This window comes from Camellia sinensis, chromosome 7, assembly GCF_055761805.1.
Source record: "Camellia sinensis isolate YWXY chromosome 7, ASM5576180v1, whole genome shotgun sequence".
Classification (NCBI taxonomy): Eukaryota; Viridiplantae; Streptophyta; class Magnoliopsida; order Ericales; family Theaceae; genus Camellia; species Camellia sinensis.
In genome coordinates this window covers 137,242,959-137,315,047 of record NC_138967.1, presented here as the reverse complement: position 1 = coordinate 137,315,047, position 72,089 = coordinate 137,242,959, and the positions used below count along the sequence as shown (strand labels likewise).

At 38.1% G+C, this 72,089-nt stretch overlaps 2 protein-coding genes and 1 long non-coding RNA gene across 8 annotated transcripts; 1 reads left to right on the top strand and 2 right to left on the bottom strand.

The window, feature by feature from the left end:
- Window positions 1–5,623: 5,623 nt before the first annotated feature.
- On the bottom strand, window positions 5,624–12,806 carry LOC114306550 (protein disulfide isomerase-like 2-3). The gene is made up of 9 exons (XM_028251828.2): window positions 12,429–12,806; window positions 10,531–10,689; window positions 9,094–9,207; window positions 8,154–8,311; window positions 7,506–7,605; window positions 6,784–6,960; window positions 6,531–6,676; window positions 6,182–6,328; window positions 5,624–5,935 (listed from the first exon to the last, which is right to left on the bottom strand). The coding sequence occupies exons 1-9, from the start codon at window positions 12,564–12,566 to the stop codon at window positions 5,764–5,766; spliced, it is 1,311 nt and encodes a 436-aa protein (XP_028107629.2). The 5' UTR covers window positions 12,567–12,806; the 3' UTR covers window positions 5,624–5,763.
- A 10,366-nt stretch (window positions 12,807–23,172) lies between these two features.
- Window positions 23,173–24,965, top strand: LOC114306536 (uncharacterized). Its single transcript, XR_003644725.2, has 2 exons — window positions 23,173–23,431; window positions 24,212–24,965. It is a non-coding gene; the product is annotated as an uncharacterized LOC114306536 (long non-coding RNA).
- A 6,962-nt stretch (window positions 24,966–31,927) lies between these two features.
- On the bottom strand, window positions 31,928–39,738 carry LOC114306549 (zinc finger CCCH domain-containing protein 26). 6 transcript variants are annotated; one of them, XM_028251825.2, is made up of 8 exons: window positions 39,542–39,738; window positions 39,202–39,283; window positions 38,633–38,811; window positions 38,470–38,523; window positions 37,091–37,207; window positions 36,413–36,724; window positions 33,607–33,870; window positions 31,928–32,809 (listed from the first exon to the last, which is right to left on the bottom strand). In XM_028251825.2, the coding sequence occupies exons 2-8, from the start codon at window positions 39,275–39,277 to the stop codon at window positions 32,480–32,482; spliced, it is 1,332 nt and encodes a 443-aa protein (XP_028107626.1). In that variant the 5' UTR covers window positions 39,278–39,283; window positions 39,542–39,738; the 3' UTR covers window positions 31,928–32,479. The 6 variants fall into 6 exon arrangements, with proteins under 6 accessions (XP_028107626.1, XP_028107624.1, XP_028107625.1 ...); XM_028251823.2 differs by having other exon boundaries at window positions 39,514–39,731; XM_028251824.2 differs by having other exon boundaries at window positions 39,454–39,710.
- Window positions 39,739–72,089: the final 32,351 nt, after the last annotated feature.

Below are 72,089 nucleotides of genomic sequence, written 5' to 3'. Positions count from 1 at the left end.
GTGCACCTGTGGTTGTTTCTGATGGGTTCAGTCCGTTGTCTCTGCTGAGGGTGAGCTTCCGTGAATCGACTGAGACGACCTTGACGAATCAAGCCTTCGACCTGATCTTTGAGGTTAACACACTCCTCGGTATTATGGCCGTGGTCCTGGTGAAAACGACAATATTTGAACTGGTCTTTCCGATTAGAAGGAGTTTGTGATGGTTGGGGCCATTTTAGGGGGTAGTCACGCTGGATCTGATTGAGGACTTGTTCCATGGGTGAATTGAGGAGTGTGTACCGCTCGAACCGACCGGGCAGTCGGGCTGGTGCCGACTATTCGGCTCGGGGGGGTCGGTCGGTATAATGAGGTGTTTGGTTATTGTACTGGGTGTTTCTGGTTTCTGAATCCTTTCTCTTCTCCCTGGTGGTGGGGTTTTCAATAGTAGGGTCTTGGCGAGCGGCTAGGGAATCTTCTGCGTTCATGTATTTTTGGGCTTTGGAGAGTAGGGTTGCCATAGAGGTCGGGGGATTTTTTGAGAGGGAGAAAAGGAAGTCAGATGACTGTAGACCGGCCATAAAAGCTATAAAGACGACCTTGTCTTCGTTTTCCACTACCTGCAAGGCTTCGGTGTTGAAGCGGGTAACGAAATTGCGCAGCGATTCCCCCTCGGTCTGACGGATGTTGAGGAGTTGGGTCGCCGGACGTCGCTGGCGCTGAGCTCCAATGAAGTGGCTGAGGAAGGAGTCACTGAGGTGCTGGAAAGTGGAGACAGAGTCCGCTGGCAATTGACTAAACCAAAGTCGAGCTGACCCCTTGAGTGTCACTGGGAAAGCCCGACACATGATTTCGTCAGGGAATGCATGGAGGATGATGAGGGTTCTATAGGTCTCCAGGTGGTCGACTGGATCCGTCGTACTGTCAAAAGAGTCGATGGTGGGCATTTTGAACTTGGGGGGTAGAGGCTTGTCCCGGATGGAAGCAACAAATGGTGAGTTAGCTGTGGTGGATGGTTTGTGCTGTATGTTCTGCATGACTCCTTGAAGCTGGAGCTTCATGGCTCGGAGTTCTGCATCCCAGTAAGGGACGTTGTCACCACCAGAAGGGAACGGGGGCTAGATGCTGCTAGCCTCTCCCTTAGGGGTGGGTGCCTAGACCGACTGATATGGGACCCGGAGGGGTAGGTTTATATCTGGGGGAGGTGGTCGCAAACCCTCCAAGTTAGGCGGATGGGGCTGCTGGATAGTGTGGGTCAGGGCTCGTTCCTGGTTTGGCGGAATATCTGAAGGTGGTGGAGGAGGCATAGGAGGGTTTCTTTGGAGTAGGGCATTAATCAAAGCTTGGTTCTGCTCGGCCAAGCGGTTAATGCTGTTGGTGAGCTCGGTAAAGTACTGTGGCGAGTGGTTTGGGTTGGGAGGGTGGGTTTGGTGATCGGGAACATTGGGGTGGAAAGCCATGGATCTAGTTGTGACCATCCGCATTCGCAGGTGGTAAAAAAGGGTTATCGGGAAAGGGCCTCCGGCAACAATGAGCACAATTGGCGCATGGAGTAAGAAATTTCCGACAGACAGCGCCAACTAATGATACAGTTTAACTGATGATATAGTTCGTGATGGTAGAACGGGTCGGACTGATCCATGCTCCTTAAGCCTATGTCCGAATGACCAAGCCCACCTGAAGACCTGCACAAGAGTTCAACGGGGAACGGGGAGTCCCCCAACGAACCCTCTGACGAGCAAGTTAGAGAAAGAGAAGTAGAGTGTAGAGATGGAGTAAAGATAGAAAAGCTTAACCTTCTTCCTGTCTTCGACGTCTGCTTATATCCTCTGGTAATCATTTCGTTGTCCTTTCCGACCTGTCACCTTGACCGAAAGTCTATGCTGTAGCTTACCTTGTTCACCTCCCAACGGAGAGGGGTTATCGCAATAAATGCTGTAAGGGGCCTCATTAATGGCAATGTGCCGTGGCAATAACTTTGCAAATCTTTGTCTGCTAATGTGGCTTGCCCTTCTCTTGCCATGTGTCTTGATGCCATTGGCTCTTATTGTTGTGTGGGACTTCAGCAATGCTGAGCTTTATTAATTGAATTATGTATTGGGTCCTAAGTGGTAGGCTTGGGTTGTTCATAGTGGGCTATAGCATTTGTGCGCCTACCCATGTCAAACCTAATTTTTTGTATCAAAAATTTTCTCAAATAACTCTACAACATAAACAATTTGAATTATCAAAATAAACCTATTGAACCCTAACACCACATCTCCAATATAATCAATTAGAGTTAAACTCAATTCTTTTTTTTTTTTTTCTTTTTTTTGAGGAGGGGGGAGGATTACTTGACAATGGGACACAAAAAAAATTACAAAAACATTAGGGGTGCAAGTGAAAAATTATGGGGTGCAAGTCTCACTCTCCATGTTTGGTATTATTTTTATTTTTATTTTTTATTGGTCTATCCAACTGGTAAATAATTTCCCTTTTTTTTTTCTTAAAAAACCCTCATCTCCGAATCTCGTATGCTTAGACTGTCTTATGTCCTTGCTCTCTCCATGAGATTGTTTAGATTTATAAACTGCTCACTATTGCAGGTAGAAGATTTCATCAAAAACATATGTACAGATTCCTCTTTTGAGTAAAGAATGTATTGAGGAGAATAGAATGTGCCAAGTTTTTAGATGTCATAGAAAACTGATTCATTTTTGGATTTATGAACTAAAAATGTTTTTTAATGACGATATCATCATGCAAAATTATGAGTTTGTAATTCTTTTGATTCAGCTAGATTGCGATACATGATGTTTTCCAAGTGTCGACAACTATCTACTTAGTCCCTAAACTATAAACCATTATTTTGAATATTTTTTTTAGTGAAAAAAATAAATTATTATTTTGAAGATTTTTTTTTTTTTTCATTTTTACCCTACTGTCGTCAAACCACCACTACCAACCGATTGTCGAGAAAGTCAATAGAGGTAGCAGCCATTGACAACTTGTAGCGGTGTTTGTATGAACAGATAGGTAGGTTAAGTAGATAAATAGGTGACAAGTAGACAAATAATAACCTAGATAAATAGACAGATGAGTAAATTAAAAGTAATATGCCCTTTCAAATTTTTTTATCCTTTTATAATCTCAAAAGAATAGAACTTAGAGCATCTGCATTAGACTCTTTAAATTTTTAGTCAAATTAAAGATAAAAAACCTATTTTGCTATTTTAGCTAACCACCCACTGCATCAAACTCTCTATTTTAACTCAATCCTAGTAAATTAATTGTTATTCTTTTTTTTTTATAATTAAATTGATGAGTTATCAATCAAACAATTCTTATGTTTTACAAAAGATAAAACTGAAGGAAATGTAAAAAAATAAAAATAAAAATAAAAATAAATGTCGTTGACCGGTTAACCGGCCGAACATCCGGCGGGACTTCCGGCCAACCGTCCAGTTATACCCAAATCGCGTGTTGTAACGATAAACAGTTGCTCGCTTCATCAGAAGAGTTACTGTAGCAAATTTAACAAAAAGTTAATTTAAAAAAAAATTGTTGAGATTGATGGAGGGAGAATTTGATGATTTATTAGCTATATTTTAACTTTTTGTTATTTTGAAGAAGTTGATGCTGATGCTCTTAAGGCTATTTGTCTAAAAAAATTTAAATTAAAGGGGAAATAATCTAACAGTAATGTCAGGAGAAATTAATTACAAGAAGATGGACAATATTATATATATGAATAATTAAAATTATAATTTTTTTTATTACTATTTTGTAATTAATTTTAACTGACACAGTGTAATTGTCCCTAAATTAAACTTATGACCTTAAATTTGAGCAACACAATAAAATTCTTAATATTTTTTAAAAAAATTATTATTCAGTATAATTTTTTAAAAATAATTACGGATAAATAATAAATTTTATAAATATTATTACCAAAACTATTCATATATGTATAATTATTTTGTGGAACACCCACTGAATTCTAAATTTCCCTTCTTTTTTTTTCACAAATTTTGTGCATATATTTTGATTGGCTTGTTTTGGGATCCACTATATAAGTATATTTTTTATCGTTTTATCTTTTTTATGTCATATTACTTCTCTACTTTTCTCCATATCTTTTCATAAAAAATTAAAAAATATAATTATTTTGTGGAACACCCACTGAATTCTAAATTTCCCTTTTTTATTCTTTTTTATTTTTTTTGCACAAATTTTGTGCATATATTCTAATCGGCTTGGTTTGGAGTACACTATATAAGTGTACTTTTTATCTTTTTATCTTTTTTATGTCACATAACCTCTTTATTTTTTTACATATATTTTCATAAAAAATTTAAAAAAATATACTTATTTAGATTATTCAAAAACAATCCCTAATTCGGTGGTAAAAGAGATTGATGATTCCAATTCGGAATCCGTGTAAACTGGTGCAAGAGGTTGATGTTGATTTGATTACAACAACCAACATTATTTACATTTGTCAAAGGAAAATGTTAAATTGACTTTACCTAAATTCCCTCTTTTTCTCAATTTTTTTGAATTTTTTTTTTTTTTAAATTCTTAAAATATCCCTATCTCGTTGTTGATTTTGAACGGTACTTGTGTTAACGACTACATTGTAAGAAATTGCATACTTTGAAAATTAAAGTAGAACAATTAAAATATAAAAATTAAAGTATAATGGAACGTATTTTTTGAGCAACATTAGTATAATTAACCTAGTTATTTGGTATGACTATCATAATAAATTATCATCACCACAATGAACCCCATAAAAATATGTGGCATGTATTGATACATATATAACAATTTGACAATTATTAATAACCACATATTAGATCATATTTCGCTTACAAAACGGCTAATAAGTATGATTTTGATAATAAACTCTTTATTTTTCAGAATAAATGTGATTCAATCAGATATCAATCTAATTTGTTGTACCAAAGATTTTCTCAAATAACCCTACGATATAAACAATTTGAATTATCAAAATAAACCTATTGAACCCTAACACCGCATCTCCAGTATAATCAATTAGAGTTAAACTCAAACTTTTTTTTTTTTTTTTTTTTGGGGGGGGGGGGGATTACTTAACAATGGGATAGGAAAAAAAAATTACAAAAACATTGGGGGTGCAAGTGAAAAATCATGGGGTGCAAGTTTCACTCTCCATGTTTGGTATTACTTTTATTTTTATTTTATTTTTTTGGTCTATCCAACTGGTAAATAATTTCCCTTTTTTTTCCTTAAAAAACCCTCGTCTCCGAATCTCGTACGCTAAGACTGTCTTATGTCCTTACTCTCTTTCATGAGATTGTTTAGATTTATAAACTGCTCACTATTGCAGGTGGAAGATTTCATCAAAGACATGTACAGATTCCTCTTTTGAGTAAAGAATGTATTGAGGAGAATAGAATGTGCCAAGTTTTTAGATGTCATAGAAAACTGATTCATTTTTGGATTTATGAACTAAAAATGTTTTTTAATGCCGATATCATCATGAAAAATTATGAGTTTGTAATTATTTTGATTCAGCTAGATGGCGATACATGATGTTTTCCAGGTGTCAACAACTTAATAGTGGCGGTTGTACCAATCAGCATTTCAGATTTGAGCCAAACTAAATAGAGAACTGGACAAATTTCTTGTTTGAAAGAAAATGCTTTAAAATTAGAGAAACAAGTCATCTGTAATCACTCGATACTGTGATGTCATGCTTGTAACATCAAAATCATTTCTAACCTAGACTCTCCTCTTTAGCGTTACAATCTTGACCGGTTACTATTCATCCTTGCTCGTAGATTCTTCCCCCATAAGTTCTTCAAGGGAGAACTCGTCTTCTTCAATAATTTGTCCATCTTCACCATCCCATGGCTCAGTCTTCACAATCGAGGGCAAGCTCTCCAGGGGAAGATTACCCTTTCCACCACGTCCAGCTTCTCTCACGAACTCTCTGAGAAACCAAAAGGTGTATTGTTCTCATATTTCATTGATTGATTGTAACATAATTGCATTCAAATGGAAATGAAAATGAAAATGAAATGCATCTAACATACATTATTTGATCAAGCCTATTGTACTACTCATGTTTCCTTCTAACATACATTATTTGATCAAGCCTATTGTACTACTCATGTTTCCTTCTAACATAATTGCATTCAAACGAAAACAAAAACGAAAATGAAAACGAAATACTTACACTATCTGATCACGCTCAAATGCGCTCCGTAGTGGGGCATATGCTCCTTTCTTCACATTGAGGGCTACCAAAGCTGGGTATCCATAACCGCCAACACCCACGTGCTTTTCAAGATCCAGCTGTTTATTAGCAGCAGCCCAAACATAGCTGCAATAATATTAATTCTTAATTTAGTGTCCGTGTGTCTACAAGAACTTTGGAGGTGTATTAAGCATATGATATCTAACAGACACATTTCAGTACTTGAAATCTGAATGAGAATCCTTGAATCCTCATTGCACGAAGGGGATAGAACAAAATTTTTTAAGGTAAGAGAAACTAAGCTAATTGAAGACCCTCGTATTCTTGCCTGTAAGGACTCCTTTTGAACTTCTCTGCTACGGATAACATCATCTCTAGATACTTATTCCTTCCCTCAGCCTTGGAGTCCAAAATGTCAGGGAGGAAAGCAACAAAACAAATGGCAGCCGAACCACACTTCTCTTCCATAATATCCTATATAGAAAGATCAAATCAGGTTCGTAGTTGGCATGTTTCAACAAGTGCGTGCAACCAAAAGAAAAAGAAGAAGAAGAAAGTCTTGGATGGAAAATAAGGCTTACTGGGCCAGTCAACTCAGTCACTTCAGGAGGTGAAACATTTGTTTCGAGCTGCTCTAGAGCAAATGACTCAATTGCTGAGGCAGTTCTAGCACCTTCAAAAGGGAATGGGCTGTCTTTGTCAGCGCCAAACACCAAGATCGTGGGGAATCCTTGCACATTGAACCTGCTCATTAGAGACTGGTAACGCCACCGTATTAGAGCCATGCCATTTGATAAGCACACAAACCAACCCTAATCTTGCTATATTATATTGTCTATCAGATTTTAAATTAGGGGCATTTCAATATCAGTGGAACAGTCTAAAATTTGCACTACACCAAAATCTTTTTGGTGCAAGTCTAAAACACAAGAAAGGACTTGCACCAAACACAAGACAGGCTTGCATCCCATGAAAATCAAAAAAAAGATTCATGCTGTGCTTACTGATTTGGGATTTTCAGTTTAAATTGTGAAGTGCACAAGGGCCAGCTTGTTTTCAAAGCTTACGGGGAAAATTCCATTCCCAACAAAACTGTGCACTGCGCTCTGAAAACCTCGAGCCTTGGCACGAATTATTATAAGGAGTAAGAACAGAAACCGGGACAATTTTGTTGATATTTACAACTCATCTGTATCCATGAAACTAAAGCTATAACAACACCGGCAAAACTTCCAGACAAGTCAGAAATGAAGCAGGATGATAATATATAATATACGAGGTCAAATCAAAATTCAAAACTTACCTTCTCTGCATCACAGTCCACATGACCCAGCTTGACCTTGCCCTTCAAGTTACTTGCAGCCTTCTTCCACTCTGGAGCAAGCTTCTTACAGTGCCCACACCTATAAAAGAACAAATTTAATATATCAATCACAAAAGGAAGGGGCGAAATGCAAGTAAATCAGATTATGTTATGCATATTAAAACACCTACAAATGCAATTGATACCCCGAAAATATAGGGCTTGGCATTCAATTTATCCATGTAACTCCACTCATATTTGCAAGATTATAGTACCAGAGTCTTAAGTTTTGCTTTGACTTGCCAGTGTGTCCTTCCCACCAGCTTGAGCCAAAAACATCATGTGCTCTCCAAACTTTCATTGATTATGGTTTTTCTTCAGATTATAGATGCAATCTCCAAACTTGATTTAGTTGTACAATTCATACTGTTATTCTATATTCAAGGTGATCAATGCTTCCATGCATGACGAAACAAGCAGCATAGGAATCTTTAAAACATAACCCAAAAAAAAAATGTTGAATATTTTTTTAAGCACCACTGTTATGTAGAGATAGTTTAAGAATAACCAATCAACAATTGCTAACTCAAGATCCCCCAAGAGAACAAGATTAGCCAACTGAAGTGACTATTAATGAGCATTACTTACCAAGGTGCAAAGAACTCCACAATCCAAAGTTCTTTACTTTTAAGCACTAATTCATCAAAATTATGTGAATTCAATTCCACTGATGCACTAGGTTCAGATTTCTCACTTGATGCTCCAGTACCTTTTCCATGTAACCGGTCCTTCAGAAGTCCCTTTATCTGCACACAACTGAAATATTTTAGCATGTCACTCCTAATAACACTCAATGGAAGTAGCTAAGGATGATTTCAAAAGAGACTAGTCTGCTTAAACTGTCAACAGTGGGACAAAGAAATATCTATCAAGTTCCCACACTCTCCCTCATGTGGACCCCTCTCATACGCGAGAAGCAGAGATACAGATAGAACAGAGTCTTAATAGACTGACAGCAGGGATTAAAAAATAATGCAATTGAAGTGAACCATGTTAGACAGACATTAGTCCAGAAAGCTTAAGTTGTTAGGGAAGAGCCTTATACGGAACAATATAACCATTAATTGGCTAATCCATATATCCCTCAAATCAAATACTAAGGATTAGAGATGGCAGTATTGCGCAGCCCAATGAAGTACACATGTCCTCAAGCATATTATTATTTGATTTCACTTTGCAACTATGCATAAAGATATCTGGCCCTAATCATACCCCCATTTTACCACAAATGGTTTTTATAAATATTATTCCCAGTTGGTAAGGCTACATACATCTCGTCCTCTCCATACCCCGCTTTAGCAGGAGCCTTGTGCACTGAGTCACCTTTTTTATTCACATAGTTGGTGTATGATACTCAAACAGAACTGTGATATTCAAAAAAAAAAAAATAAGAGAAAAAAAGATTGACCTTTTCTGCCTAAGCTAAATGAAATGACAATAGAACATTTTATGCAACAAAAAGAAAAATACAAAAAGAAAGAAAACAATGCTAAATGGAATTCAAGTACCAACGGGAAATCACAACAACCTGTTGCAGGGCATATTCTGCTATGGGTTTGACATCCCTAGCTCCTTGATAATCTACTGGAGGCTTTCCGGGAACAAACACCTTGATGGTAGGAAAACCCTTAATCCCATATTCCTGCAATAACAAAAGAAAACGCATTAGTACACGTAGATAAATCAGTCATCCAAATATAGATTCCTATAAAACTTCTTTTAAGAAAATGGAAACTTTAGAAAACATAAAAGCTCCAAAAAAGTGAATTTTTCTTTGCATTACTGCCAATCATGGAAGATAAAATGAAATATCATACAAGTTCACACCAGTCCCAAGGACAACTTTTACATCCGACCCATCCTTTCTGACATACATGATAAATGCTTGATTCTTTTAACTACAAGAATTTCTCCCATGGTATATGACACACGATCACATTATTCAGGAATGTATATGACAACTTTGGTAACAGAAAAGGACAACATGGGATGACAAAGCCTACATCTCTCAAATGTCATTACCTTTTCATAAAATCATTACATGATCAAGATGACCACACTACCACCATGAAATTATGGCAAAGCATGCGCAGGACCAAACTCATAGACCCACAGTCAACACTCAACTTGGCACATATATTCAACCAAATTGACAAGTAATATTCTTCAGCTCAACAGGTCATTGGCCAGATTAAAAAGAAGGTATAGAGTCACATTAACTGCCAGTTCACGTCACCTCATAGAGTATCACCTTATTTATGTGGATATAGCTTCTTAATCTTTTTTCTTTTTGTGGAAGCTAATATCCATATTAACTACGCACAAAACAAACCATTGAAAGAATAAGTGATCCACGAAACAATCTATGGAAACAATAAAATCAAATAATGTTTAATTGAAACTCAATTGTAACTTCTTTTTTCTCAACTTTGGAGCAATTTCATACAAAAACAAAAACAAAAACAAAAACAAAAACAAAACAAACAAACTAATACTCAATAATAGAATTTTAAAAAGTAATTTCCCACAGATCATAAACAACACCCTGCGGAAGACAAGCTTTTTAGTTGGAGTGAAAACTACTATTTCACTTGCTCATCAAGAGCTATCATCACCATTACCAAATAAAAACCACTATTACAAAAGCATGCCCATGAGATGGCATCACTTTTAATCAATAGTTTTTATCAGTTTTATCTATAACATTATCAGTTGTAGATTTTCCGCCCAATAATGCCACCAAAATAGCACAACCTTGGCCAATGCTCCACAAATTGAAATATCCACAAATATCATGCAACCACCTTGCCACTTATCCCATCTCCAACGTCTTTACCACCATCATTGTCTCCCCCTTGACCACCACCACAACCATAACAGCGCAAAAAAAAGGGATATAGTTTTATAAATTATAATAAGCATAAAAATTTTAAAAGCAATTGCTATAAGTAGTAATATAGGAAACCTGAGCTAGTGACTGGTGAGCATCAGCATCAAGTGCTGCCACAGTAGCAACACCTTTCAAGGTAGTAGCTGCCTTTTCCCATGTAGGTGTCAGTGCTTGGCAGTGACCACACCAAGGAGCAAAGAACTCAACTAAAACAACCCCATTCGAATTGAGAACCTGCCACCATTCAAGCAAAACACATCATCAGGCCAAAATTGTTAGAAATTTGGACTCCTTTTTATTTTATTTTTAAACATAAGTTAGAAGTACAAGTTAACTGAGGGAACAAAAACAAAAAACTTGGATAAAGCCCAGGCACCTAATTTTTTCTATTTCCTTTTCTGTTGTAGCTGGTGATCAATGTGATACACTAGCAATGGCATGAAATAAAATTAACTTTAAACCCATTAAAATTAACATAAAAAAGGTAAAGAAAAAGGAGAAACAAAGGAAAAGAGATGGAGGCACGGCGATGCACTCTGGCTAGACAAATTTGGCAGGCATTTTGGAGCTTGAATAGGTGCTACAAATCAAATTTTAGATTAAGATACCAACTTAAACACAGAAACCCTTATCTGTAATGGAATTGTTGCCCAAAAAAATAGAGAAATAATAATAACCAAACACCAAGTACTGTTGGAATTGATATTATCATTTCTCTTAATCCGCCAACTAAATTGGTATATAAATTTATTAGAAAAATAAAAGTGCAACTATATATATAAGAGCAATTGTGAATGCTGAGTGGAAAGATTGGCAACTGATTACAAAGGCAAACACACCAAACAATAACATTTGCCTATAGAGTTGCAACAACTACAATATTTTAAGTTCACAGCTTAATCGGGTTAATTTCACTCTTATCCCCTAAACTACAACTTTAATCTATTTAATCCTAAAATTTCTGATTTCAGCTCCTATGATCCAATTAGAGATAATCAGGCCTCGTTTGGGAACAGGCTAATTTAGTAACTTTTTGGCTATTTGGCTAAAATACGAGCTAAAAAAAACTAGTATGTTTGGGATGACTTTTTGGCTTTTTACGAAAAAATGTGCAAAAAGTAGAGAGAAAAGAGAATCTTTCACTTTTTGGTATAGGTTGTTGACTTTTTGGCTAATTTAGTAACTTTTTGACTTTTTGGCTAAAAATGAGGATTCCCAAACGAGGCCAGTCCAAATCAGTAATAGTGGAAACATAATTTGGACAACTTAAATCGAACAAGTAAACACCCATCGTCTTCATCACGCAATATTAGACAACTTGTATCCTACAACCAAACATCCATCTTCTTCTCCATTCTTCATTTCAAAATAATAAATAAAGAAAATGAGTTTTTGGTTGTATGGTTTAAGTAGTTCAAAGTTTGAAATGAGTTTTTTGTCATCAAATTAAACTTTGGATTAATTTCACTTTCTACTCCTGAACTATTGCCAAATTATTACTTAGTTTCTAAACTATTGATTGAGTCTACTAAATCCTAAATTATATAAATTAAAGTTTGCTTAGTCACTCAATTATTTAATTCAAACCTATTTAATCTTAAAAAGATTGGGAAAATAAAATACAAGTACACAAGTATTATAAATTAGTAAAAGATTTACCGAATCAAGATTTTATTTGAGAAAACATTAAATTTCTATTAGCTGAAAACCCCTACTTACTAAAATCTCCAATCGGATCATATTATCTGAAATTGAAAACTTTAATCACTAAATAAATCTAAATCAATAATTTAGAGATGAAAGGGAATAAAAGTGAAATTGACCATAAACAATCAGATCTAAAGTTTCCACGAACAAAGGCAAGAGACACATTGATCAACACTTCGAACATTTTCATAAATTAAGTGGATTTTGGGCCATAGGTATTGAAGTATTGAACTGAGAGAGAGAGAGAGAGAGAATCAGATTTGTACCTTGGACTTGAAGTTAGAGGGGTTTAGCTGAAGCACTGGTGATGATGGTCCGTACAATGCATCTACCCGGGAACTGAGATCGAATATTTGCAAGAAGAACAAAGATAACACGATCAACAATGGTGATGATCGATGCATTCTCTCTCTCTCTCTCCCTCTCCCTCTCTCTAAGAAAATAGTTTTCGTCTCTTCGCGAGTGAATCAAATCGGAGCAGAAACCTCTCGACGCAGACAAGAAAAACCCTTCGCCCAGTTCTCCATTGCTGCAGGACTGAGAGGAGCTACGTGTGTCCACCAATCGGAGCTGTACACGTCATCACCCCATGGAATTTTGGAGAGAGTAGTGATAAGTTTACGGAGAAGAAAAATGAGAGGTCCCAAATTTTCTACAAAATAAATGATTAAATGTCTCACATGCGTGTGGAGTCCACAAAATTGCGGACCCCATATCATGTGAGACATTTAGTCATTTGTTTGGTAGAAAATTTGGTGTCCCTAACATTACCCGACGGAGAATTCTATATTATCGCATCTCCCACGCCACATCTTTTATTCAATTTGAGTAAAAATTTGGGTAAAAATTTTATTTAGGTCGAGTTTGGGATACTTAAAAAAAAAAGTTAAAAAGTAAAAAAATTATTTAGAAAGTTAATTTTATTCATCAAAAGTCAACAATTACGGCTGCATAACTCTCAATCCTAATTTTTCTCTATAAATTAATTTTTACAATTTTTTATTACACATTTTTTCATAAAAAGTCAAAAAGTTAACTCAAACATCCATATTTTTTCCCTCAACTTTTTAGTTCAAAAAGACAAAAAGTGCACTTATTTAAGACACCCCAAACAATCCCTTAGTACTGATTTGGCATGTTTAAAAAAAAGTTGAAAAGTCACTATTCTATTTAAGAGAGTATTTTTTTATTTTTTATAAAACATGGGTTGGATTTGAAGTGATGTGTTAGAGAGGTAATGTGACTTAAATAAGATGATGTAATTTAAATAAAATAGTGACTTTTTTACTTTTTAAAAACGTGTTAAACCAGTCCTAAATCATATCATCTTATTTAAGTCACATCATCTCTCTAATATATCACTTCAAACCTAATTCATATTTTATAAAAAATCAAAAAAATATACTTATTTAGATCATTCCAAACAACCTTTTATATTAAGCATTTCAATTGAAAATTTTTATTATTCATCAAATTATTCATCGATTGGGAGAATGACATGACAAATGACTGGCCAGTCGACCTATTTTTTATAAATTGAATTTAAAGGACAATTTTATAAGGAAGAAGATGTCCAGAAATATAATTGACGGGTCATCTAATGTACTTGTAATACTAAAGGCATCCTTAATTTGATGAAAGATTAAAAGTATTTTCAATTTGATAAAAAATTAAAAATATTTTTAATTTGATATGGATTTAATGTTATGGTTGGAGTAGTAAGTTTGGACTTATTTCATCAAATTAATTTGATGAAAAAAAGACTAAGCCTTGGAGATAGTCTTATACACCTCCATATTATATACATTTTTAATTACGTCATTTTTTTCTTTAATTATGATTAGTTTTTTTTTTAATTATGATATTATTTTAAAATTTTTATTATGATATTTTTGTGTTAAGTTATTTGGTATCGTTTGAGAAGTGGGTTGACTTTTTGGCTTTTTAATTTTTTTAGCTATTTTAACCTGGGCTAAAAAACTTGGTTTGGGAAAGATTTTTTGACTTTTTGACTTTTTTGACTTTTTTTATGAGAGAAGAGTGTAATGATTATGGGTTGGATGTGATATTTTGTTTGTTGTAACTAAAATAACTTATTTTATTTTTTATGACTAAAATAGTCAAAAAAAAAAAAAAAAAAAAAAAAAAAAAACTTCCCACCCACCTTCGCAAACGGTGCCATAGTTTTTTTTAAGTATAGTTAAAAAAATATAAAATTATACTTTTTTTTATTTTTTTATTTGAAGGTGTGTACTATCATCTTTACCGTTTACAAAAGACTCTGGATATTCCAAGCTGTCAAGTTTTGCAACACGTGTATAATAATGTGAGCCTTAGGCTTTAATTCCAGGGTTATTTACATAGATACCCTAAACTATTAAAAAGATTATTTGATTCCTTAAATTATAAAAAGCTATAATTAAATCTCTTAAATTAGGAATGTGTACAGTATAATTCGGACAGTTTAAAATTAAAATTACAAACCGAATAGTAGATTGGCAAAACACAATTTAGGTGGTTTTAGACGGATTAACAGATTGAAAAATATTTTAACCAATTATCAAATATTTATATAATATATAATATTAATTTACATAATATTTTTCATATGTATAACATAAACTAATTTTACATAATATGTTATATATATATATATATATATAACTATTAATTTATATAAATTTTAAAGTTTAATTCACAATTAGCAGATAAAGCGGTGCTAATTGATGCAATTTTAGCAGATTGGACAGTATTTTACACAGTCCTACTCTAAATTATTGAGAAGTATCACTTTGCCCCTTAAACTATAAAAGTATACAAATAGACCCTTTACACTATTGACTTGTTTCACTTTAATCTCTTCTATTAAAAGATATAATTGGTATGGATTTATAATTCACTTTGATCCCTTCTATTAGAAGTTATAATTGGTACATTTTTATAATTTAGGGGGTTTATTTATATACTTTTATAGTTTAAGGAGTAAAGTGATACTTCTCAATAATTTAGAAAATTTATTTATACATTTTATAGTTTAGTGGTAAAAGTAATATTTTTCAATAGTTTAAGAGGTTTTCATGTAAATAATCCTTAATTCTATGGACACAAATTTAATACTTGTTAACATATTAACCCTTACTAATATTTATTGTGAAAAAAAATGCAAAATAATATTAGGATTTTTTTTTTAAAAGATTTTTTTGATGTAACTGTTACTTATAATAAAATAGTAACTAAATGTTTACCAAAAAAAATAGTAATGGGTGTGGGACCCACATGAGACCCACATTGTGTAGATCCCACACCCATGTGAGATATTTGGTAAAATTTTTAATAAAATATTTGGGACCTCTAGTATTACTCTAAAACTAATGTTGTGTTGCCGTATCGTATTCTACAGTCATGAAAAAGTAAATTAAGGTTCTAAAAAATTCTAGATAAATTTAAAAAGAAAAAAATTAAAATATTCTAGAAAAACTCAAATTTTGAGAGAACTATGGACCAAGTCAAGATAAATCCAGAAAGTTCCTGATGCAGGCAAAATGATTTGCATCAGTTCCGAAAAATTTTAGATTATTATACAGTAAAAATGATTTAAATCTCTAAAAATAGACCTTTAATAGAACACTAATTTGTCTTTTTTTTCTTTATTTTTTATCTTTTATTTCACTTTTTTTTTTAATGAGCGGACAGCTCATTAGAGCTGTACTGTAGCAGCTCTAATTAAAGCTCTACAGCATGACTGTATTATGGAGAAATATGAAAAAAATTCATTAAGTACAGAATTTTAATATTACATAAAAGGAGTTTTCTTAAGTGTGCAAGTGCACACCATGTGCCACTTACACAAAAAGTGTAAGTGTAAGGTGTAAGTATAAGTATAAGGTGTAAGTGTAAGGTGCAAGTGTAAGGTATAAGGTATAAGTGGGTTGCACATGGTGTGCAACCTCAAAAAAGGTGTAAGTGTAAGGTTTAATTTTTTACAAAAGGTGTAAGTGTAAGGTGTAAGTGTAAGGTATAAGGTGTAAGGTGTAAGTTGCACACCATAACCAAACCCTACATAAAAAATAAAAATAGAAAGTATGACTTGAAGTCCAATGATGTTTGCTCTTAGTGGTCCCATCAAGACATGAATGGAACTCACCAAACCAAGTAGGGTTTAAAGTGATTATGGTTGTATTAATTTGTCTATTATGTTTATTTTCTATATTTATTTTAAATAGGAAAAATTGAAAATAAATTCAATTTAAGGATAGTACAAGACAAGGCATTAAGTGTACTTTTTATTTTTTTGAACTAAAAAATTCAAGAAAAAAATATAGATGTTTGGGTTAATTTTTTGACTTTTTATAAAAAAAAAATGTATATTAAAAAATTGTATAAATAAGTGTATAGGGGAATAAAGTAATGGTATAGGCCGTACGGTTGGAAGCAGCGCTGCAGGGTGTGTAGGAGATTGATTCTCTACTTTTTAGGCATAAATTGGTCGGTTCTGTTCGGCCCATGGGGGCCACCACATGTCCCGTTTTACTAATCGGAACCGTTCAATGTGTAGAACTTGTCAAGTACTACATATTTGTAAAAAATCACGTTGATTGGATATCGATAACTATCTGATCGTATTGGTTTTTTTTGTTAACTGTTAAGTATAACACCATCCATTTTTATACAAAACTAATTTGATCATATATTTAGTGATATCCGATAGATGTGATTTTTTATAGGCATATAGTAATAGACAAGTTCTACATATTGAACGGTTCAGATTACCAAAACAAGACCGATGGTGAGCCCCCACAGGCCCAGCTCTACCATTCAATTTAATGAATATTTTACTTCCTATTTTTTTTTCCTAGTCACTGACGGGCCCATCACGTCAGTACCTTTTTTATTTGTATTTTTTTTATTTGTATTATTGTGTGGATATTATTTTTTTAATAGTGAATAGTGTTAACTTTTTTACTTTTTGAGTAATTTTTTGGCTTTTTGGCTTTTATAGTGTATGCCAAACCAAGCCTAAATTTAGTAAATATTTTTTTTTGTTAGTAAGTGGTTCACACTTTGTGAAATAATTTGGTGAAAAGTCTTAAAGGACATTTTGTTTTCAATTTTATCCCTTGTGTTTTTTTATCTGTTTGACTTGTCATTGATTATCTGTTCAAATTTATATCTATTTGTTCAAAATTTTTAACTATCTGTTCAAATTTTTCCCATGTTCAATTTTTTTCTTCTAAATTCTATCTATCTGTTCAATTTTTTCCTAAATTCTATCTATTTGTTCAATTTTTCTTATCTGTTAAAACAACAATTTCTTATCTGTTACTCAAATTTGAAAACCCAATTTTCTTATCTGTTTGAAATTCACAAAATAATTTTTCTATCTGTTGGAATTACTGTAAGTGTAGTATTGTTAATTATATTTTTATTTTCTTCATTAAAAAGTTTTATTATGTAATTACGTTCTTTGGAGAAAAAAAATACATTGATTGAGAACACTATTATGTATTTTTTTTTTCTTCATCAAAATGTTTCATTGTGTGTGTTTTTGGGGGAAAAAAAAATCAGTGCTCATAATTTTGTGTGTATGTGTGTGTTTTTGAAAAAAAAAAATCAGTATTTTCTGTATTTTCATTAAATTAATTTTTAGGTTCTTAATTAAACACTTTGACACCTATGTGCAATTTTTTAGAGACTTAAATAGTTTTGGATTTTTTGCTATTTCACTTTTTAAGCTATCGTTTCTTTTTGTGTATAAATTTAGTTTTTTTATAATTTGATTTGTTTGTGTGTTTACTTTTGTGAGAACACTATTATGTATTTTTTTTCCTTCATTAAAAAGTTTCATTGTGTGTGTTTTGAAAAAAAAAATTTTGTGCTTGTTTGACATGCGCTAAAATAGCACATTATCTTATTTATGTTACAATCATCTTATTTGGGTCATGTGGGGACATAAATTTTGAATGACAACACGTGGCCGAGGTGTCACCGAAGTATCAGCCGAGGTGCCACGTGTCCTGGTCATGACGCCGAGATCATCTCCGCTAGGCCGAGATTATCTGCGAAGATACCGGAATCCAGGATAAGCGGATAAGGGACAAGAGTCCTAGAATGAGAGAAGACTTCAGTTTAGGTAAAGATAAGACTCTGAGAGAGTTTATCCTAATCCTACTGGGAGTTCAAGATTAGCAGTAATCCTATGTCCAATAGAGCTAGGTTTCTATTGGGACCAAGATTGTGTTGGTTATAAAAGTGAGGCACCCCCATGGGTCTAAGGTATGTCTTTTATGCTCTGTCTAGTGAGTTAAGCACTATTGGTTATCTTTGAGAGATATTTTACTGACTTGATTGTCGGAGTGCCCCCGGGTGGACGAGCCACCGCCGGAATCTCTTCTTTCTATTGCAGGTCGTTCGGGCTTAATCTATTCTGCCGGTGTTCTCCAGTTGAGTACTAAGTTGGCAGTGTGGTCGGAAATTGACACACACAGGTCATATCACTTCTCTACTACATCACTTCAAATCCAACTCATATTTTACGTTTTTTCGTAAAAAGTCAAAAAGTATACTAATTTAGCACTTCTCAAACAATCCTTAGTGTTCTTAATTTTGTGTGTGTGTGCGTATTTTTGAAAAAAATCAATGTTTTCTATATTTTCATTAAATTAATTTTTAGGTTCTTAATTCATATTTATGCAGGCTTCTTTGAATAATTGGCACCATGTGTGTGTGAAATTTTTTAGATTAGACAGACTTAAACACTCCGAGGTTTTTTTTTCCTGTTTTACTTTTTCAAGCATTTGTTTATTTTTTGTGTATAAATTCAGTTTTTAAAAATTTAATTTGTTTGTTACTTAATTGTGTGTGTGTTTTTAAAAATATTCAATGTTCTTAAAAAAAAATTCAGTGCTCTAAGTGCCTTGGATTTGTATTTTTGTATTTGTATTTGTTTTGTTTTGTTTTTTTTTTTTTTTGTGTGTGTAATACTATTAATTATACTTTCTATACAATGAAATGTTTCATTATGTTATCAAGTTATAAACAATAATAAAAAATATAAAATATAAAAAATTGACTATTATTTTCCTTCTTTTTATCAAAATTTGTGTTGGTGTGTTTATAATTTATGTTTCCAAAAAATTGATTTGTTTATTTCTTTAATTTCGTGTGTGCCTTTTTTTATAAAGATTTGTACATATCTTAATATATATATATTTATTTATTTATCAATTATCAAATATATTAATATCAAATGTTACATTACACATAGTTATACATATATACATTATTTAAAAAAAAAGTTAATTTCATATTATAACTCCAAATGAGTTTGTACACACATTGCGTGTGCCCGACCGTTAGTGTATATATATATATAAGGGCAAATTTCACTTTATCCCCTTGTGGTTTGAGTCATGAGCGGATTACCCCTGACATTCGGATATCACCACATAACCCCCTTGTGATTGGTGGACTAAAACGCACTGTTCACTTTTCCATCCAAGTTAACGAGCTGTGTAGTTCAAACGCCCATACAGAAAGTAAGTCATATTTTATGACCAAAATGCCCCTAGAACATGTTTAGATTTGCAAGGAATGCCATGGGTCTTCTTCCTTCTCTCTTTAAAATTACAACCCAAAACAAAAACCTAAATTAATTTAAACAAATTAATTTCTATCAAAAACATTCTATAGATCTACAGTTTTTTGTTTTTTTTTCTTTTTGGGGATTGGTTTGGGTCAAAATTTGCCCAGTAAAGCACAGATTGAATCCAACTCATTTCCATACCGTCCTGTTTTTGCAAACCCAGTTCAAGAAAGTCTCCATTCATCATTGTCATGAGTTGAATCTGTGGATGCCTATGGTGGTGAATTTTATTTGCATTATATTATCCTACAAGGGTCAGTTGCAATACCATTGGGTTCAACTCCTCTTGATATGTGACACAGTTTAATTCAATCCATTTCATGTCCCAAAGGGTAGACCAGAAAACTAGGTCAACATAAAAGGAATAAACATGATATTATGAACTGGGCATGGTTGCTTCAAATAAAATACTTGAGACAAACAGGGGCTTTGAATTTCTCTGAGTACCTCAGTGATACCTCAGAGATCTATGAATTTATGAAGTAAAATACCTCAGTGATCTATGAATTTCTTCTACTTCAATCTCAAAATTTCCATTCATTCGAACAGGAACTTTGCATTCGAACTGGGTTTGATATGTATATATGTATATATATGTACACAAAATCAAGATAAAGATGAAGATGAGATTGTATATGTATATGTATGTACACATATAAAGTTGAAATGGAGAGAGAGAAGAAGATGAAGATGGAGAGAAATAAAATTGGATTTTCCTGAAATAATATATATATGACGGTATAATTATCAATTTATAACTTCTGTTAATAGAAGTTAGTTTGCGTTTTAGTCCACCAATCACAAGGGGGTTATGGGATGATATCCAAATGTTAGGGGATAATCCGAACATAGCCCAAATAACAAAGGGGTAAAGTGAAGTTTGCCCTATATATAAAAGGAGTATTTTAGTCATCTCACTTAAGTATGTGCTCAAGGACATGATAAATCCTTTGGACCTTAGACAAATAAAATTTAAAATAGGATTTTCCAACCGCTTTTAAGTGTGAGTATTTTGTTAGCAAATATACGACCTCAAGCTCTAAACCTTTAAGGCCATGTTTGTTTGGGCGGACTGGATTAGCATTCCCATGACTAATAGTCCTAAGATTACGAATCTGTTGGATTATGTATCCCATTTTAACTAATAGTCAAGTTTAAAATAATTAATTCGTACTTCAATTGTTTAACTAAACATCGGATTAATAATTTTATTGGACTATTAGTCCAATTCCAAGTTCATGTCTACCCACACAAACATGGCCTAAGTGCAAGCAGGCTCCTAAAGATTATTGTTACTCACAAATTCTAAATTTTTAAAATGACTTCAATTTATGAATACAAGAGTTAAAAAAAAAAAAAAAGAAAAAAAAAAAAAAGAAAAAAAAAAAATGTACAGTTGTGTAAGATACCAAATGTAGAGTTGTGTAAGATACCAAATGTAGAGTTACAGAGTTTTTGAGTTTCAAATGTGCAATGCGTAGCTGAGTTGCTGAGTTTTAAATGTGCGATATGAATCCTTTGTCTAGATATTCCTTCTACGGATCGTTCGCACACAAGCTAAATAAATTTCAATGCACAGATGGCCAACCTGTCTTATTTTATTTTTTTATTTTGATTTTTTTTTCAATTATTAAAATGACGTTAGCATATATGCATGTAAAAATTGAAAATATTTAGGGGCTGTTTGGGGTGTTCTAAATAAGTGTATTTTTTGTCTTTTTGAACTAAAAAATTGAGGAAGAAAATATAGATGTTTGGGTTAACTTTTTGACTTTTTATGGAAAAATGTGTAATAAAAAATTGTAAAAATTGATTTGTAAGAGAAAATTAAAATTGGAAGTTGTGCAGCCGTAATTGTTGACTTTTGGTGAATAGTATTAACTTTTTAACTTTTTGAGTAATTTTTTGACTTTTTGAATTATTCTGAACTTACCAAACTTGACCTTACTATGAATACCCCTCAAAAGTAACCGACAATCAAAAAATTATGATCTTTACTAGTGAAATTTACGAATATTTATTATGTTATAGTACTTTATGATAAAAACTATAAATAAAGAATTTATAATGTACACATTAAAATGAAAGTTACAAATATAAATGTTGTGATTAAATTGTACAAATTATTTGTAGTGAGAAAAAATTACATATCATTTTAGTGAAGAAAATTATGACTTGTAATATTTGGTATGGAATATTGTCATTATGTTACCTAAAAAGTGCATGCACCCTATTATAACATTCTTAACATAGCCTATGTTTGGCAAGAAGGTTTGGGTGGGTTTGGGGCTAAAATAGCCACAAAAAAACAAAATAGGCTATTTTAGCCACAAAAAACAAAACATCAAATCCAACCCCTAATCATTACAATCCTCTCTCACAAAAAAAGCCAAAAAAGCCAAAAAGCCAAAAAGCCCTTCCCAAACCAGGCTAAAATAGCCCAGGCTAAAATAGCCAAAAAACCAAAAAGCCAACCCACTTCCCAAACGGAGGCATAATCGCATAACATAATCGCAACGTTTCATAACAAATGTCATAAGTTCTATTTTTTTTTTTTTTATTAAAATGATTTGTAATATTTTTTACAACCCTTCAACTTTTCTACTATCACTCCCAAAAAACCAACATCATTCACAACTTAATCACAATATTCATAATATTTTTGTGTCCTTCCATTTAAATTGGAGATCAAAATAATTTTGGGACACTTGTTAATTTTATAAGGTGTGACAAAATTAATAAAAATTTAAATAAAATGACCAAATAAAACTGGATCTAAAGTGTGGAGATAAAATTATTCAAATTGAAATAATAGAGTTTAAAGTGAAATTTGAGTTATAAAAGTGAAAAGTATAATTAACCTGTATAGATCACAATGGTTGATAGCTTTCATTTTGGAGTTTATATTATAAATTTGTTATTGGAAAAAGTTCATTTTACTTCCTCTCGGTTTGAGGCCAAAGCATTTTACTCCTTTACAATTCAAAAACAGTCAAAAAAACGTCTATATGATTTTAAACTAGAGTTCTATCATTAGTTTCTCTATCCAAACTAACGGGGGTTTTGAAAATGGGTCTAGTTTTTTGAAAAAATAAAATAAAATTAACACAACAAAAAGATAATTTACCCCATCTTCTCCAAACAAGTTTCTGCAGTTTTATTTTATTAATTTATATTTTTATTTATTTTATCTTTGGTCTTTCAAAAAAAAAAAGTTGCCGCAGTTTTATTTTATTAATTAATTAATTAATTTATTTATTTATTTTATTTTTCATCTTTCAAAAAAAAAAAAAATTTGACTTCATCAAAAACCTAACTCACTTTTCTCACAATCACTCTCACTGATGTCTCTCTCTATACCTCTCATACTCTCTCTCTCTCTCTCTCTCTCTCTCTCTCTCTCTTTCCACCTTACCATCTTCTTTCAACCTTTCTCTTTCACTCAAGCCCCATCACCACTAACATTCTTCGTTCTTCTTTCCACCATCACCAACCTTCACCCTCCTTCTTCCTCACCACCATCTAACCGCCGGCACCCTATTTCCTCTCCGTCCGTCGAATCTCTGACGATCACAATTTTTTTCGGTGAATCTCCCTTCTTTCTCTCTCTTTCTTCACTATTTAAAGGTAAATCATTTCTTTTTGTTTAAAACTTTATATTTCTTCTTTCAATTTTCATTTAGGAATAATTTTATAGTGATATATTGTTCATCCTTAAAAAAATAAAAAAATAAAATAAATTTGGGCAGCCAAGAAGACAACCACCGCACGTGCGGCCATCTTCGGCCCTCGTGCAGCCCAAATTATAAAAAAATTAAATTAAATTTAAAATTAAAAAAAAATTCTCATGCTTAGCTTTTCTAATTCATTTTATTTCTTAGGTTGTCTATTTATTTATTTAGTTGTTTAATGCTTATTTTTTTTATTCTTTGTTAGTTTAATTCGTTACCTGTTAGTGTAGTTCATTTTTATTTGTTTAATCATTCAATATTTACATAAAATGTTACTGTGTTTAGTTTATTTTATTTTATTTTAGGTTTCATTTATTACACACAAAAAAAAATATTATTATTATTATTTATTTAGTTTATTATTATTATTATTTTATTTTGATTATTATTTATTCTATTTATTTCATTATCTTATTATTCTTTGTTAGTTTAATTCATTACTTGTTCGTATAGTTCATTTTTATTTGTTTAATCATTCAATGTTTAAATAACATGTTAATGTGTCTCGTTTACTTAATTTTCTTGTAGGTTTCATTAAAAAAAAATTTAAAAAAGCAAAAGAAAAATAATGAGAATTGCATGTGGTACATAGTGGGCAGACTTGTGCTTTAATATCATATTCTTATTCTCATGTTGGTTCCACGGGTGTGTGTGTATTTGCTTTTGGTGTGTGCAGGATATGAGTAGACGGCTATCCACCCGGGCCTCCAAAAAGGTCAGAGGTTCGTCCTCCTCGGCACCACCGCCGCCACTGTCACCACCATCCTCACCACCACAACCGGTTGATGAAGCCCAAGACCCCGTTCATGACCAACCACCTCCTACTGCCTCCCCTGTGCCACCCCAAGGGGACCCATTTTATATGACTCGCGAGGAGTACTTACAGCTTCAGCACTCTGTGGATCAGGTCCACAATACTCTTCACGATCACCACCAGATTCTCATTGGGTTGCGCATGGATTTTCAGGCGCATCGGGATTATTCTCAAGCGACTTTCGAATAGCTCAACGCTCGCCAGCTCGATATTCAGCAGTCAGTTGCATCACTGCAAATTAATTTTTATACATATCGAGCGTCAAGCCAACAACAGTTTGACCAGCTCGGTGCCCAGGTTCAGGACGAAGCATTCGAGACGCGGTCATTGATGACCACCTTATTTGCCCAGCATTTCCCCCCACCACCACCACCGGATTTTCAATAGCACTAGGCTATCATTTTCTTTGTCTCTTTTAGTTTTATATTTTCCTTTTAGTTGTTTCTCTTTCTAACAAAAAAAAAAAGAAGGTGTGTGTGTGTGTTACTATTTGCCTACCTGGATGTGCACCTATAATCTTTGGTAATATTCTTTCTTTCTTATTTACTTCGCATTTGCTTTCATTGAGGACAATGTCATATTCAAGTTTGGAGATGAGGGTATTTTGTTTTGTGCATTTCTATTTGGCTCATAATTCATGCTTATACCTGTAGACACCCCATTTTTTACCGACCTTAAGACTCAGACGTCACCGATTGAGCGCTTGGTGATGTCGCATATCATGCTCGTTCAGAGGTTTCAGAGTCTCCGCTGCGAGCCTCGCCTTCGGACTTCCGGACTCTTTCATGCTTTGCCTTGGTTTGCGAACCAGGCTCTGTTTTCTCTGTTTTCTCTTCCCGAAGGGAGGGAGAGGTCTCGTAGATCATCTCTCAATGGCCGTAGGCTACGTTTCGTGGTCGTAGGCCATTTTGCCCGTTTGGAGTCCGATTTCCGATTTTTCGGAGCCGTTGGCTTTGTGCCTCGGTTCGGGACCGCTTAACCACCTCCGTTTGCTCCGGTTTTTGGCATGCATCTCATTTAATCCCTTTTGAAGGACACTGCGGTCCGAAAAACCAACTTCGTGGTCGAACACCACTTCCGGTGCCTAACAGTCAGTTTTCGGGGCCTCGGGCTGCGCGTTTCGGCCCCCGAACCTCCATTTTGCATCGGTTTGAATTCATTTTTGGCAAGGACCTCTGTTTCATTGTTAGGAAGGTCGTAGAAGGGTGGGAGGCCAGTAATTATTTTGACAACCAGTTTTATTCCTCCATCGCCCTCCGTCGCCCATTTTTCTCACTTGAAAGCCAATGTTGACCATCCTAAGGCCACTTTTTCCAACCCTAAACCACATATTTGTGTTGTACACACCTGGGAGGCCACCAATATCACATGGACGGCCAGTAATTGTGTTTGACCTTTTTGAACCCCTCCAAAAAGTGGGCTTTTCTCTCTCATGGTTTACTTTCTCCAGTTTTTGACTACATGGTTGTGTTGTGCACACATGGGAGGCCACTAATCTGGGGTGGCCGGCCACTAATACTGCTTGAACCTTTTGACCCTTGGCCGGCCGGCCATGGGGAGGGCCAGCCGGCCACCTACAACTTAAATACCAGGCCGGCCTTGCTCCCCTCCTCTGGTACATTACAAATTTGTATTTTGTGTTCCCCCAGATTGTGTATCCGGGGGGCTGCACTTTTGGGGGGAAATTTGAAATCCATTTCCCCTCCTTTTTTCCCACACTCTTGCCTATATATCCAGGCCCTCCAGCTCCCTTTTGAAGGGTTACAAAATTTTCTTTAAGGCTCTTGCATTGCATCTCTCTCTCTCTACACTCCAACCCTCAAAACCCCTCAAATCCCACACCCCTTTCTACACCACCGCATAGCACCACACCACCACCATCCTTTCCAACACTTGGAGCTGGTTTTCCAAAGCTTAGGAGCACCTTTTCTCAAGCCAAGAGCTGCTGAAGCTTGGTCTACAAGGGTGAGTCTTCATTCTCCCTCTTTTGTGCTTTGTTTTGTTCTATATCTAAGCCATACTTGCTTACATTTTTGGGCTCCGACCCTAACTGAAAATAGTCATGTTTTGATGTCTTTTTCATGATTGATTAAGGGTCCTTCCATGTTTAAGGTCTCTAGCTACCACTTGCTTCTTTACCTCTCTTGTATGCCTCTTTCTTGCATAGTATTTTAGGCTCATTTGTAAACTGTTTTGAGCTTGGTCATAAACTGAAAAGTGGATTATTTTGAGCCCTTATTCAATATTGTTGAAGGGCTCTTCACTGTTTGAGGCTTCCTTTTGTCACTTGCCTCTTTATCCCTCTTTTGGCCTTACTTTTGCATGTTTTGTTAGCCCCTTGTGCTTGTGTTTTTGGGCTCTGGTCCGAACTTTAAATAGCCTTATTTTGACCCTCTCTTCATGTTTGATCAAGGGACTTTTGCTGTTTGAAGCTCCCTTTTTGCTCTTTGTGTTTAAACCTCTCTTTAGGCCTTATTTTGCATAGTATTTTAAGCTCGCATGTGCACTGTTTTGGGTTTGGTCACTAATTGTAAAATACTATGTTTTGAGCCTCTCTTTAACTTTGTTGAAGGGCTCTTGGCCATTTAGGGCCAGCAGCTGCTACTTGCTTCATTATCTCTCTTTTGGGGCCATTTTTGCATGTTAACTTAGCCCTATTTGTGTTCACTTTTTAGCCTTGCTTAAAACTGTAAATATGCTTATTTTGGGACTGTCTTGATTCTGTATTTATACTTCATGTTCGAATAATGCATGCTTTGCATAGCCATAGGTCATTCCATGTACCTAATTTCATGTTTCGGGTCTCATTCCATGTATCGGGTGCCATGTTTCCATGTTCTGAGGCCGTTTTGCATCATATTTTGCTACTAAAATTTTCATGCTAGTATGCCATATTCCATGCCTTTCCATGTCTTGTTAGAGTGGCATTTGGTGCTTTAGGATCGGTCATCAGTTTGCGTACATGTGTGCACGCATTTCGAGTGTCTCATTTTTCATCTCATGGCCTCCTATGTGAGTGCGGCTGAGGTCCACTCACGTTGGTGTAAGCCCATATTGCATTGTGTATGCCATTTCATTTCATAGCATTGTGTATGCTAGGCCGTATGTTAGCGCATTGTGTATGCCATGTTATCTCGTGCATCGTGTATGCCATTTCCTAGCACTGTGCATGATAGGTTGTATCTTAGTTGCATTTCATGCATGTCATGCATATTGCATCGTGTTGGGGATAGGACCTAGCCCGAGTACGGGAAACGAGGGGCGTTTTGTACTCCGAGTGACGGAACGTGTCTCAATTTCTCGGTCTCCGACACTCTAGATTATCCATGATGGAGTCTAGGCCTTGTTGTGTCCATATGTGCATTCATTTCATATTGAGTCGTGCAATTCGACTCCTCGGCCATCATGCATCGAGATGCGTGATTGGTGGCACGAGGATCGAGGACTACACTCCTTGAAGGGTAGTCATACATACATATGCGAAAATACTTTGCCATGCCCCTTTCTTGCCCTCTATTACAGCAAATCAAGAATCAGCAGTCTTCCGAAGCTTGGCACGCATCTCGAAAATAATTGCAAACAGAGGCTAATTGGGGCATCGCAGTGGATTTCCGCACAAGGCAACTCAAGCATGCATTATCCATCATCCGGAGCAGAGTTGAGGCAGTCCTTGGCTTGCATGCCAATTTATTGCTTTCCTAATTTAATTTGTTAATTAATTAGGATTTTGTACATATTTGGACTGTAATATTCATTCCGGACTGTATATTATTTATTCAGACCCTCCGCGCGAGGGCAATATTGTAATAAGTGTGCGTGTGTGTGATGTATGTCTTCCAATCCCACGTCTTTCTCCCTTTTATTTACCCGCTTATGATGGTTAGATTAGGGCATGTTTCAATTAGCATACAGTATGATAGCATGTTTGCATTCATTCATCTGTTTTGCATGCACCGGGCTCGGCGCATCATACTAACTGCATTGTATTTTCAATTCTAAGTTGAATACATGTTAGCTGTAGCATTTCATATGCCATGTTTAGAATAGCCGAGCCTGCTATAGTTGCATTTTTGCATGTGTTGCATTAGGCATTTCCGTATAATTAGGATCATGCATGGATTTCTAATTAGCTTCTGTTTTGGCTTGGAGTACTCGGTAAGTTTTATGCTTTAGCACCCTTACATGCGTGTGAGTGACTGCCATGAATAGCATGCTTACTATGAGGCTATATGCTTATGTGATATAACTGCCTGAATGCCTGTGGGTGAAGGTTGGGTTATTTGAATTGGAACAATTCATCAAATGTGTGTTTTAAGCCCACTAGATAGTGGCAAAATCATGTTTTTCTAAGCCCACCCGAGGGTGGCAAATCCACGTCTTAGCCTACTTGTGAGTAGCACCATCAAACCATTTTCAAACAAACAAACATGAAATGTTTTGTTCCAATTCAGGCGATTCAGTCTATACTTGTATGCTGTGCGCATCACATAGTAAATCTAGGCTAATAACCGGAATAAGAACACATAATGTTTTCAAAAATAGATATCATGGTTAGTAGAGGCCGATCTTTGATCGGGCAAGCGGGGGTGCTCACGAAGTGACCTTCTCCAATCGTACCCAAGTTCCCGAGCCGAGGCAACTTTGGTGATGACGGACACGTGGCCTTAGGCAACGAGTTAGGGTTTCCTAAATTTCCCCCAAAATAAAATATTTAGGTGGCGACTCTGTATCTGGCAAAGCAGTCCATGTTTGGCACTTCTTTCAAAATCTGTTTTCTCAAAACGATTTGCCGGATTTGGACTCTTTGGTTCAGATTTAGAACCGTGACAATTTGAGAGTCCGAACTGTAGTGAACCCCAAATGAACAAAACAAGACCTTATCCCTCCCGGGGCGTTCGGGGACGTCTACAATACCTGTTTCACTTGATTGCACTACTTCACTTGATGTTGATTTGTTGCTAGTAGAGTGATGATATTTGCATATGTTAATTGGGGAGCATAGTAGACTTGTATGAAAAGAGTTTATTGGGTAAACACTCGCATGTAATGTTTGCACTAAGTAGTTGTTTGTGGATGTGATATTAGTACACTGATCATGAGTATGCCTTGACTCACATGAACACACTATCATAGCGGTGGCGTCTCTATTATAATTCCTGGTGTACATCATTAATAATTTCTAGTGTTGCAAGAAAGAATAAATGACTAGCCTTGATTCTCAAAATAAATAAATAAATAAATAAAACACTTGACTCGTTTGGGTTCGTAGCCTTTTTAACTTGAGTTATTAAACCCGTAGGAGTGTCTTTACACCAAGTGTCCTAAAACTGTCTAGTTTTGAAGTCATTGACCCAATACTTTGTACATAGGTTAATTAGAAAGCTTAAAGAACCTAAACATTGCATAGTTAAGGAAAATAAGGAAAAATATTTGTTTAGATTCGTAGCATTTTCAACTTGAGTTATTAAGCCTGTAGGGGTGTCTTCACACCTAGTACCCTAAAACCGTCTGGTTTGAGAGTCATTGGCCCAATGCTTGCTACAAGGGTTGATTAGAAAGCTTAATGGATTAGGACATTGCACAATCTTAAAATAAAAAATAAAAAAAAAATCATTTTGAGAATCCTAGTTACAAAAGTTTAATCTTGTCTGTATATGTCAGGGGTTATTATGAGTTACACTGGGCTATTATAGTGATCAATTAACTAGTTATGGAGATTACACGTTACACTAAGGTTACTGATGATGTGTTCAACTAACATTCACAAGTATATAGAACATGATTTGTGTAATACTGAATTGCGGTCTTTACTCAATAGAGTCCTCACATGAGTTAATTCTTGAGTGGTGCAGTGTGATTAATTGTTGCTGGATAGATGTGAATATATTAATGTTTGTGGGTATCATTTTTGGAAACCCTCACGAGACTTTATTCGTCCACTTGGGGTAACTTTGTTGTTTAAAGGCTTGTTGTATATGCTAAATGCAACCATTCTTCCTATAAAAGAGGAGATAGTTAGATTTTCTTAAATTTACTTATTTTTTCTTTGTTTTTCCTTACTTGAGGACTAGTAAGTTGTAAGTTTGGGGGATGTGATAAAAGCCGAATTGTGTAACATTGAGGCCGTTAATTAGGATCTCTTAATTTTACTTACTTGACAAACTATACATTTTATGCCTGTTTAATGTCAATCAGGTTTATACATAGTGGGAGCATAAAATGAGCAGAAAATTCCTTTCCGCATGTGCGGAGGCCCATTCTTGCACGTGCGGCCTTTACCTCGCAGCCAAACAGTGCCTTAACTTTCCATACGTGCAGAGGGTTTTTCCCGCAAAATGAGAATTTTCATAGGGGCTTCTTCGTCTTCCATCTCTTCCCACTCCTCTATGAGTGGCTAGGCTCTTCTTTTCTAAGGTTTTGATGAAACCCTAGCCATGTAAAGGGATTTTTCTTAAGTTTTGATTGTGAAACGGTTTGAATAAATGTATGGACGTTTTAGAAGTTTATAAGAATTGTTCTTTTCATCTTTTCAAGTATTTTACTCTTTGTGATTATTTAATACTTTCCATACATTAGTTTTCTTTGTGTTTGTGTTTAAAATACGAGACGAGTTATGCTACGAGAGATAGGTCGTGTTGCTACTATAGTTTAGAGCAAACGCCTCGTGCTACTTGGGATGATTCGTGCCTGTACATTGAATGCGACAACCCTCTTGATCAATATTTCAAACTTGTAGTTGTGAAGTATTGGGTACTTCAAATCGGATTGCAATTGATGGCCGATGTTAAATCTCATTTATGTGGTTAGTAATAAATTCTTTACCCCAGGATTTTTGTCAAAACTTAATATCTCAAACTCTAATTTTAATTGTCAATTTAATTATTCAATTACTTTTTAATTCTTGTTTAGTCATAATATCCATCAATCTTTTTAATCAAAATTAATTTAAAAATTTAGCATTTAAATTAATTTAATTTCACAATTGTCCATGTAAATCAATACCTGAACTTGTCATTATTCAAAAAGAATTTGATATAGTTTAGTATTTATATTTGGAGTGTGTAACGACCCATCAACCATATCTACATCCATTTAAGCAACATTTTGAAAATGCACTCAAATCCAGCGATCAAAGTGAAAAAAACTCACACGGTCATTACCTGTAAACTTGTCTTTTATAAAAACCTTCCCAAACGTGATATGATGAATGAAAAAATAAGGTATAAAATCAAAACAAATTACTGGTATAATAATACACTAATATCATTCATTTATAACTCATAGGATCTTATGAAACACATTCATATTTAAATAGGACTTCATACTTTAAAAGAATATTCATAGGACTTCACATTAAACAAGTCTTCCAAATAAAACTTATAAATAATTTTTCCAAAATAATAAGTTTAAAACTGTTCGGATTTAAGAATTTTGGCATTTGGTAACCAAGAAAAATTTGAGAACAAGGAAAAAGTGGCAGCAACATTTCTACCTAAAAATGGCAGTTTCAGATAGATATCTAAACTTGTTCAAAGCAAGCTACTAGAATATGGAAAACAAACCACAAAACATGACAAATAAGTCCAAAATAGGAGCTCTACATACGTAATCTTACTGAATCATCCATCTCAAAAATTGTGTATTCCAAAAATAAAAAATGAAAACATAAAACAAAAAAACGAAAACACAACCAAATAAACCCTAATTTCCCTCCCTATATTTAATGGTTCATATCATATAAAACTAACAGGTGTGGAGTCATAAAAAATGCCAAGCTCTCACATTCAACAACAATCCCTTGAACAGTTTCTAAGAGGGAAAAATGGGAATCTTACAACTCATCACCTGCATTTTATTCACCACAAAAAAAAAAAAAAAAAAAAAAAAAAAAAAAAAAAAAAAAAATTGAAAAAGAAAGAAAGAAGAAGAAGAAGAAAAAAAATGAATAGAGAGAGAGAGAGAGAGAGCCTTCTACAACCTCCCTGCTTTCCCTAGTCACATTGAATTGAATCCACACATAGAACCGCAGGTGAAAAGGGGACCTTGAGGCACAAGTCATTAAATATTTTGTCTGATAAAAAAACTCAGCCGGGCGAAATGGAAAAATGAGGAAAAAAGAAAGTAGTAAAATCAATCAGATTCATTGTGTCGAGGTTCTGAAGAAGCTGGCAAAGGATGTGATGGAGAACCAGCCTTTTCTGATGGATTTTCAAGAGTTTCAGTATCCGTGTTCTGATTTTTGTTGCTTGCAGCCTTAGATTTAGAGGGAGATGCTTCTGAGGAGAGGACAGTGGTTGAATTTCTTTGATATGGGTAATAAGATGGATCAAATACAGAGACAGTCGAATAACTCAAACCGCCATAGTTATAAGGAAATCCAGCCAAAGGGTGATCAAATTTGCAAGTCGGGCCATACTTGCAGTGTCCATTCAAGCTATAGTACGAACAAACAGCTTGCCCCTGCATTTTGAAAAGTCATGGAGTCAGAAACTATGGGTAGATTAAACAAAATAAAACATACAACCAAATTTTACGATTCAGTAAGACCGGTATACTACCAGTAGCAGATAGCTTGCAGTCCCAAATCATTCAGAACGATTTCACAACAACAAAATTTATCCAGTGTGGATACACAATGTCACTCCCTACTACTGCTCTAAAAACAGGCCTACAAGCGCAATGTCAAATGTCATAATAAACATAAGTGAAGCCCTCCCTAATACCAATTGGTATTGGTGTTAGGAGAGATGGCAGAACAACTCAATCTGATGAGTGGTATCAAAGCCAGGTTGTCATGTGTTCAAGTTGCGGAAGTGTCATTGTGATGGAGGGATTGTTAGGTACACAATGCCGCTCCTTACGACCACTCTAAAAACAGGCACATGGACATGATATCAAAGCCCTCCCTAACACCAATTGTTTAGGAGAGACTTGGTTCGGTAAGTGGTACCAGAGCCAAATTGTCATGGGTTCGAGTTGTAGCCTTGTAGGAGCATCATCGTGAGGGAGGATTGTTGGGAACACAAAGACCCTCCCTACGATCGTTCTAAAAACAGGTTTGGGGGCACGATATCAAATGCCATAGAAGACAAAAGTGAGCCCTCCCTAACAACAATTGATTTCAAGAGAAATGGTGGAACTCAATCCGACATCAACACTCAACTTAGTCAATGAAATACTTTCCTAAAGCTATTCTGAATACAGGGAGTACCAAAACTGAGAAAAATTGACGGGTGTGAAATAAATATACAACTTACAGGTCTCAATGGAAGCCCAAGCGGGCCTAAAGAATTTGTTGCCAATTGAGGAATCCTTTCTCTCGGGTGATTGTACTTGCATTCAGATCCATATTTGCAGCTTCCAGTGCTCATGAAATGCCGGCATTCTGGTTGATCTGGTCTCTCAGGTAGATAAGCAATGGAGTTTAACAGGCCACTCGAACCTGACTCACCCTGATTCTTGGAGTTGTAAACAAGATCAGATCCAACAAAACTTGTAGAAGGTCCAGGGCTCATGCATCCCTATTTGACATTAAAACACTAGAAACCAATTATAAAAAGTCTCATACCAGATTTCTCAAAATATCATCCCGTTTAAATGCAATAACATAAAATCTTAGACGATGCCAAAGACGTTTAATTAACAGAATGCACATAAAGAAGATATGATAAAAAGATAGATTTAATGGAAGGTATAATATATAGAAAAATCATTCAATATATTGGTAACCATCTACTTTGCAACTTTCCCCTTCAATAAAAACCATCAGTCTGACTCATGTAACCCATTGAACATGCTAGAAAAAGTTGTTAGTCATTTAATTGAACAATCACATGGTATACACAGACCCTGCATATGCAAAACATTACGCGGTGTTTTGGCAACCACATAATGCAATTACACGTTGTTTGCACAACCAGTTCACAAATAACAAGACTAAAAACTACAAATTGCACAAGGAAGCTCATCAATGTGACTCATTCGACCATTTTAGGCCACAACAATTCAAGACTGTAAGTTTGTAACACACTGCACTATACATATATATATATATACACACACATATAAGGACAGTTAAAAGTTGAAAGAGCAGATAATTGAGAAACACTTCAACCAACTACAGTCTTCCAAACTTATAAGATCCCCCTTCTGTGCAGAGAGGGATCAGCTATACGTTCTATTAAATACATCGTGAAGACTCAATCACCATGAGCTCAATGAAAACTGAGCCATAAATCAGCTACATGCGCATACGAATAGTATGCAAGTGTACTTGACTTGTGTAGGTGGATGTGTATGCTCAATATAGCAGAAGAAGAACAAGGAGGTATGCTCTCCAAGAGAACTAGTAGTGCTGGAGATGCTTTTAGAGGAGTAAATGACAAAGAACTCCACTTTTTTTTTTAGGTCTCCCACGGTATCCCTAGGTTTTTTTGGACCCACGACTAATCCGCCGAGGAAGCTGCCGGACGCAAATGCGGGGTCCTCTCCCAAGAGGGTTTGCTGCATCCACAAAGGCTCGAACTCGAGACCTTTGCTTAAGCGACCCAAGTCCCTTTCCACTTGGACCAACCCCCATTGGTGACAAAGAACTTCACACCGAAGTAGGAATTGACAGAGTATCAATCATTACTTCTCATAGGCAATGCTTAATAGTAAATACTTAAATGAACTAAGAGATCGTGATAGGGCCCGAGTAATTCTTCATCAAACCCCTGTTAGGTAATTCTTCATCAAACCCCTTCGAACAGGGAAAACCATACCTGTTAGCCCAAGAAGATTAATTACACAATCCTCACAACAAAGAATAGTGGACTGGTGGCGACAAACAAAAAAAATACCGAGAGAACCATATTCCATTTTTTCAAACTGATGAGCATTCCAGATATTGTTATAACCAGATGCAAAAATGTCTGGCATGGCTTATTTCTGGGTCCTAGAACTTAAGAAATTCAAGAGAGATGTATAAACCAAATGATTATATATGCAATGTTTCCACTACAGTTCAATCCATCCTCATATACCAAAAAATAAGAACTATTTCTGATGTCCCCAACTCAAGCCATTCTCATGTCTTCACATTATTTCTTTAGCAATATATCCACACCAGTGATTTTCCTCATTTATGGAAATCAGCTTGCAATATGATCTCCATTAGCATAATATATATGTACTGGAGCTGTAGAGTGTGATGCATCAATTTTCTACTGCAATATCCACTTGATTTTCACAGAAAAACCACGCATGAGAAATGAAGTAGAAGACAATCTCTAATAAATTTGTGACAGTCAAATAACGAAAACCTAAGTATGGCTACCTTTCCAATTAATAAAATGGATGACAAGAGGTGAGTAAACATATTCATCTTACTGGTGATAAATGATAATCATCACAATTGCAGAATAGTCGATGTTTTTCTAGGCTAAAAGCACACTGCCCTAATGAGAAGCAGAAGCAATGATAATGAAGTTTATCAGCCCATTCAGAGATGGAATGCCTCAAATCACAAAAAGTTTGTGAGGAGTAATCACTGATCACTAAGTTAATGTTTATGCAACGCAAGAAAATCAGTAGCACTCTAGTCACTAATCACTATTGAGAAAGCAGTCCAATACTGAATAGTAACATTCAAGAGGATGAACTTAAATTTTTCTTTGAACAATGTGACTGTGAGAGATGATATAAGTGAGATGATATAGGTGCTACATTTCTGAGAACATTGTCATGTTGGTTCAATGATAAATAGATGCAGTTAAAATTTGTGTGTGTACAATGCAAGAGTTCTTCTCATCAGAACTATAGAAACATTAAAATAAAATAAAAAAATAAAAAAAGTACGCCATGTTTAGTCCCCCCATTGGATGGGGGTCTGGGAAGTGTAGATAGAGAACCATAATTAAAAGCAACAGATATAAATAAATCCAACTTTGGAATACAAGTTTGACTTTAAAATGATGAATAAAAGTGTGTAAACACCAAGTGAATTTCCTTAGTGAGAAATAGCATTAAATTAAGATCAAATTCATATCAAGCTTCTTTCCATATAAGATGATATTCACTGACCAGGTAAGTGTTCCAGACATGTGTAGGTGCAATGCCTTGAGAGGGAGACACAATATAAGGCATGTAGGTCTGGGGGCCTTGTACATGGGTACCAGATATATATGGTGCCCTTGGTAATGACAATGCTGAAACTCCTCCTACATAATGTAGACCAGACGAAGCCACAATTGGTGAGCCTGAAGATCCATAGGCAGCAGGTCCAGGAATGGGTAACATAGTTCCAGCGGTCACAGGTTGAGGATGATGGAACTTGCATTCGACTCCAAACTTACACAATCCAGTTCTCATGTAAAAAGGACATGGCCTTTCTTCCTGAGAAAAATCAATAGAAAAAAGTAAATAAAGGCGCAAAGATGATGTGTTTGCAATTTTTCATTTAAGTTTTTTGGCATTTTGATGAATTAAGGAAAATCATTTGGCAGTTTTGGATGGTTTGATGAATAAGAAAATCGTTTAGCAGTTATTGGATGTGATAGTTACTTGATATGGAGGAGGGGGGAAAATGCGATAGCGTTCACACCAAATACGGTTTACGCTTTATGTGATAGAATAGATATATGATTTATAGCTTGAAATTATAAATAAGTGGGAAACAAGTAAAAAATATGGCAATATATGCAACTGCTAGGACATAGATAGATAAGTAGGAGGAGCCTCATGAGAGAGTGAAATAAGCACCTGGCGCATGGGTAGCCCCAAAACATTCAATGGCACAGGTCCAGCACCATGCCTGTCCCGTGGGTGATGATATTTACATGTTGGTCCATATTTGCAAGTTCCTGTCTTAAGATAATACTGCAATGCACATTCAAAAGTAGACAATGATTAATCAATAAAATTTCCATAAAACGTAATGCATCACCAAAAAAAAACACTATTACCCTATTACTTGTAATCTATTTTACTTATCACAAAGTAATTAAAACAACTTTGGAGAAATCAACATATATTAGGCATTAATCTATTTCACACTATAATTTGTCCTTGGTTCCGAACCAAAATTTATATTTTTTTTCACAGAAACATCTGCATGGTTTCTACTATATGAAATAAAGCATCATAAGATTGTGAGTAAATTAACTAGATAAGCTTCAATTGAAACAAAGAGGACATATGTGCATATGCAGAAAAAGCTTGACTCAATTAGGCAACATAAAAATATAAACTCTGAAGCCTCTGAAATTATCCTTCAAGCTCAATCAAGTGACAACAGAATCAGAATTAAGACAATGTGTGCACAAAAGCATGTAAATTCCAGCTCAGTAGATTTTACAGAGTCCAATTACAACACGTTTTTTCATAGGTGACATGTAAATGACATGAGAATGCAGGTATCCTACACGATTGGTTGCCAAGTTGGCCTCCGTTTGGCAAGTGGCTATTTTAGCCAAAAAGCCACCAAAAAAGCCAAAAAGTTTTCAACTCATACAAAGACGTCAAAAACTCCTTTCCATTCACTCTACAAAGTCAAAGATTCCTTCTCATTTACTACACTTTTTGCACATTTTTTCGTAAAAAGCTAAAATGTCCTTCTCAAATATATTGTTTTTTTCACCTCATATTTTAGCCAAATGCCACTTCCCAAACAGAGCTTAATGCTCAAACAAACTTGATTACCGCTCAAATTTATGCGAGGAAAGTAACATTAACATCCTAAAACACAAATACTCAACATCAAAACTTCATAATAAAACCAAAAAAGACAAAAGTGAGCATGAAGGAAATATTACCGTAAACAACTGGTCAAAATTGGAATACCAATCAAACAACTTAATTAACCATGTTACACTTTATATTACAGTTCAAACCCCTTATCTGAAGTAAATTCTGATGGGAAAAAAAAAAATGAAAAGATCTTATTTCTCCAAAATATGCTGCATTTGTTCAATTACGTAGTTGTTTCTTCAGCTAACAAAATCTTGAGTGATTGTTTTGTATAATGCTTATATATCATCAAGTCATACAAAAACACATAAAAGACCTAATTAATACAAAAGGTGATATGGGAATCGAATGTGGTAAATACAGAACAATTCTTGATTGACGGCAAAAATTACCCCACAGTCGGGTTGTCCAACTCTTTCTGGCAGTTCACCTCTGTACTGAACACCCTATACATAAACATAAGTAATTTATCTAAAAACAATTAAAAATCATTAACTTCAAATCAAACAGGATTGCCAATAACAAGAAAAAACAGAATTAAAGAAATCTATTTACCTGCCCAGAAGTAGCAGGGTGATTAAACCTACAATTGGTTCCATAACCACACAACCCAGTCCTTAAATAGTATATGCAATCGGGTTCCCCTGGACGATCTGGGTAGGGGCACGAATTGGCCACCGCACCACTGTCCTGATTATCATCATTTGTCGAGATTTTCAATCTCCGAATAGTCTCTACAATGCATTGAATGCCCAAAATCAACACTCGACACAGGCTCAAAGCACCCAACACACATACATTATATCTATGTTCACATCCATGTGTGTACACATACATACAAATCTCATACATAAATAAAAATCAATATTATGACCATCTAGAGAGAAACAAATAGAAAGATTCATTAATATCAATAAATAAATAAAATCAAAAACAAAAACAAACAAGGAAAGAAAGTTAAGTGAACAAGTTGAAACATGGGTATTATTAATAATAAAAGTAGATGATGATGATGACGATAAAAACGACAAAACAACTACTAGAAAACGATGATCATACGCTAAAAAGATCATTGCTTTAAACTCAAGCATGTCTGGGTTTTGTGAACAAAATCGAAATTTCACCTTCCACGTTGTCGATTGATGGATTGGATGAATTGGACACACCACCATTGCTCTGAACCTGACGATTATCCGGCATCGATGCCTGATAATCACACAACAATCACAACCCAATATATATATATATATATAAGTTTGTATATTTATAGAAAACCCTTTAAGATTCTCTATCTAAAAAGCTGAATTAAGAACTGGGTATTGAAGATCGATCGATCGAAAGAGTCTATTGAAATCAACAGTGTGGTGATTTTTTACCAAACCCAAGGAGAGTTTTGTGATTGATCAATGAATGGAAATCGAAGAGAAAAGAATTACACAGAGAGAGACAGAGAGAGGCAGGTACATTTATGAGGAATCAATGTGAAATTCTACCCAAAAGAGAATTTCGAGAAGGGTAATTTTTTTTTTTTTTAATTTTTTAATTTTTGGGTTTGTTTGTGTCTGTCTCTCTTTCTTACTTTTCGTTTCTTTTCACGATTTAAGTTTTTTAGATTCGAAAAGAGAGAAATTTCGGATCTCCTCAGTCTGAAACTTCCCCTCATAAATTAATATTTTAATAAATAAATTAAAGTTTCTTATTTCGCTCGTGTACGAATACTAAAATAATTTTTGTCTGTTTATAGAAAGACAAAACTGTCCCCAAGGTAGAGCTGGTTCTCCTTTTTTTTTCTTTTTCTTTTTTTCTTTTTTTCTTTTTTCAACTTACAAAATTGTAATATACAGAAATTGATTGAAGAATCGAATCCAATTTTCTTATCTCGGTGGGTCTCACGTTTTTGTAGGATTCACGTTAATGTGAAAAATTTATATCTGATTTTGTGATTGATTTTTGTCTAAATAGAAGAACTAAGTTTTACAATAATTGATTGTATATGAAACTTTTTCTAATATTGGGAACTATGAATCTATTATTTTTCTGCACATTTTTCCATAAAAAATAAAAAGTCAATTAAAACAGATATCAATCAGAGCTTTAGTAACTTGAAAGAAACAAAACCTCAAGAACAATGGTTATCATGTTGGCTACAGATTCTCTGATGAGTAATAGATTCATCGATTACTCGTATACTCTTTTTATTCATTGAATTGCTTACCTTAATCGGAGCTATCTTTGGGTATTTATAGGTGACCAGTATGTACTAGGTAAGTGGTCTGGTTTCCTCTTTCTGCGATGCCTGTACGCGTCTTCCGACAGTGATACTACTCTAACAGCTTTTGTCGATTTGTGCTAGCTAGAATGACAGAGCATTTCTTAATGAGGCTCACTTTCCTTTAAGTCCACAACTCGGCTCATTCTCAAGTTTCGAACTCCTCATATCAAGCCCATTCGAACCCAAGACCTCATTGAGCCCAATTATCCATACTCTGTCAAAATTAATCACAAAATTAGTCACATAAAATTACATTTAGAATGATGAGAGTAGAGAAACCTCTTTAGTAGTAGGCAACATGTGATATGTATTATTTAAAATGGTTAATTTTGTGTTTGGCTCTAAGAACAATTTGTTTAGCTCCATGAGTTTTAATTAATAATTAAATATGGCCCTATAAATCATGGTTAGGAAAAATATTATAATATTAAGAGTCTTATGGGATTGATAATCCCTCAAAAGTATGATTAGCTTCCCATGAGGGTTGAGATTGACAATTCAATCTTATGGGAGATGAAAATATAATTTTACCCCCACAATACAGTGTATTAAAGTTTTAAGGACCATTTTTTTAATTTTTTTTGGTCCTCAAAAATGGAAATTTTGTTACAAAAAACATTGGAGGGAGTAATTTCAGTTGTCGCTAAAAGGCTATTCCGAAAAATAATTTTAAAAAAAAAATCTTTAGAGATAAAATTTTGAAAATGTCGCTAATAACAAAATAATTTGGTGTAAAAAATGTTTACTTAAAGAATAGTAATTATCATTAAATGTCCAATTTCATTATTAAGAATACAACAATACACTTTTGGCAACTAAAATATTTCATCTCTAAAAAATGATTCGGTCTCTAAATTTTTGCCTTTAAAATATTAATTTATTATAGTGTTCTCTCTCTCTCTCTCTATATATATATATATATATATTATGTTAGGAAAAGGAGGTTTCTAATGAGGAGGCCTATGAGGACTTCAAAGTTCCATCCTAAAACTGTTGAATTTTTAGTTTACCAAATAGATTACAAAAAAAGCCTATTGGCTAAGTTATTTAATTAATTATTTAAAAGGTAATTGTCTCTTGATTTATGGATTTCAAAATGCATGATTTATGACTTTTAAATTGGAAATATTCACATTATATCTTCTCACAATCTATGCTCTCTAACCTAATATATATATATATATATATTATTTATGTAAATATTGATTTATGTCAATTTTAATAATTTATTTGATATCCCTATAAGAGATACACACTACATAGTATAATTTATGTATTATATATCAATATTAACTATATTAAAACTGAGCTCTTATAAATCACCCTAAATATTTAGTACATAATTTATATCTATATCTACATATTATAAAACTCACAATACAACTATTTGCAGGACATAACTCAAAACAAAATAAGCATTTCTGAGACAAAAATGGGATTTCCCTTCTTCAAGTCCATCTGTAGAATTTCAAAAACTGCTTCAAATAGCCCACGTGAAGGTCCAGACGTGCCTTTAATTCAGCAATACACATCCACACCCAGAAGGATTGATTTCAGACTTTTAAACTGAGTCTCACAGGCTAAGCCTCACAATTACGTTGTCTCCACACATCTTCTTGACCGAAACAATTGCTTTTTCACACCATGCCCCTAGTTCAAAAGGTCATTCCCAAGTGCTTTTAACAATTACCCTAGCTGAGACTGAGATTCTTCATTCCAACCACCAGTGCTAACATCACTGTTTCATCAAGCTTGAACTCACCAAGATCAAGTAAACTTTCCATCTCTTCAAAGATTTTGTTCCTTTTGCTCAGATCGGAATCAAAAGATTCAGGAATGAACACAATGGGTTTGGGCTCATTGGCGGGTATGTTATGTTGGCTAGGGTAATGGTTGGTTGTTGGCAAGCTGTGTATGGATTCTATGTTATGAAGTGGCAATCTATTGTGGTCAGGGAGATGGTTATTGACAGTTTTGGAATTTTTAGGTGGAGTGATGACCTTATTGTCAATTAAGCCTTGAATTTCATGGTGAAGGCGAAAGTAACGGTTAATATGGTGACTGTACTGCCGATGGAATGCGCAATATTGGGTAGAGTTATGTTTAGGTGGGAGAAGATTGGGGAGAGGTTGAGAATTAAGCGGTTTGAGATACCCTTTCTCCATCAGTACCTTCAATGCACAGGTTAGGCTCATATAGAGTTGGGCGAAGGTTCGATTTTTGGAGCAGGGAGCATTAGGTTTAGAAACATTAGCAAATTGGTCGAAGGGTGTTGGTCGAGTGTTCATGGGCTTGGGACTGGAATCAGGATGGATGTTTCTGGTAAGCATCCATTTTCCATTGTTTATCTCCTGATTCAAAATGCTCTCATCTTGAGCGACAAAAGTGTTATCCACAATCTTTGCAACAATTTCAAGCACTTGCTGCTTGTTCAGCCCTTTGACCTTCAAAGTCTTAATAGCCCACCAAAGTTGTGCATCTGGATCAATACTTGTCCCGGCTTTGTTCTTGCCACTTGCTTCTAGTTGTCTAAGGAATTGAGTGGCTATATCGAAGCGAGGCCCATTTGTTGTTGATCTGTCATCACCCAGACTTGAGATAGTTTCGGGTTGGCCCTTTTCAACAGTAGCTCGCCCCAAGATTGGGGAGCTTTTTGACGAGATCAAAATCCCAAATGTTAAATCTGTCATCGTTCCTTAAAGGTTTTCTATCATTCCTAACATCTCAATAGTAGTGGGTTCAGCCATTTGGCGCTCTTGGCGTACCCGAACTAGATTAGGTGCATCCATCATGCACAAATTGGTACTTTCTGCAATGAACACCTCAGGCTTAGGTAAATGGGACCGGGGTGATGTATATGCTAGAGTTGAAGGTAGGAAATAGTGTATGAATGAGGTTAAGGTGAAGATAAGATACTTGGTGATGAATGAGAAGTGAGTTGGTGGTAACATTGGGGTCTTGAGGTGGAGCTATTGTCTGGTTGTCGATGAGATTCTGAACCTCGTGATGAAGGCAGTAGCAATGATCGGTGCCATGACCGCGTTGCTAATGGTACGCACAGTACTTGGTAGGGTTATGTCTAGCAGAGAGTGGATCAGGAAGTGGTTGGGGATCAAGGGGTTTGAGATACTCTCTTTTCATTAGGACTTTTAGTGCGCTGGTTAGGCTCATATAAATGGGGCTGAAAGTTCTTCCTTGAGCTCGGGTTGGGCCGACTGTTTGTGGGTTGGCATTGGCAAAAGAGTTGGTAGTTTTGGTATTAGTAATAACGATATTGATTTCAATGGGTTTGGGAATAATGCTACTGCCAGCATTGGTACTCCTGGAAAAAAACCCTCATTGTTGGTTCGCTTGTTATGGGAATAATCCTTTTGTTAAATGCACTCTTAATCTGAATCCCTAATTCATACAAAGTTTTGAAAGTGAATAGTGGAGCGACGATCAATTTTTGCAACATATCAGGCTCAAGGTTCTGCACCACTATCCATACTTGGTCCTTCTCAGAAGGGCGATCTGTCATCTGTGCTGCCTTTGTTATCCACTTTGCAATAAATTCCACAAAAGGCTCTTCAGGATTCTGCTGGGTTGCTTCAAGGTCTTACGTGGTCATTTCAATTTGGGTATTGTAAGAATACTGATTGATAAATGCCTCTGCCAAACCTTCCCAATTCTGTTTCACTTTATCCTCCAACTTGGCGTACCAAGTGGCTGCTATACCTGACAGGGTTCTTCCATACAGAGAGAGCTTCTGAGGCTTAGTTAGACCCATCGGTTTTAAGACATCAAAGAAAAGCTAGATATGTACCATAGAATCTCCAGACCCGTCGAAACGGTCAATATGTGGCATTTTGAATATGTCTGGGAGCCTTACGGTAGCCTCGGTGTACCCATCCTCAATGTTGGGAATGAAGGTAATTCCCTATGCCTTTTTGAATTGCTTCTCAAGGTTAGTAATTTTTAATAAGGTTAGGTCAAGCTCATTAATATCAAGGGGATAAAGCCCCTCATTAGGCTACATCAACGGTCTGAAAACTCGAGCTGTAGCTAACCCTTCTCGAGGATTTGGACTTTGCAAATCTTCAACTGGCAAAGGTGGGTCAAAGTTCGGCTGGGGGCCCAGGACTGGGTGTGTAGTAGATGCCCCAGATGGGTGTTGTATTTCAGCATTGGTCTCATCCTACATGGCAATTCCCTGGTTTAACGCCGCTATCATGGCCACAACTTCTTCTAGACTCTGTGTCATCACGGGTCTGCCGAGTTAGCGATCAGGGAAATGGATAGGTGTAAGCTAAGAGCTGACTAACAAGGATTTCGACCCGGTTATACTTGATGTATTTGAACTGGATAAGTCTAGACAGATTCGATTGGATTGGTTTTTTTTAGAATGGATCTTTCGGCATTGGATGGATCTTTTCTGAATTGGTCTTTGGGGATCAGATGGATTTGACCTTTGCTGAGTGGGTTTTTTCTAGGATTGGATAGACTGTGATGGGTTTGAGGCGGGTATTGCTCCTTCTCTAGCTCAGACACACCTGGCATTTAAAAACAAATGCCTTATCAGATCAGGATATCGGGTATGAGAGTCAAAGCAAAGCAAGATACAATTTGGGCCTAGTTCTGGTCTTGCTAAAAATTCGTCCATATCAAACACAAACCCCTGGATTTCGACCCAAATTCTAATTCTGATATGATTTTTGAGTTTTGAAAAGAAATCACCTCAAGATTAAGACTCTCCCAGGATTGCATCACACATTTTCAAAGATTTCACATTTTGCACAAAAGTATTCAAAACACCCCTATGAGAGGTTAGGGTTTCCCTGTCCTAGCCTTGGAGTGATCTACGGCTTTACTATTCAAACAAGAGGTATCACATCATCCTGTATATGGAAGAGTATCTTGTCTTAATTTGGAACAGCCACTATAACTTTACTATATACAGCTAGGCCGATTGGTCAAAAGGGTATCTCGGCAAGATTATTTAATATACCTCTCACACCTAACACCAAGAAGTGAAAGGAGGATCAAATGATACAGCGGTAGACCAAATCCAAGGGTTGTGTTCCCAACATGGCAGAGCCCACGACTGGTCAGCCTTTTGGCAAGCTTTTGGGCAAGCCTCCGGCAAACCGTCCAAGAATAGCAGATGACAAACACAGTGACTTAAGCGCACCAATGCAAATGCAATGCAAAGAACCTATAAGCGTAGATAAAATTTCACATCATGAAATTCGAGTCAAGTTCTTTAAATCCCCAGCGGAGTCACTAGAAATTGTAGCTCGACTTTTCGCGCTCCTTTCGGAAGACGATAAGCCTTACAGTATCAGACTCCCGCGGTTCTGAATTTGATCTCACAAGTGCAATGTGAAATAGATAAACAACAAAGAATCCAAATCCGACAAATCTTTTGGAAAATTGATTTTGAATCAAATTGTCAAAAATGGATTGCTTTGCCAGATACAAAGTTACCACCTAAATATTTTTAAAAAATTTAGGAAACCCATGACTCGTGCCAAAAGCCACGTGTCCGTCATTACGAAAATTGTCTCGGCTTGAGAACTTAGGTACAAGAGGGGAAGGTCATGAATTGAGCACCCCAGTTCGCCCGATCAAATATCAACCTCTACTAATCTTGATGTGATTCTTATTTACATTATATGTTCTTGTTCCGATTTATTAGGCTAACTTACTATGTGATGCACACACAATTATAGACTATTTTACCAAAATTGGGACATTTGATTTCATGTTTGTTTTTTAAAAGAGTTAGTGAATGTGCCACTTGAAAAAGATGGGCTCATATAAACATTACTCAAATTATTTCAATTCAAGCAAATAGCCTTCATCAACAGGCATTCAAACAGTTTATTGCTTAATCACTTAGCCTCATGGTGAACATGCTAAACATGACAACACTAACATACAATACAATATGCTAAAGCATAAAAGAGCTCACCTAGTACTCCAAGCCAAAAAGGATGATAAAGTTAGAATAATGCATGATCTTAACTATGCAATATGACTAATGCAACACATACAATATGCAATTACTAGGCTCGGCTACTAATTATGACATGTAAATCAATTTGATAGTATGCAGTCTAAACACATATTCAAAGAAGTATTAACTAACAATGCAAGTTAGAATGATGTGCCGAGCTTAATGCATGCAAGACAATGGATGCAAGGCATGAGAGATGCTAAACGAAACTTGATGCCCTAAACTAACCACCATAAGCAGATAAATAAAAGGGAGAAAGATGTGGGGTTGGAAGACAAACACAATATTACAACTGTGCCCTAATGCAGAAAGGTCCGGATAAACTACCTAAGTAAGCTAATTAACTAGCTATTACAAATTGAATGGAATAAACTAACTACACTAGCTAATTATTACAAAACCGAATGGAACTAACTAATTAATTACACTAATTAATTAATTAAAAATTAGAATTAACTAATTAATTACAATATAAATACAATATGAAATAAGTAACTAAGCTAACTAATCAACTCCAGAAAGCGAGGAATGCTCATGCATGTGCGGATTTTCACCCGAAAAGCCCACTATTCTGCTGCTAGAATGCCTCTGTTGCACAATTAGAACATCTTTTCACCTCAGCCTCTGCTCTGTTCTGTTCTGTTCCAAAAAGTTGTTGCTCAATTTGACAAAAGTGGTTGGCAGGTTAGAAATAGTGGCCGGCCGGCCACAAATGGTAGCCTGCAATCTAAAAGAAGTGGCTTGTTGGCCAGAAAAAGTGGCCTGTCGGCCAGAAAAAGCTTGGTTTCTCCTACTACAACAGAAAGCATACAGAACACAAATAGGGTATTCTCAAGGTATGTTTGTACACCCTGCCTCTCCTTATCATCAAACAACTCAAAAAAGGGGTAAGCTTGATTCGTAAGCCATCAATCGATGCAATTCATTGCATGATGGCCTATGAATCAAGGGGTACAATTTCAATAAATGCACAATTTAAAGACTCTCAAAACCCCTTCCCTATCATGGATTGATTAAGGGAAGTGGTTAACATTGACCCTTGAGCCGTTTACATCACTAGTAAGTATGAAACGACTCAAGACTCAATAGGTTCAATTAATGTTCGATTGAACCCAAGTTGATTTTATTATCTTGCATCACTTTTAGTCCCAATTTTATTACTTCATTTTAATTACCATCCATTCCTTAATCAATTAAGTCCAGTAGTGATCTTTAAGTCCTTTAATGGAAAGGAATACCAAACCAAGTGTTGTTTTAGTCATGAGAGAAGTGTCATGCTGTTGGTAATGAACCCCAAAGGGATTAAACCATTAAGCACAATTCCTCTGTCCCAAGCTTTAAACAAGCAAGTAGTTTGAAACAATTTTCAAAGCAAAGAAAAAGCCAAGAAATGAGGGAGGTTGTAGAGGTGATTAAACATGAAAACAAGTATGTAAAGCAAGAAATAAATACTATCACCTCAAATAGGTTGGTGGCTAAGGCCTAAACCACCAAGCCTATAAGGACAATTATACTACAAGCATGCTATGCAAAGCTCAAATGCAATGAACAACTAAAAGCAGTCCTAAAACAATGCTAAACCAATCCTAAAGTGTGCTAGAATTAAGACCCAAAAAAAAAAAGTTAGAACAATAATCTAAAACATGGAGCATGTTAAGTTAGTAAATAAACACAAGGAGGGGAGGCTACCCCCTCCATTTTTGGGACTTCAAAACATGTTTTTAGCCACTGAAAAAGCTCTGAGATTCAGTATTAAAAAGCTTAAAAAAAGTTGAGAAAAGAATAGGAAACACAAGGGTAAAAGCTTAGAACACAAGGTTCAAAGAAGGGTGGTTAACCCCTCCACCTTTGGTAGCTTTAAACCACATGTTTTCAGCCCATAAAAAGTGTAAAAATAGTTCAAAATCAGCAAGAAAAGATAGAAAACAAATAATGTAAAGATGCTCAAAATTATACTTCTTGAAGCAAGGCAATTCTTTTGTTCACAAACCACAAAACTTACACTCTCAATAGCTGAAATTTGGACTCAATAATCTCAGCAAGGAGAGCTACAATATTGGCTTAGGAAGTGTAGAGAGAGAGTGTATAGGTTACAAGATAGAGATAGAGAGAGAATTTCAAGTTTTGGTCCCTTTGGAATTTTTTGTAACCTAAAAACATGAGGAGATGTCAAGTATATATAGAAAAAAGCCTCTCAGGTCGAAAATATCTATATAGGAACAGCTGGAGCTTTTAGGGGACAACTAGAAAAAATATCTGGGCTTTAAACAAGTAACCGGCAGGCCAGAAGTAGTGGCCAGCCGGCCACTAAAAGTGGGCGGCCGTCCACAAATAATGGGTTGCCGGCCACAAAAATCGGCTTTTACGCCTGACTTCAAACGAGTATATCTCCTTCATTTGAATTCGATTTTAGGTGATTCTTAAGTCTAAATTGAAGCCCTAGAAGTCTACTTTTCAATGGTGATAGCCTCACATCTAAATTCTAAGTGTTCAAAGATATATTCCTATTTTAGTAAAGGTTGCTCATTTTTATCTAAATTGAATTGATGCCTAACTTCAAATGACCATATCTCCCTCATCCGGACTCGGATTTAGGAGATTCTTGAGTCTAAATTGAAGCCCCGGAAGTCCACTTTTCAATGGTGGTGGCTTCAAAACTAAAGTCTAAGTGTACAAAAAGATATGCCTATTTTAGTGAAGGCTTAATAGTTTCATACTCAACCTCTTCCCCAACTAGTTTTCTTCTATCTCCTCTAATTTTCTTTAACTCGAAACCTATAAATAAGAAGTTTTTAAATATTTTTCAAAGATTTCACCTCTCTTCCATCTATCTCCACTTTGTCCTTCCTCGGTTTACCAAAAAGTGTAATATTTTCAACGAAATACGAGCCTCATCACATCGTAGAAATATTTTCAAAAATATTTTGAAAGAGAGGGTTTTAAGGTCTAAAGTAGGTTTGGTCAAAATAGTTTTGGTCCAAAATGGGGTGTGAGGTTAGGATTTAGAAGCTTTTATTGCTGAAGAAATCGGACGTTTATACAGCATAACTTTCATCATCGAGTGATTAACCTGAGGCGCCCAAGGCTTAAAGGAGGTCAAAAATGGGGTATCTACATTTACATTCTTGTTTCATTGCATTGTTTCATTGAATAATCATAAGCTATTTTCCTGCATATCATTATGTACCTTGCCCTTGAATTACGCTAATTTGATTCCTTGCAAAAGGATATGTAGGTAACCTTCGGGTTCAACCTTTGGCATTTGTATTTTGATTTGTTTTCTTGCCCAAGTCTTATGGCCTCATCAAATGGGCCATCTTTGAGCTTTGACATTCACTCACATCATTTCATGACTTCGAGTTCTGTAAAAGAAGGGCAACTGTAGACACCCCATTTTTGACCACCCGCAAGACTTGGACGTTTTGTCCTTGACACTCGATGATGAAGTTGCGTTGAGTGTGATTCGAACTCTCAACGAAGGAACGTAAGCTCGCGCTCCAAAACTAATTCCAAACCCTTCATATTCATACTATTCTTATCCCAGAAATTTATTTTTGACTATTGTGCCACCCTACACTGAGTTTAAAACAATGGAACAGGAGAGAGCATTGGGAGCCAGCACCCTTACACCATATATATACACCATACACAACCTTGGAGCCATTACTTAGGACCTTGGTTGAGCTTTGTGAATCACAATTCAAGCTTAAGAGTGTACTTAGAGCAAGTTTGGTTCACAAACTAGAGCTTACCTTCTTCAAGAGGTATAAGCTCATCACCTTTGTATTGCTTTCATTTCTGTCTTTCTCTGTCTATTTTTTGTGTTTTTGTATTATCTTGATTCTATTTCAAGTGTTGGAACTTGGGTTTGAATGGCTACCAAAGGGTAAAGAGGGTTAACACCCTGTCTTGCACTCTACTTCATAGCTCCCACCCTTGTTTTACACTCTCTTATTTGCCTTTTAAACTAATTTTCAGAGTTTAAGAAAGGCTAAAAAAAATATGGTTTGAGGTCTCAAAAATGGAGAGGCTAGCCACCTCTCCTTACGTTTGTTCACTAGCCTTGCATTGCCTTGCACTTTCCTACCTTTTTATGCTCTTTAACATGATTTTTAGCCATTGTTTTTAGCATATTATGGGCTATTTTAGGGCTGTCCTAGTTTATTTAATTAGTGTCTGCTTTGAATATCTAGCTTGTTGTGTTGTAAGTTTTCATATCTAGCTTGTTGTATTGAGCTACACATGCTTTGATAGCTTTTCTTTCTTTAATTTTCATGTTGAAGAGTCTCATTTTAATAATTGATCCCGCAATCATTTCTGCAACCTCCCTCTTTTCTTCTTTTCTTTTGTTTGAGAGTTACTTCAACTGATCGACGGTTATTCAAAGCATGAGAAAGAAACCTATGCTTAATGGCTTAATCTCTACGGAGGTTCATCGTCAAGGCATAGACTCTCTTTCATGCTTAGGATTACTTCTCGTTTGACATTTCTTCTCATTTAGTGGACTTAAACATCATTTTGGACAAATTGATTAAAGAATGGCAAAGACTAATAAAATCAGCTTAAAATGAACTAAATCGACAAAAAGAAAATGTGTAGAGTTGGTTGGATTCGACCGGACGTTATGGTGAGTCCATCGTTCCGAGAATTATCACGTATCAATCCATGATATGTTGATAAGACTAAGAGCGTGTCTATTTCCCTCTTTGAGTCTTCGTGATAGGAGGGAAGGGTGGTTTTTCATCACATTTATCAACTTTGTCCAAACATGCTCGGGATCATCAATCCATCAACTTGTGCTAATTAATGGTTTCGAATGCAAATTTGTTCTTCTCTTGGGTTTCACATGACAAAAAGGGGCAGAAGGGACAAATAAGGCCTGGAAAGGCTCTGTCTGCAGTGTTCTCACCTCAGAGTACAAAACATTTTTTGGCATAAAATTTAGCGTCGGCCGGCACTTTTTTGGTCTCATTTAGAGCCGGCCGGCTCCCAATGTTTGGTAAAATAGAGACTATTAGCAGAAACATAGGGTAATGGCTGAGGGTGAGGCAGAGCAATCTGGACAGACGGAGCAGCTTCCGAGCACTGTGCATGCGATCATTATGTCTCATGGTTGCTTGGATTAAATTTCTTATTAGCATTATTGTAATTATTATTGTTTTAATAATTCTTATTGTTGTAATATCCTTGTGCAATTATGGTTGTTTATTAGAAATACCCTAGTTGCTAACTTAGATATCTAGTTAGTTGTTAACTAGTTTTAATTCATTTATTTGAATCTGTAATAATTAGTTAATTCGGATATTTGGACACTAATTCGCACCCACTTGCATGAGGGCAAATATGTAATAAGCGTGTATGTCTTCTAATTCCCATTTCTTTCTCCCTTTTATTTACCCGTTTATAATAGTAGCGTAGAGCATCATGTTTACTTAGCGTTCTCATGTTTGCATACACTCGTCTCACATGCATTTGGGTTCGGCTCATCATGCTAACTGTATGGGAAAAAAATAAACCTTCTCGTATAATCCTGTTGATCAAGGCTGCGCTCCGCCGTTCAACGTCGCTTTATTCCCTGAAAACACAAATGTGAGTTAGCCGGCGGGTGTATGTCGGATACCTCTCTGATGCTTAAGTCAGCAAAATAGACAAATAGACAAAAGCTCTGTGTATTCGAGAATCAAAATTGTGTTACCTCTCCATAGGTGATGTTGTGAGCTTTTATAGGTTCCGTGTGGTACAATCCTAGTAGGACTCTTATTCCTCTCAGTAGAGTCCTCTTAGGAATCACATTCCTGAAAGATAATGCTTATCCTTCAACACCCCCCTCACTGCTTAAACCAAGTGAGATGGTTTTACCATGGTCGGAACCCAATATAACCGAGGTAAGCATGGCTATGCTAAGTCACAGAGTAGACCGAACTAAAGCCAGTTCGGCTTCTTCCATTCACTACTCTTACCTCGGCTTCTCCTCTACAAACCATGGTGTTTAGACCGAGCTAAGAAATAGCAAGGTTTTGACCGAGCTAACCGCAACATGCCACGACCGGGCTAACTCTGAGTATGGTGACCGGGTTGTCTGTAACACTCTCTTGGACCGGGATAACAACAAGGCCTTTTTGGGGACCGGGCTAACGCCAAGGCCCTTTTTACTCCGCCCTTCTTACTGTGGCCCACAACGGCCCATTACCCAGCTCGGCCCAATTTATATATAAATTACCCTCTCAATTGCCCCTTAATTCCATCTGCACAGCATGATAGGGATTACCTGTTTATCAGTTGAGCTAAAAAACCTTTAGCATTCCAACCGAGCTAAAAACTTTTAGCGTTCCAACCAGACTAAATTCTTTAGCATTCCAACCAGGCTAGGTTAACACCCGGCTACTTAAATATGCCCGGTCAAAACGTCTCTTCAATCACCGCAACTGAATCGCTTCTCATTCCTAGGACACGTGGCACACTCTTATTGGCCCAGTGTAGCTGTCACGCCGTCTTCGTACATCGCATAATTTAAACAGTCCCGCCTTTTTTGTCCTTCCCCCTACATAAAACAAATCCTTCGTTTTTGAATCAATCATTATACTATTCATCTCCTTCTCTCTCTCTCTACCTTCTGAGTTCCTATTTCACCTCAACTCTGCATTTGTGTGGCTTGTGTTTTTGTTGCTGCTCTTGGGGCCTCGATCTGCTTCCTCCGAATCGTAAGTACCTCAACCCTCTCTTGCTTTCCTTTTGTATAGACGCGTAGCATTTGTATATACATGTTTTCTCAAAACACATGCCATGTTTGCTTCTGTTTTCCTGGGAAAAGCCATGTAATAGAACCACTGCAAATATGATTAACTTGAACAATTTTTCCCTTTGATCCAAAATCTCACTCCAACCGAACTGAAAACTTGTTTGCCTCGGTTGCAAGCCTAGCAATACCTGACAACCGAACTGGAACTAGCGTCATACTTGTCGTTTCCATTGGTTAAGTACCTTTAGTTTCACTTAACCGAGTTATCGAACCGCACTAAGTTTGTGCAATACCGTGCTAGAAAACCTCAATCACTGCCCGGGCTAAAACTTGGGGCTAAACCAGCTCCCTTAGTTCAGACCGAGCTAAGATTGTTCCCCCAATAGCTTTAACCACCGACCGAGCTAAAACTTGGGGTTAATCCAGCTCCCTTACTTCAAACTGAACTAAGGGTGCCGCCCCAAAAGCTCAACCAGGCTAAAAAAAGCCTCTTGCACAAACTGAGCTAAAAATTGATAGCGTTTTATGTAGTCGAGCTAAGCCTTCATTTATCTTGCCCTTGTTTTTTATAGCACGGTCCAGTGATCTGTGCTTAACACCTTTGTTTTTCACTTTGCAGACTTAGGTTGCCCAAGCACTCCTTTGAACGCTCAACCGAGCTACTCAGCATCATACTTCGACCGAGCTAATATTATCGTTTAACTTATTTATAACTTAAACCACAAATGGGAAAGTATAAGTTCTTAGTCAACTCACCAGGTGCCATGGCCGAATTCCGAAAGGATTATAACGTCCCTGATGATGTCCATCTCATCTTAGCCGACCTGGATATCATACCATGGGGAAAACACGGCTTCGTTCCCTTTACCCTTCTATCCATAGTAGAAACCGGACTAAGATTCCCTGTACAGCCTCTACTCTATGAATTCCTTAGGCAGACCAACCTTTGCCCAACCCAACTTTCCATCAATTCTTACTGTATAATAAATGGTATTGCCGAGCTAAACTACCGGGCTGGCCTCAATCTCAGTTTAGCCGAGCTCTTCCATCAATATTCTATTGGCTCCGCCGAAGATGGATGGGTCTACTATTTAAGAATAAGACGCTGGCGTGAAAAGATAATAAAGGATACCCCGGATAAAGATGTAAACGATGATGACTTCCTCTGGGTATCTGGAAATTTTGAGGACTAACAGGCCCAGATCCCTGGTGACAGGATAAATTGGAACAAGGGTGTAGCCGGTAGAGTTACCTCGGCTTCATACTTATACCTTTCTTTACTTCGGTTTTCTCATCTTCAACCGCACTAACTGTTGTCTTTTTTTTTTCTTTTTTTTTTTATGCAGATTTGAACTTCCTCAAGTCCCAATATAGCTACCCCAACTTGAATATACTTCGCGCTACCCTGCGATATCCAAACCGAAGTTGGACCGAGCTACTGGACTTTCAACCGACCTACCGATATAGTGGCAAATGGAAGACCAAGGTGACTGAATTCTTATTGGAAGCCTCTCCTGAACCAGACCCAAACTTGCCCCAAATCAGATTGATCCCTTTAATCGCTGAGGGACGTATCCCTGTGTTTCAGAAAGGTATAAGGACGCATCCCAGTGTTTCCAAACAAAGGAGCGTGCAAAACAATACAATGCAGGTGCACAAGACAGTGCGATAAAATGCACTTTCTATGCAAGTATGGGGGCATTTTCTATGCAACATTGAAAGCATATTCTATGCAGAAACATAATGATGCGCGGCACGCGTGCAACCGAAGTGTATATGAAAGTTCACATTTTATGCAATGGAAGGGCATCAAACACGTACTCTAGTGCCTCCGATTTACCTTTCGGAGGACTTGGCAACACAACTCTGCTCGAAAAAGGGACACCCTGTTTACATTGGCGAGAGATAACATCTGTTGCTACTTTAATTGCCATTCTAACTTGAAGCAGGCTTAAGCTTGGAGTAGAGGCACACTCATTCTTCGGAGCACTGACAAGGCCTGAAGTACATCCGAAGCACAATCACGGAGTTTTCCGAAGTTGAAGCACACTCAGATACCCGATATTTTCCTCTTTTGCTTTTGTTTTGTAGTCTGGAACCCATATAGCTTCAAATAGGTCCTGGTTTTACTATTCTGACATGACTTGGGTTGAACCCTACGGTTTTAAGAAAGAACAAATTCTTGTTTTGCACAAATGTGGAGAATGGCACAGCACTCCGAACACAAAATGATTTGATTGAAATTGAGAAATGAGTTCTCAAACGGGTATTGAGCCTACGACTGAACACAGCGCACTACGACTCGACAAAGAAAAAACAAAGGTAAACAACCTAAACACATCGAGTATCACTCGAAACGACTCAAAACAAGATTTGAGACAAACAAAACAAAAGGCACGACATACAAACGTGCACAGGGAGCTTGTTTCTTCGGGTATTGTTTCCCACCCTTTCTCATTTGTGATTCTCACATCACTCGGCCCTCAAGCTCTGTTTTTCTGAAAAAGCCCTTTTTCTCACTTTTTCTCTCAGCGCACATCTCTCTATTCTTTAATCTCTCATTTTTCATCCCTCCCCAGGGTGGTTGATGAATAAACAGGAAGTTGCAGGTTCTTGCGCCAAGCATTCTGCTCACAACAGTGAACTTTCTCCCACAGAGGGGTTGTGATGCGGTTGGATGTGCAGCAGATCTGCAATCGACATTGGTTGACGATGCTCTTACTGGGGAGTTTGGACGTGATTAGATCTGTCCAAACAAAGGAGTGGAATATCTTGATCCGTTCCCGTTCGTGCTTCGCACTTGGCTTAATACCTTGTTGCTTGGAGGAAGAAAGAGCTTTCAGCCCTTTGTTGTTAACTTCAGTTGTGCCCTCTTCTGGCAGGTAGAGTGCCCTTCTTGGTGAGTATGTTGAAAATGGGGGAAAGACAGGAAGCCTGACTCAACTGTGCCCCTAGTTCATCATTTTGACCATTTTTTTGTTTTGGTTTTCTACTAAAACAATCTTGACCAATATGAGAGTTAGATTAACATACTTGTTCGATTTTTGATTTGAAAATCATGCAAGTTAGGTTATGAGCACTGAAAATTTTCCCTTTTTGGGTCCAAGAAATGGTCCAGTTTTGGAAAAGATGGAATAATTTTTGAGAGATCAGTCAACCTCAGTAAAAATTCTCAAAAATTGTTTTTGCAAACGGCCAATGCTTAACAAGCACGGAACCTACTCTTGAGACGCACAACCTCAGATTTGGAGGAAAATTACCCCCTTGCTCGAAGAGAGCTGCATGGCAACGGAAAGTTGCCCCTTGTTTGAACGGCACCGCAGCGCATTGAATGGCAACGGAAAGTTACCCCTTGTTTGAATGACACCGCGGTGCATTGAATGGCAACGGAAAGTTACCCCTTGTCTGAATGTCACCGTAGTGTATTGTAATCAGTCCTCAGAACGATGATTGTAACCGAACTATGGGATACAGAAAAGACAAAGATGACTAGAACCATCACATGGACATAATCAATTTGGAAGTGTTTGTGGCTGGACTTCAGGATGAAGTTGCCTACGTATCCCAAACATGGGAATCAAGCCTTACGTAGTTCTGGTGTAAGGTACACTCCGGTATTATCCTCTCCTTTTTAGGCTCTAACTTTTGCCAAGGCGCCCGTTGCGTGTTTTCGACCTTGCGAGCTTTGTTCTTCTTTTCTTTTTAATTTTTTTTTTCTTTTTTTCTTTTCTTTTGCATTTTTTTTTTTTTTTTTTTGCTCTTGCTCTAACTTTTGCCTGGGTCGCCCTTCCGGGTTTTCGGCCCAGCGAGCCTCTCAAAGGGTAAAAGTGTAACAAGTCCATGCCAAATGGTTTTAGGGTTTTGAAGCCATCCGTATCCAAGAGAGTGGCTGTTGTATTGATTTACTGAAGGATCCATCTTCGGCTCTTCGAGCATATCTGACATTTTTGCCCCTAGTTTGAGGGGAGGCTTCTGATCTAGCTTTACAAGCTTCCTTTGATCTGATCTTCTTGGTCTGACTTTGGTGCCTCTTGTTCAAGGGCTACTTCAAAATGGCCACACAGACCTCACGTTGTGGTTGACCGTTGAACGTTCTGAACTCAGGTTCAAGGTTTGAAAGCGAGGGGTCGAATCTCGAGGCTGAGAGCGATCCTAAGCTGCACAATCTCAAGAGCGATCCTACACAAGTCTTCGCAGGACTGCGCAAAATATTTTTTGAAATTTTTTAAGAAAGCGACAAATTGCTCGCGCCGAAGACAGTGTAAAACCAATCTGGATCAAGCCAGGGTCCTTCTCAATACTCACATTAACAAACATGATCTCAATCATTATGGGCTTAGCATGCCTCTCTTTCTCTCAATTGATAAAATTTTGCAAAACCTGAGGAATTCCTTCCTCTTCGTTTTTATCACAATGTTTCAAAAAAAGTTTTGAAAAACTTAGGTCATTACAATGACTTCAAAGGCACAGAAAAGGCAGGCGAAGAGCACTGTCACTTCATTCAAACTTCTGGCACAACTGGCACACGGCAGAAGCAAACACAAGAGTGTGAAAATCACTGTTGTTCCATTCAGATCTGTTGGCGTAACTGGCTCCTCGGCCAAAACAGACTCCAAAGAAAGCAAAAAAGACAAACACAAAACAAGCAAGTGATGTCCGAGGTAACACCCCCGAAATCACCCGAATCTAACAAAACAGGACTGACTCGACACAACAAGACAGACCCGACTGACTCAGTATGAAAAGACTGACTCAATACAAAATGACAAGACTGACCCAATACCCAAGTCAGAAAGCACAAAAGCTAGCATTCGCAAAATGCTCAAAACAGTGCGTGCCATACGCCACATCCGGAGTAAACTGAGCGCTGCCCGCAGGTGGTTCATCCCTCGATCACATCACATTATCCCCCACAAGTTCACCGATCAAGTGCCAATAGACTTTGCAGGACCTGGTGCGGGGATGACTTTGTTGTCAATTAAATTTTGTATCTCGTGGCGGAGACGGACGCAACTGTCGATGTCATGACCGGTCTATTGATGAAAATCACAGTACTTAGTCAGGTCATGCTTTGGAGGGAGAGGATCGGGTAGAGGCCGTTGTTCCAACGGTTTCAGATGTCCTTTCCTAAGTAGGACCCCTAGGGCTTTAGACAAAGGCATAAAGAGTGGGGTGAAAACCCTCTTGCCCCGAGGTAGATAGTCTGAAGTTCGGGGGTTTGAAGTGGATGTACCAACAAAGGGGGTGGCTACTCTTGGTGTGGTGGTAGTGACCATGCCCACTTCAGAAGATCTTGCAGCTGCGTCACTGCTGGTGGTCGTATTCGAACTGCGGGTAAACGCCCTCCTGGGCTGCTCCTTCTCCTGATCAATAAGGCCCTGCTTCATAGCATCCTCGATCTGTACCCCCATCTCATGCAGATCCGAAAAGGTAGGGAAGGGGAGCACGATCATTTTCTGCATTAGTTTGGGTTGGAGGTTGCGCACAACCATCCTTATCTGGTCTTTGTCGGAAGGCCTTGTAGCTATCATCGAGGCCTTTGCTCTCCACCTCGCCACAAACTCTGAAAAACCCTCCTTTGGCTCTTGGCAGGTGACTTCAAGATCACGAGTTGTGACCTCAATCTGTGTGTTGTAGGAGTATTGATCACTGAAAGCCTCTGTCATCTCTTCCCAATTCTGTTTCACAGAGTTCTCTAATTTTGCATACCAGATTGCGGCTATCCCAGACAGGGTTCGGCCAAACAATGATAGCTTCTGTAATCTAGTGAGGCCCATCGGCCTTAAAATGTCTGAAAACAGCCGCAAGTGCACCATGAGATCCCCGGACCCATCGAAACAGTCAATATGTGGCGTCTTGAATTTGTCTGGCAGCGTCACAGCTGCATCAGTGTACCCATCCTCGATGTCCGGGACGGATTTCATGCCTTGAGCCTTTTTGAACAACCTTTCAAGCTTGCTCATCCTTAGCGCCGTTGGATCCGTCTTTAACTCAAAAGGGGAGTCTGGTAGGTTGATGGGTGTCTTGGATAGCTGGGGTAGAACCGGGGGCGGAGCTGGCCCGACTGGAATGTCCGTATCATCCTGGACGTGGGTTGCCTCCCCGAGTATGGGAACTCTTGGTGGGGGAGGAGCCTGGTGCGAAGTAGATACTCCAGTTTGCTGCTCCAATCTGGCAATTGTCTCTGCCTGTTGGGCTATGACCACAGCCTATTGCTTGGCGAATTCTGCTTGACGGACAGTGACTTGTTGCATGGCTTTCATACTATCCTGGAGTTGGCGCACCATCTCTTCCAGACTCGACATACTGTTCTAATCTAACTGAGCAACCGGTATATCTGTGTCGGCAATAGGCTCGGAAATCTCAGCCCGACTGCTCAAAGATCACTGATCTGGTAGCTGTTGTACTGGTGGTCTGTGCCTGACTAGCCTTCTCTGGCCCTGATTACCCTTGAACTGAGTCTATTACCTGACAAAGTCTATCAGTACAAGTCTAATGAACCTCGGGGGATATTGGAGACTTCTGAAGCTATAGTTCCAGGACTACCTTGCAAAAGAGAAAACAGACAGCATCTCAGCTCAATTTCACTGGAACAAATAGCAGAACGACTGTACTCAATACTGATAACTGTTCCCTAAATATCTGTCCCAAAATTGATACCCTCGGGTAAAAATGATTCCCCAAATACTGATGCTGATGCCCACAAGCCTGATACTCAGACTTGCAAACTGTTATGCGCATTCCCTGTAGAGATACACTCTAAAAGCACATAGCAAACAAATGAGAGCCAAGACACCCCTATGTTGGGGTAGGGTTTCCCTGTCCTATTTTGTCAGGAGCTAGGGTTTCACTACGCACGTAGCGGTTTCAAACAACCTATAATCGGGTAAGCAACCTGCCCTAGCTTGGAATGGTCACTATGGATTCCGAATATGCACTAGGTTGAATGGTCAAAAGGGTGCCCCGGTAAAAACTGGGGTTTGTGTTCCCATACTATCAGAGCCCATAACCGGTCAGCCTTATGGTCATGCCTTGACAAGACAAGCCTTCGGCAAACCGTTCAGGAATGGCAGATGGCAAACACGGTGTCCTAGGCGCACCAATGCCCATGCAATGCAAAGAGACACATAAATGAGATCAAAATAGGATATCACGAGTTCGAGTCAAGCTCTCTAAAATCCCCAGCAGAGTCGCCAGAAACTATAACATGTCCGCGAGGGACCCCGTTACAGTTCGGACTCGATTTGTGTCACGGTTCTTAATCTTGAACCAAAGAGTCCAAATCCGACAAATTGTTTTGAGAAACAGATTTTTTGAAAAGAAGTGCCAAACATGGACTGCTTTGCCAGAAACAGAGTCGCCACCTAAATATTTTTTATCGGGGAATTTAGGAAACCCTGACTCGGTGCCGAAGGCCACATGTCCGTCATCACCGGAGTTGTCTCGGCTCGGGAGCTAGGGTACGATTGGGGAAGGTCAGCTATGAGCACCCCTTCTCACCCGATCCGAAGATCGGCCTCTACTAACCATGATATCCGTTTTTGAAAACATTATGTGTTCTTATTCCAATTGTTAGCCTAGAATTACTATGTTATGCGCACAGCATACAAGTATAGACTAGATTGCCCAATTTGGAAATAAGCATTGCATATCCGTTTGTTTTGGAAAATGTTTTGGAATTTGCTACTCGCAAGTAGGCTAAAATACGGATTTCAACGAGCTATTCCAACTCAAGCAATCCAACCATCATCCACAGGCATTCAAACAGTTTATAACACATAAGCATCTAGCCACATGGTAAGCATGCTGTCATGATAGCATTCACACGCATGCGGTATGCTAAAACATAAATACTTACATCGTACTCCGTGCCAAAACAATAAACCAGTTGGCAAACATGCGTGATCCTAGTTTATTTTTAAATGTCTAATGCAACACATACAGGATGCAATTAGAGTAGGCTCGGCTAACCTAAACATGGCATGTGAAATGCTACAACTATCACGTATTCAATTTGAAATTGAAGTACAAATGCAGTTAGAATGATGTGCCGAGCTTGGTGCATGCAAGGCAAATGTATGAATGCACGCATGCATTGCATAAGGTATGCTAATTTTAAACATGCCCTAATCTACCATCATAAGCAGGTAAATAAAAGGGAAGAAAGAAGTGGGGGTTGGAAGACATTCACACACTCACCCACACTTATTACAGATTCACCCTCGCTCGGAGGGACCAAATAAATATTACAGATAATTAACCTACAAGCTAATTAATTATTACAAATTGCCTAATTAGCTAACAAACTAACTAAGCTAGGAAAAACAGTAAACCACCCCGGGAAGAGAGCTCGATGCAATGCGTGCTCGGGTCTTGCTCGGAAGTGCACCGCCATGCATAGGCTGCCTCTGTTTTCCTTTCTTTACTCCTCTGGAGGCTGCCAAAACCTCAGGATTGCTTCTCTAGATACTGGAGAATGCCATCGGCTGGGTAGAATGCTCACCGGCAGTGGAATGTAATCACCGGCCATTGGTGAAGCTATCGGCAGAGGGAGGATTGTCGGTCGGCACTTAGCACTGCCGGTCGGCAGAAAGTTCCGGCAGAATCTGCAATTGGCAGCAACAGAGGGCAAGGCAGAGCATAGCAATACAATTCAAGGCATATATGCACCAATCATGTCCCTTATCATGTTAATGACTCAAAGGGACATGCTCCTTGGTTCTCGGATCAACAATCGCGCATTTCTATGTGTGATGGCCCAAAGGACCAAGTGTGCACATTTTGACGTCAAATGCAATGCAAATCAACAAACCAAAGTCCAATTCCTATCACTAGATCAAGGAGCAAGACATGCATGCTAAATGTAATGCAACCTAGGCATACAAGCTAAGGATGCAACATGGAAATACAAGAGGCACATGCAAGCATGCAAACAAACATGCAAGGTAAGCATGCGAGCAAACAAATAATGGACTTAAACATGATTTGGGCAACTCTAATAAGGCCCAAAACAGTGACCAAAGTGACCAAAATAAAGGACTAAACACATACACACATGCACATGTTAAAGGGGCCAACACTTAGGCACAAATGGGACCACTCTCAAACACATTTGAGAGAGGGTAATCATGGACATATGGCATGCAAGGTAAGCATTGAAAATCATGTAAAGATGGTGCCAAACCAAGCAAACAAAATATACTGAGCATGCAATAAATGACCCAAGTACTTGAAGCAAGTCAAAGGGGCTTGAACCATGACCAAGTCAATCAAGCCTCACAAGGCTAAGAGGACTTAAAATAGGTTCAAGGCAGACCTAGACCATGCAAAGGGGACCCCCTAGATGGCATCTAAGTGGCTCAAATTCAAAGGCATGTACAATGGCCAAAACGTGGAACATGCTACACAGGCTTTCAAAGCATTAAAGAGGTGTCCAAGGCGAGCATACAAGCATGTCAAAGGGACTGAAATTACATGACAAATGGTCCCAACCTACTAAATTAAGGCAAGGATACATGCTATACATTCACACACTTAAGGCCAACAAGCCAAAAATGCAAAGGGGCTATACAATGCATGCCATGGCCGACCCAAACAACTATGGACAGACCTCTAGCATGGTAAAATAAGCATAGAAGCTTCACAAAACTAGACCTAAAACAAGCTTGAACAAAGGTTTACAACCTAAGGCATGTTAAGGCCTAAACATGGCATTACAAGGTAGGTATGCTAAGCATGCATGGTGTACCAAAACCAACAATAAACAGAGGCATATTATGATATAATAGGCACAAAAAAGAAGCCAAGGCATGGTCAACATGAAGCTTAGCTAGATGCTCCCTCAAGAGGCCAAAAATGGTCCATTTCAAGGACAATAAGGAGAGGGGGTGGCCCTCTCCTTCTTGGGACCTCAAGGCACCATCCTCACCTCTGAAATCCCTCAAGATTTCAGTGGTGAGGAGGCCCAAACACCAAGGTCTCGGAGCTCACTCAAAATAGCACAAAATGGAGCCTTACAAGGCTTAGGAGGGGTCAAACAACAAAACACCCTAAATAAACTATTTAGAGGGCCTAAAAACAGAACTTTTTTGTATTATATGCAAAGCCAAAAAACAATTTCAAGATAGGTAAAAATACAATGCAAAAATGGGATAAAATGGGACTAGTTTCTTACCCTTGTTGACTTTCTTCAAAGATGAAGCTCCAACAGCTTCTTTGAGCTCAAAACAGCTCAAGAACCTCAAGAACAACCTCTGGTCCTTCAAGAAATCAAGCAAAGGTGTAACACTATGTGTTTGTGTGCAATAGTAAGACACAAACACACTTAAACACACACAAAGGCTAAATGAGAGAGAGGTATAGAGATAGAATATATATCAAACCCTAAACCTAAAACCAGAGCTCTCACACCAATTTTCTCTCCAAAATTTCTAACCTAGAGCCAAGAGGGGAGGGCTCCTCTTATAGAGGAGCCAATCTTGTAAAGCTTACAAGGTAAGCTAACAAGGGGTCCATCCCTCCATACACGTGTATGAAGGGGAACAAAGTGACATACAACTGTCTTAAAATATCTGTAAAAGCAGATGAACAGTAATCGGTTGCTCAAAATTGCCATTTTGTAAAAAAGGAGTGCCGACCGGCAACAAACAGTGCCGACCGGCAATATATATTGCCGATGGGAACAAAACACCAGCCGGTGGCCTCTGGACATGGCCGGTGATGTGTGGGGATGTCGCACAAGGCATTCCCTGCCCCTCCAAGGCAAAACACAAGTGTTTGGTGCAAAACCAGACACTAAACAGTCGAGTTCGGAGATCCTGAGGCAAGGCGCGTAGCCGAGACCTCCGGGAACTCCAAACGAACATAAACATGGATGATCACCGGGTGTTCAAATGGTGACGTCCAAGTCTTGAGGACGGTCAAAAATGGGGTGTCTACACCGTGGTGGCCTTACCGACGTATCATCCCTTTTCATCTCGTCCAAACAAGCGTGCTCGGACTTCCACGACCGAGCTGCGCCTTGTTGATGAAGAAGATACCATTCCTCCACCAAGCCCTCTACGAAGCCCACAACCTGAGCGTTCTGACCGAGCTAACTCTTCCAAGTGGGCTCCAAAAATCACTTTTCAGAACCATGCTATACGGGATACTGACTCGATGGTTGCTGAAAAAGATCACCTAATGGCCTTTAATCTGACCAAAAGTGTTTGCCTTCCACTTGACATGGAGCACCGCGACCACCTAACCGAGCTAAAGGCACTTCGTTCATCCACAAAATCCATGGTGCTAGTAAGTAGCTCTCTTGCTTATCTTTCAGATTCTTACAACTTTCTGCTTGGTCGTACTTTAAAAAGTTTCTTTCCATCCCTTTGTAGGCCATACAAAAGAATCATGTCGCTTACAAGCGAGTGTTGGAACTTCGGAAAACAACAAGGCAGGCTATGGCCGAAGTAACTGAAAAAACCACCGAGTTAGAAGAGGCCAGGAAGCAGCTGACCAAGCTACGAACCGAGAATGGTCGTGCGACCGGTCTTGTTAGCTCGGCTGAGGTGGACTAACAAAAGGCAGCGGCTATGGTAAAAGATAAGCATCTACGCGAGCTCGCCAAGCTCGAGGGAAAAAAGAACATCGAGATAACCAAGCTTGAGAAGAAGCTGGAAGATGCGGAGGACCATGGTTTCAAGGAAGGGAAGGCTCTTTACATTAAGCAATGCGAGGCGGCCAAAGACTTATCCTTTAAATGCGGATGGAGGGCGGCCGTGGCACAGCTCGGTCATGGGCCAGAGACCGAGGTCTTCAACCCTCCTCCGTATTTTATCCCGGGTTCGATGACGGAGTACGCTGCTACCATTCAGCAACAATTTCTTCAGGCTGAGGATGACGAAGACGAGACCGAGCCAAACAATATCTCGGTTGTTAATGAACCTGCTGTTCAATCAACTCAGTTGGAGCCACCGGTTGAAGATCTGACGACCGAACTACCAGATGAGACCAGGCTACCAGATGAGACCGGGATCCAAGTTGATGTTGACGCGGAAATGGATGACCTTTTTGCTTGATCTCTGTATTTTCCTTTTTTGCTTTTAGACAAAATGTTGTAACCGGGCTGAGGTCCCACCTTGTGTATTCAATTTGCACTTAATGAAATCCTCTTTTGTTCCAACTGTTATCTCGGTTTACTTCCATGCTGGTACTTGTTTTCTAACTGTAATCTGAATGAAATATAACCTTCTCTTGCCGAGATACTTTATCCCGGTCTTTAGCTTTCCAATCTATCAAGCCATAGTTACCCACTTCTTTAGCCTAGATTATTATCTCGGCTGAAGAACAATAAGTGTTGGTTTTTCTAGCCAACCACTCTTCAGCCTAGATCCTTATCTCGGTTGAAAAGTACAAAGTGTTGGTTTTTCCAGCCAACCACTCTTCAGCCTGAATCCTTATCTCGGCTGAAGAGGACTAAGTGTTGGTTTTTCCAGCCAACCACTCTTCAGCCTGAATCCTTATCTCGGGCTTAGGAGAGATGTTGGTTATTCCAACCAACCTCTAAGTTGGTTTTTTCAGTCAACCTAGAGTAAAGTGTTTGGTTTTTCCAGCCAAACGTCCTGCAGCCTGGATCCTTATCTTGGGCTTAGGAGGGGTGTTGGTTATTCCAGCCAACCTCTAAGTTGGTTTTTCCAGCCAACCTAGAGTAAAGTGTTTGGTTTTTCCAGCTAAACATCCAGCAGCCTAGATCCTTATCCTGGGCTTAGGAGGGGTGTTGGTTATTCCAGCCAACCTCTAAGTTGGCTTAGCCAACCTAGAGTAAAGTGTTTTCAATTTTCCTAACTCCCTAAAATAATCTTTTACAGAGGAAACAACTATACTAAAAAGAAACTGCTTGTTTTATTGAAAAAGGAAAAAAAAACTACAAATACTTGGAAGAAAAGATAAAAATAAAATAACTTGAGATTGGCAGTGTTCCACGGCCTTGGAATGGCTTTGCTGTCTTCATCTTCCAAATGGTATGCCCCTTTTCCTGCTAATCCAACCACTTTATATGGTCCTTCCCAATTGGGCTCTAGCTTGCCATCTCCGGGTACCAAAGTGTTTCCCATTACTTTGCGAAGTACCTAATCTCCAATCTTGAACTGTCTTGGATGCACTGTCTTGTTGTATTTCCTTGATAACTCTTGCTGGTATGAGGCGATGTGAACCAGTGCTCTTTCTTTTCTTTCTTCCACAAGGTTGAGCTCCAAGGTGATGGCTTCTCCATTTAGGTCTGGATCAAAATTTTCACTTCTGATTGTAGGGAGGCCGACTTCCAATGGGATTACTGCTTCCATGCCATAGGCCAAGGAAAAAGGTGTTTCCCCAGTAGATCGACGAGGTGTGGTATGGTAAGCCCATAAAACATGAGGGAGCTCTTCAGTCCACTTGCCCTTTATTTTTTCTATCCTTTTCTTCAATCCATCCAAGACAACTTTGTTTGATGCTTCTGCTTGGCCGTTTGCTTGGGGGTAAGCCGGTGTAGAATTGTAGAACTCTATCTTGTACTCTTCACAAAAGCCTCTAAAAATTTTACCGTCGAACTGGGTGCCATTGTCTGATATTAGAGCTTTTGGTATGCCGAATCAAGTAATGATATTCTACCAGACAAATTTCTTCACATCTTTCTCTTTTATTGATGCTAGTGCTTCTGCCTCTACCCACTTTGTGAAGTGGTCTGTTGCTGCTAGAAAGAACTTCCTATTGCCGGGTGCTGTTGAGAGTGGCCCTACTACGTCTAAGCCCCACATTGCGAAGGACCATGGGCTAGTTAATGGTAGAAGTTCTTTGGTTGGCTGATGTATTTGGTGTGCGAACTTCTGACATTTCTCGCACCTCTTTACATACTTCTCTGAGTCTTTTTGCATGTATGGCCATTAATATCCTTGCGAAATGGCTCTGTAAGCTAATGATCTTCCTCCTTGGTGGCTTCCGCATACGCCTTCGTGTATCTCGAACAAGAACGCTTCAACTTTGCTGGGATGGACAAACTTTAGATAAGGTCCTGTGAAGGATTTCTTGTACAAGGCCATTGATGGGGAGAGCCAAAATCGCTGTGACTTTGCTCTTATTCTGTTGGCCTCTTTCTTCTCTTCCGGTAAGACGCCATCTTTTAAGAATGCTATGATGGGATCCATCCATGAAGGGCCTAGTTCGGCGCAACATACTTCTTCTACATCAGGTTCTTCAACGCTTGGTCTTGGTAAGTAGTCAATCAGTAATGGATGTGGGACGGATGTATCTGCCATTGAAGCAAAGCCTGCTAATTCATCCGTTCTACTGTTCTCTTCCTTACCAATCTGTTCTATCCGCACTACTTCAAATTTCTTGATCTCTTTTCTGACTAATTCTTGGTACTTAGCCATCATGTCGTCTTTTGCCTCGTAGTCACCTGAAATTTGGTTTACCACCAGCTGTGAGTCACTGTAAACCATTAGCTCGGTGGCCTTTATGTAGGATGCCGATTTCAATCCTACTAAAAGTGCTTCATATTCCGCCTCGTTGTTTGATACTAGGAAGCCAAGGTTGACTGCTTGTTCCACTACTAGGCCATCTGGTGAGATGAGAACTATGTCGAGTCCTGCTCCGTGCCTGTTGGATGCTCCATCCACATCTCTCCTACGAATAACTTCCAGCAGGTAGAGAGATCGGATGATGCCTTGGGGTCCTGAGTGTTGCTGGTGTTTTCTTTCAAGTCCATGCTTGCTGTTTGCCCCTCATTATCTGATTGTACTAAGTCTTCATTTGCTGGTGAGTCTTTGCTTGGTGTAGCATGGTTTGCTTCTTTTTCCCTTACTTTACTCTGGTCTGCCTCAGGGTTTGACTGGGTATCCTGCACTAGGGGTTGTGCTATTCCAGTGTCAACTTCTAACCCTAGTTCGGTTGTATCGGTCAGGTCGACTGGGCAAATATGATGACTTCCTGGGGTGAATTCTGTGACAAAGTCTGCCAAGGCTTGGGCTTTTATTGCGGTTCTGGGTTGGAACTTAATGTCAAATTGTCCCAACTCTACTGCCCACTTCAAGATTCGCCCAGAAAAGTTCGCCTTCTCAAACAGGGCTTTTAATGAGAAAGTTGTGAGGACGATTATGGTGTGGGCGTAAAAGTAGTGCGACAACTTCTTTGATGCCATCATCAGGGCTAAGGCCAATTTTTCCAATGATAACTACCTGGTTTCCGCGCCCAGCAATGTCTTACTGACATAAAAGATGGGTAGATGTTGGATTCCTTCTGCTCGGGCCAACACTGCGCTAATTGCGTGCTGTGAGACTGCCAAGTACAAAAATAGTTCTTTTCCAGGTATTGGGGTTACTAGCAGCGGTGGAGAAGACATGTATTCTTTTAAACTTTCCAGAGCACGGTCGCATTCTTCATCCCACTGAAACTTAGCCTTCAATGCTTGAAAAAATGGTCGACATCTGTCAGATGACCGACCGATGAACCGGTTTAGCGCGGCTGCCATACCGGTGAGATGTTGTACTTCCTTTACTGAGTTGGGCCTCTCTAGATCCTGGATTGCTTTGATCTGAGACGGGTCTGCCTCTATGCCTCGGTTGGTTACCAGGAAGCCTAAGAATTTGCCAGATCCTCCGCTGAACACACACTTAGATGCATTAAGGCGTAACTTGTGTTTTTTCAGGATCTGAAACATCTCACCTAGGTCCTTGACATGGTCACTCTTGTCCTTGCTCTTGACCACCATGTCGTCAATGTAAGCCTCTATTGTTCTGCCTAACAATGGTTCAAACATCTTGGTGACCATCTGTTGGAATGTTGCCCCTGCGTTCTTTAGGCCAAAGGGCATGACCTTGTAACAGTAAAGTCCTCTTGGCGTTGTAAAAGATGTGACCTCCTGGTCTGGTTCATACATAGCGATCTGATGGTAGCCTCTGTACGCATCAAGGAAGTTAAGACGGTTGTGTCCTACCGTCAGATCTACCAGTTGGTCTATCCGTGGAAGAGGAAAGTTGTCTTTTGGGCATGCCTTGTTGACCATTTTGTAGTCCACACAGACACGCCATTTTCCATTCTTCTTAGGCACTACTACTGTGTTGGAGATCCATCTGGGGTAGTGCACCTCTCTGATAGCTCCTGCTTCTAGCAGGTTTTCTACTTCTTCTGCCACTATCTCGGCATGGTGGAGTGCCAATCTGCGAGTGCGCTGTATAATTGGTCTGGCAGTTGGATGGACATTCAATTGGTGACAGATGAAGCTTGGGTCAATGCCAGGCATGTCGTACGGCATCCAGGCAAACACTTCGATATTAAAGGTCAAGAATTCCATGATCTCTATTCTCTCAGTTCTGGACATAAATGAGCCAAGCAAAAAGAACTTATCCGAGTTCTTTTCATCTATTCTTACCTGTACCAAGTCGTCTACTGCCTTCTGTTCAGCGGCTTTGCCAACATCCGCAAACAATTCATTATTTTCGGGCTCTTCTACCATCTGAACAAACCCTTTGGCAGCTCGGCTGTCATTTACTGTGACGAAGCATTGCTTGGACATAATTTGGTCTCCGTAGACCTCTTCAATTACTCCGGCTTCGTTGGGGAACCGCATGACTTGATGGAATGTTAACGCTACCGCTCTCATGGCGTGCAGCCATGTCCTTCCCAAGATTATGTTGTAAGTGGAGGGCACTTTTAATACCCAGAATTTCACTTGTTTAGTCATGCTTCCAGCTCTGACTGGGAGGATTATCTTACCGACTAGCCATTCTGGCATTGAGTTGAACCCAATCAGGGGAAATACGGCGGGTGCCAAGTCTTTGTCCTTCAATTTCAACTGTTTGAAAGTTTCGTAGTACATTATCTCACATGAACTTCCTTGGTCAATCAAAATTCGCTTGACGTTGTAATCCTTGATGCGGAGAGTGACGACCAGTGCATCGTTGTGAGGGCAATATATCCTTTCCAAGTCCTTGTCTGAAAAAGATATGACGTTCGTGGTCTCTGTTTTCCCCTTTTTAATGGTGGGCTGCACACTTAATACCTCCCTTAAGTGCTCAGCCTTCTTTATCATGCCCCTGAGCTCACATACTTGCTCAGGCTCGAATACCCCATGTATTACGTTTATCACGCCTTGAGGTGGGGCGTCGTTCGGTGTTCCGTCTGGGTGGTCGTGGTTTTGGGGGGCTGGCTGCGTCCCTCCTTTTATGTACCGGTCTAGGTGACCAGCTGCCACTAACTCCTCCAGATGTTGCCTCAGCGGTGCGTAATTTTCAGTGCGGTGCCCCTTTTCCTTATAGAAGGTGCACCGAGATCTTTCGTCGTAGTCCTTCTGAGCTTCTCCTAATTTAGTTGGCCATTTGACGAAAGGTTCATCGCGTATCTCACTGAGAATCTGGTAGATTGGTTTCTTGAATACCATGGTAATGGCAGTGCGGACTCTCAACCATCTTTTATCTCGGTCCTCTTCGTTGTCTCGCCTGCCTCGTCCATTCTTGCTTTGACGTTCTACTGTATTGACCTTTGCCGTAGTCTTCTTTTCTGGTGTTGTGGTCGCACCAGATTTTGCCTTGGCACGGGCGCCATCCTCCTCCACCCGAATATGTTGGTGCACTCTCTCCATCAAGGCTTCCATTGTGAGGGGTGGAGTCATTGTAATCGAATCCCTCAATCTGTTTCCGGCTGGAAGTCCTATTTTGTATTGTGCGATGGCGAGATTGGTGGGGCAGTCCCCTATCTGGTTGAATGTCTCCCAGTAGCGACTGTTGTAGGACCTCAATGTTTCTTTGTCGCCCATGTCAATGGAGAGTAGTTGATCGATCTCCACTGGCGTCTTGGTGTTCGTTCTGAATCTTGTCACGAACGCCTCCGCTAATTGCGCTTAGGAGGCTATGCCGCTTTCTGGTAGCTTTTCGAACCAGGTTAAACCTAGGTCGCCAAGGCTGGATGGGAATAGAATGCACATCAAAGCTTCGTTCCGCTGGTATACTGCTATAACCTGGCAAAAGTGGCTTAGGTGCATGTAAGGGTCTGTCTTCCCTGCGTACGTGGTAAATTTAGGCTAGATGAAGCCTGATGGTAATGGTGCGTTCTCAATCGCCGGAACGAACGGGGAGCTATGTAGTCTTGCCAATGCTTTGTCTGTTGGTTCGTAGGCAAGGTGCGGTATTGGCATTCCAACCTCGACGCTTCCATGCGTCCAAGGAGCCAACCGCTGAAGGGCTGAAATTCTGTGCGGGTCGCGTGCCCTAGCATCCTCATTCTGTCGCGCCCTTTCTTCAAGCACTGTCTGTAAATCGGACGATCTAGGCAACTCCGTTCGCCTGGATGATGTCTGATGCGTATGTGATGGCCAATAGGTACTTCCCTTAGTGTAAGACCTTAATGATTTCATTCTCTCAGACCTGGAGTAACGAGTTCTGGAAGTCCTTGATTGAGTGTCGCATGTCCTGAGGCTTCTACTCTCTGCTTGCGATGGCGTGGTATGCCTACCACGATCTTCTGAGTGGCGAGGAGGCGTATTGCCTTTCCTCCCCTCTCCTGTCCCCACCTCTTTTCCCTTGATCTGACGCTTCATGGCCTTCATGTCCACCGTCATCTTCTTTATTAGTTCATCTTGCTCTTTTACGTGATCCTCCAGAGCTTGAAGGTCGATTTTTCGCCTTTGCCTTTCAGGACTTTGTGAGTGAGAGGGGACTGTTGTTCCGCTTCTCCCTTATATCCCTTCTGGGATTCTGTCGCCGGGGTTCTAAGTCCGCCGTGGAAGGGATAGAGGGTAATCCTTCGCGCCTCCCACCCCCCTCTGGGGTTTGTCCGTCGATGGCGGACTGCAGCAAATCTTCGTTGTGCGCCATTCAATTAGCGAAGAAAACTCAATCAAGAGGTTTTGTTCCTTGTCTGATCTTTCCACAGACGGCGCCAATTGTACAGGAAAGAAATAAACCTTCTCGTATAATCCTGTTGATCAAGGCTGCGCTCCTCCGTTCGACGTCACTTTATTCCCTGAAAACACAAATGTGAGCTAGCCGGC

Bases quoted from the DNA above. Each gene is read 5' to 3' on its own strand.
- LOC114306550 (XM_028251828.2), bottom strand. From the start codon at position 12,566: ATGCATCGATCATCACCATTGTTGATCGTGTTATCTTTGTTCTTCTTG. The intron at 9,208-10,530 runs GTTTCCTATATT...TTGTTATTGCAG, and splicing joins CTCACCAGTCACTAGCTCAG to GAATATGGGATTAAGGGTTT. The intron at 7,606-8,153 runs GTAAGTAATGCT...GTTCTTTTATAG, and splicing joins GTGGAGTTCTTTGCACCTTG to GTGTGGGCACTGTAAGAAGC.
- LOC114306549 (XM_028251823.2), bottom strand. From the start codon at position 39,543: ATGTACCTGCCTCTCTCTGTCTCTCTCTGT. The intron at 38,812-39,201 runs GTGAAATTTCGA...AATGCATTGTAG, and splicing joins ATCAATCGACAACGTGGAAG to AGACTATTCGGAGATTGAAA. The intron at 33,871-36,412 runs GTCAGTGAATAT...AATGTCAAATAG, and splicing joins ATGTCTGGAACACTTACCTG to GGATGCATGAGCCCTGGACC.